Genomic DNA, 67,847 nt, shown 5'->3' on the forward strand with positions numbered 1-67,847 from the left:
CGGCACCGTAACCATGGGTGGCGGCGAAAGCACCGCGACTGCGACTGGCAAGAAGAAGAAGAACGCGGCTGGCAGAAGTGCCACGAGCGCTTGGGGAATGGGATGTATCACTATGCATATTTCGTTTGTTCTAATAGCCTTTTGGCTGCATTGAAACGAAAGTCGATCCCGGAAAAGGCGACTGTGGGGTTTATTTTGCATTGGGAGGGCGTTTACTAACTTACATATATGTTCCTTTTTTATACCCACTGTGAATATGTAGGACAATACCTATAGATAATTCTTGTATATAAAACTTAGACCTTAAATTACTAAATCTATTACATTGTATATAATTTATATATTCTTTCTGCATTCTTGATTGTGAACAGAATGTTTCGGACGATATGGATGTTCTCCTGAAGGAGATGCTTAGAGGCATTTCTTCCAAAAAGAGAAGTATTTTCCAGAAATCTACCATGAACTACTTATAACCGACTAATGGAATAGCAAGGAGTCACATAAATCACTCGGTCGGGAATTAACGACCCGGAAGGATCAAAGGTATACGAATTTACGAAGTATAATGATACGAGTCACGGGTGAGATATTGATATTGATGGGCCTAGAATATGACTTAGCTTATCCAAGCGCAAGGGTATAGAGAATCCCACACCCGTACGCATCTACTTTGATGTCGTCCCGTCAAGCATCTTTCTTCCTCTTGGCAGCATTACCCTCCCCCATCGCCGCAGCTACATCCTCAATCGTAAGCCCCCTCTTCCTCCTCTCAGTCTTCTCTTCCCCCAACACAGAATCATCCGCAACACTCTCGTATACTTTTGCTATCTCGTTAAACAGCCCCTTTCCAGCAGACTCAAACCCCCCATCTTCCTCGTGCGCGGCCGATATCTCTTCCACTGTCGTCAAGCAAGTTAAGTTAGCCAGCCGTCTTCCTTTCTTCCTTCTTTGAAGTTCTTTCCTTCCTTCGGTCAAGACAAGCAAGGGAAACCAGAACTTACTCTCCTTGACCCATCGATAAGCCTTAGGTGGCATACTAGTAACGCCATACCTAGCAGTCTTCAGTGAAGCCGGGAACTTCTCCTCCATCTCCTCGATCAAGGCCGGCAGCACGCCCAGATTAGACGCCGTAGTAAAGGCCTGAATACAGAGCGCCGTAAAGCCTTTCGTCACCGTAGCAAAGCAGCATTTCAGCCCACTCGCTATCCCCACATCTTCAGAAATATGCTTGAAGTTCAGCGTCTCGGCTAGTTGGGCAAAGGAAGCTGGGACCGAGGCGACGGAGCCGGAGATGGGGATGCTGGGCTGAGACCACGTGAGTGAGGTTTTGGGGTGCTGGCGAGCTTCGGTTGTGCTTGGTGTAGGGGTGAGTTTCTGGGTGGGTGCGCTGCCTATGATGCAGCCATCGAGGAAGGTGATGGCGGGTGCTTTGGTCGAGAAGATCTCGCCGATGGAGCGCGCGCTGCGGGGCGAAACGGCGTTTAGGTCGAGGAAGTAGAGGGGGGTTTTCTTGGGGGTGGAGAGGCTGGTGAAGGCGGTGCTGATGCGCGTTGCGATTGAGACTGCGTCTCGTGGGGGGACGATGGAGAGGATGTAGTCGGATTCTGTGATGAGGGAGAGGTCGGAGGGGAGGGCTTCAATGGATGCTCTTTCAGCTCGTGCGTGAGTGTCTTGGCTGCAACAGGTTTGGTAAGAATGTATTTCCAATAGAATGAACCGTTGGATTTGACTCGTAATTCATAAGTGAAGTGAACTAGAGATATTTGTTCCCCAATTGCAAATTGTAGCTTCATGCCCCACTTTTGGATACTTGAAAGGGGAAATGTAGCTTCACAACCGTACTACTTTTGTTTGATAAAAATGAAGTGAAACTCTATCCAGAACTTTCAGAATAGACACTATAGCACGCAAAACTTGAATTCAAATCAAAGCAAAAGATATTTCAACATGCACGCCTACCTTCGACCTTCTAAATTCGTTACCACGCGATAGTTATGAGCAACAAGAAGCTTGGCAATCCCCATTCCCATCTCCCCAATAGACAGAATCGCTACGGTTGCTAGAGGAACCATTTTCGTGTTTCAGTGTCCAAGCTTGATGAAGTGAAAATCGATGATAAAGGCAACGGATGCGGAATGGGAGGTCGAAGTGACATCCGAGATATGTTGGGTTAACCTTCTATGAAAATAAAGTTCGAACTATGTGGGGATCGATCTTTATATAGCGTGATCGTTCTAATATGTTAATAAGCTTTCACACGCTAAACTGTGAACCGCGGTTGGTAATACATATATAAACCTTGTGATATTTGTTGCGTAGCAATCCTTGCAAACACATCATCCTTTCATAGACGAAGCATGACACGTCATCTTGTCGATCATTTATTATCTGTTGGCTGACAATCTTTGCAGATATGTTCGGAGTTCAAGTCTCTGAGGAATCAAGTATTACTTTAAGTAAACATCAGTATATCACATGATCTGTGCACATTTTTTGTATGTCACATGGCTCACCCCCAATTCCCAGTTACCTCGAATTCAGCGGTGTTTATCCAAATTAGTAAAGGAATAGTGGTTTACCATCGCCTCTATGTTTGAAAAGTGGTGTTTTCACTTTAGCGTTCGTATCTACGGAGGTATATTAGAAGATGTATCGCAACTGTTTCCGTAAGCGGGGCAATATGACTGAACATGTACTAGTACTCTCCACTTCTAATCCTTCCAAGATTTGGATGCTCGGGATGCTAGTAATTTACAAGTACTCCGTAAGTTACTAGGTGCTTTAGTCTCCGGCGGGAAAAAGACCGAGGCTTTTCTGGAATCGAGATTTGAGAGATATATATAGATTTAAACAACTGGCATCGGAATAGATGCCGCTTGGTTGTATTCGGAGCAACCATTTCTCCGCAATAGTATAGTCTCCCGAGGAGTTCGGGCTTTTAAAGTAGAAAGTCGGGGTACCTAGTAATACTCTATAGTCCATGCGACGTGTCATAATATATGACCGAGTTTCCAGATTCGGGTAAAGCCCTTGAAGAATGAGGGGAGGGGAGGGGAGGAGGGAGGTAAGGAGGGAAAATTAAGCGATGCGAGGTGTGGCTTGAGCTAGAGGCTTGAGGCTTGAGACTTGAGAGATGTGATACAACCTTAATTATTGTACTGTAGAAGTGGGCGGGATGCTTAAAGTGGCATGCCATGCGATCAGGCCTGCATTATACTCATAGCTCGAGGTACTTAGGTGCTCCGGCGGACAACTCTCTTTCCTTAATCTTTACCATTTAGCTTGTACTTGTACCTGGACAAATCTCTGCGAGATCATAATATAACTGATATATTCATTTCAACAGTATCCACTCCGCTTCGTCCCCTTCTATTCACTTTGCGCCTCTGAAACTTGCCACGATTTAAGACAAAGCACTCCTCGACTTCAACAACACCACGAGCATTGCATTTGGCTTCGCAAGAACAGATGCGCATTATCGGCACTCTACATCCCGACAACGCGCGTGCTCGCATCGATTCTCTTGCACAGCTCTAGCCAGTCGGGCCAATACAGATTCCGAGTTTGCGACAATCACCAACTTGCACAACCACTCAGTGGCTTTACGGATACGGAGTACGTACTCACTACACACACAAGATCTATTACTAAGCATCCATAGAAGTCCGTCTACATAAAGTGGTCAAGCAGGACCAGTATATCGAAATTTCTGCCCCAAACCCTAAACTTCATAAACTCGCAATGTCTACTGTTCCTATCAAGGCCATCGCGGCTGTGTCGGCCGTCGCAACATACATTCTCGTTGAAAAGCAGCCTGAATTACTCCTATTTTCAAGGCCGAGCTACCTAGGAACCTTCTCACAGTTGTGCACTGTTGGTTTTATGATCTTTGCCATTTGGAGAGTCATATTATGGCCGAAATTCGTCTCCCCACTGAGGCACCTTCCCGGCCCCAGCGGAGGTAGCTGGTGGAATGGGCAATTCCCAGATATCTTGGCGAGGCCAACGGGAGTTCCGATGATTGAATGGTAAATCTAAAACATCTTCCAGGTACACAAAGTCCTCCTAACGTCTATCTACAGGATCAACTCAGTACCAAATGAAGGTCTTATTCGCTATCTAGGGCTCTTGAACGCGGAACGCCTAATTATTGCTTCTCCAAAAGCACTCGGCGAAGTCCTCGTGGCGAAAAACTATGATTTTGTAAAGCCCACTCATGTTACAGCTGGCCTTGGGCGATTGCTTGGAGTCGGGGTTCTATTGGCCGAAGGAGACGAGCATAAGTTCCAAAGAAAGAATCTGGCGCCAGCATTCTCATTCAGGCACACCAAAGACTTATATCCAGTGTTCTGGAACAAGTCCAGAGAGGTTGTACAAAAGATGACCGAGAAAGTGAAATCTGGCGGTGATGCATTACGACCAGACTCCAAAGACCCCAAAGACTTGGAGAAGAGCCCTGTGTCCGACGGAACACCCGTTCTTGAAGTAGGCGGCTGGGCAGGAAGAGTTACTCTTGACATTATTGGAGTTGCTGGGATGGGCCAAGATTTTGGTGCCATTCAAAATCCCAATAATCTTCTCAGTGTCACCTACCAGAAGATTTTTAGACCGACAAAATCAGCTGCAATTTTGGCGTTGGCCGGTCTGCTTCTCCCGACCTGGTTTGTGAAGGCATTGCCCGTGAAAAGGAACGAAGATCTGAATCAGGCCGCGGGGGTGATTAGGGATACCTGCAGGCAGCTCATTCGCTCGAAAAAAGAGAAGCTCGAAAAGGGAGAGTTGCACGACCTCGATATACTGAGTGTTGCTCTAGAAAGCGGGGGATTTACGGATGAAAACCTGGTTGATCAGCTTATGACTTTCTTAGCCGCTGGCCATGAAACCACAGCAACAGCAATGACTTGGGCGGTTTACATGCTCTGTTTGAACCCAGAAATGCAAACTCGCCTTCGAGCTGAGATCCGAGATCATCTTCCAAGCATCGAAAACGACTCGACTGTAACTAGTCAACAGATCGATCACATGCCATACCTCAACGCTGTCTGCAACGAATTACTGCGCTACTACGCTCCGGTACCTCTTACCCCCCGAATCGCCGTACGGGAAACCACTATCATCGGCCAGAAAGTTCCTAAAGGTACACAAGTTATGCTCATCCCCTGGGCCGTCAACAAAGCCGAAAATCTCTGGGGCCCCGATGCTGGGAAGTTCAACCCGGACCGCTGGCTTCCGTCCGACGAGAACCCTCAGAGTGCCAACGGCGGAGCACCGAGCGCTTACTCCCTCCTTACTTTCTTGCATGGGCCGAGAAGTTGTATCGGGCAAAGTTTTGCCAAGGCGGAGTTCGCGTGCTTACTGGCTGCTTGGATTGGACGTTTTGAATTTACACTTTGGGATGAGAATGAAAGGGACGAGGTGAATATCAAGATTAAGGGGGGCGTCACGGCTAGACCTGCCAATGGGATGTATGTTAAGACCAAGGTGGTAGATGGATGGTAAGGCGTTGGATGAATGCCGGGAATGCTGGGTATGATTGGAATGCGGAGTTAGGCCTGTAAAATAGACGAAATGCGATGATGACATTACTTAGGGGCTGCGTTCTCGAATGAGCTACAAAGGAGATTTTATTCTATACATGAAGGTAGTCGTATCTATGTTGTGCTACCTTGCCCTCTGACTCCTTATATTTGAGTCCTGTTCTAAGGCCAACAAAGTGCATACTTGAGAGATACACATTGTGAGTTACCACTAAAATAACTTCTGTCGATATGTAAGTATCCTGTTACTGCTAAACTTCAGAAAAGCTCTTGCCTAATCGAAAAACTAATGTTGGGGAAGGAGCGCCCCAAGAGAAGTCGAAGTAGTTAGGCAAGTGTCAATGAAATGATGCCTCGTGTGGATGCGATCTATTTATTGAGCATTGAATCAACTCCAGCGCATACCATTCTTCAATATCAACATATAAATTTCTATTAATAAATTCCGAAAGACTACCGGTAAAGAGATCGTTGATATCAGACATAAGGACAATCGCTACCGCTCTACTGTTCTATTACTTGGGGATAGAAAAACTTCGAATCTTCCCCTGGGGAATTCACCGCATCAGTACCTCATTTTACTGGCCGTTCTGCAGCTCCTCTTCAGAAGAGAAGATGCAGAATATTCTACTGTAAACCACTTCCGTCAACGCGCACAAAAGTGAATATACTCAAGCTGAACCTTTCTTCCTTGAAACACAACTACCCCTTCCTGGCAAGAAACCTTGTGAGGAATAGAAATCACTACGACTTGCTCTGATATCGAGGCAATAGTGTACGACGCACCTTGCTCTTCGGAAAGCCTTTAAACGCCCTTCGCGACATCCAGTCAATTCATTTGGTTTGGAATCAAGCCTCACTCGCTGTGAATCATTTTGGAAGTGATGACAGTCACAAAGCCATTTGAGCTCATTCATCATCAAGCGCTCCACTGACCCAAATCTCCACCAACTCCAACTCCTTTCTCAATACCCTTAGATAGCAAATCATATCAAATATTCAGAACTCAACCACAACAATGTCTAACGCCGAGAAGATCGTCGACAGCATCGAGATCGATGCCGGTAAACTTAAAGCCAACCCCTACAGGGCGTCAAAATCCAAAACTGGAACATCCTCCAATTCGTACAAGGCGACCCCCACCACCAAGCGTACCCCCAAGAGCTCTCCCGAAGCGAGTTCTCCTACTTCAAAACGCACTCGAGCCAACTCATCGTCGGCGTCAACAGACACCCCATCCGCGAAGCGTAGTGGTCATGTCAGGACAAAATTGGTAGCGAATCCTGAAGATGCCAGCCCGATAAACTCACCGGAACTTGTTACTCCACCACTAGAGGAAGATCAGAAGACTCCATCCATGGCTCTCTTCCAGAGCAGCCCTTTTGAGGTGCCACCATCAAGCACATTCACTCCTCGCAAGTCGGATCAGAAGAGGCCGAATTTGTCAACTTTTGACGATGTATTCGGCAAGAGTCCCATTACCCCTGGTCAATCTCCGAGAGGCATCAAGAATGAAGACGTTGCCGACTTTCTCAATCCTCGCAACTACCAGGCAGCGGATTTCGGCTATCTTGAGATTGGTGCAGAAAAGCACAAGGACTGGACTCCTCTTACCATTCATACTGCAAAGTGTGATGGTTGTAGCAAGCAGAACAAATCCGTCCTTCAGAGATGTGGACGGTGTAACAAGCAACTCTGCAAGGAATGCATCTTCAATACCACAGGGGAGGCTATGGAGGGTCATGAAGTCAACCCGACTATGCTGGACTGGAATCCTCCGAAAGTAAAGCGAACTCCAAAGGTCATGCCTAAGGCGAAACGCACAATTACGTCCCGACGAGGTAACCAATTTGAAGATGCTCCTTATGACGATAAACCTCGACGCCCACAGGCCAAGAAGCGTAAGCTGGAGTCTAAAGAGACAGGTATGTTGTTTGTTCAAACATTTCGAGGCACCCAATGTACATTCGATTGTCTCGGGTTTTTAAAAGAGGTTCCCAGACTCAACGCTGACTCTGAGATTCACAGGCCAAACTACCGAGCCAAGAAAGAAGCAACGCACCACTGAGGATACTATTTCAGTATCTGATGACAGCTATGATGATCGTGACATGGGTGATGAGGAGTTTTCCCAAAAGTACGACGACTACCGTCGTAAAAAGAACTGGGATCAAGAAGACGAGATGGATTATTCTATGAGCGTCGAGCGTCTTGGCAATCTCTGTGATAAAGACCACCAGCGATTTCGAAATGGAAATCAGGGACCTGCTAAACTCGCAGATGTCCCAGAGACTGCTGGACATGTGTGGGGTGCTGCACGTCCTTTGCCAAAGCATGTTGGTGCTGCCGCTTTCCCGAAGAACGATGCCAGACCCGGGATTATGGTAGATCACATCAAGGGTGACAGTGGTGATAGTCTGGATGAGCTTTTCACCATTGCAGCCAGGGCAAGTGATGACAAGGCCCGGGTGGCCGAAAAGAATAGGCTGGAGCAGAAGCTGCAGTATGAGATGTTCAAGGTTCGGCAGACAAACCCCGATTACAAAAGGCTGGTAGAGGAGGGCAGGAAAGATGAGGCGGACGAAATGATTGTTGGTGCAGCAAATCTTATTCGCATTCGTCACGAATTGTGAGAGTCTCTGGTCGCTTTCCTAGTACCGATATCAATATATCGCCCGACAGGGTTGCACTACTATACATGTTTTTCAGCACTCGCAATACCCGATATCAACTACGCCACAACGCTTGTACAAGTATAATACCGCATGACGCTTTCCAGATTTTCCTTTCGACTTCCCTGGCTCAGAGAAGATACCTAGGCGACGAGGAGCTTTCATGGAAGATCCGATTGAACAATATTGCTCTGCACAAAGGTGCGGAAGGATGTCAGAGTACAAATCGATTCCCTGCAACTATACTTCCAGCGCCTTGGCTGAATATATCGTGGAGGACATTTGGTACTGGTACTGGATGGGGGTTTCTTTCTGCGAGACTTTGACACGACACGAATACACTTGTGTTGAGTTTAAGCTGCTTCTGAACTTCTCCCTGCTAAACGGCACCAAAAACACAACCGGTCTTTTCATAGCACGCGCGTTCTACTCGGCCATCTTTTAGAACACTCTGAGGGTACGGTACCATATTCGCGTTGCGTTTTAATAGCTGCTTCTCAGGCATTGCATTGTCTAGAGAAAGAAGCAGAGATAATACAGCGAGATTCATTTATACTATACTTGGGACATTGACAATCAATGTATAATATGCATATCCATCGTGACGAAGTTATTGCTGTAGAAGCTCCACTTGGAGCGTCAATTCATTACAATTTCCCACGTAACGTAGCATAACTCGGCGCACCGGAGCTGAGCTTTAAAAATCTGTAACTATTCATGCGTGTACTTTACTTTACCTTTTCAACACCACCCTAGACTAGACGCATCTTGCATAGAATACAGTATTCATAAGTAAGCAAAGCGCGTCTATATAGTATTGTAACACATTTCAGATAGAAGGAATTATGCTTCTGATTCACCATATGTCGAAAGTGAATATTATATCAGTGCTAAGATCTGGCGGATATCTTCTGAGAGTCTGAAGATGAAAGTTGGAAGGGCGAAAGACTTCCTAGGCCTACTTTTCGTGTGTTGATTCGCATATAGTTAGACTATATCGTGTTTCATTATAAAGTTACGCGTGATCGAGTAGCGTAATGGAGCTTGAGATTAAGGGGAGGTTATGTTGAAAGGGGAAGGGAAGACCGTAGGCTGGGTGTTGGTGTGAAGAGGTTTGGAAGAGGAGAGAGGATGGGAAGGGGTTGTGAGGGGATGAGAGAGGTGGGAGAGAGTCTGGCTGAAGAGTAGATGGGTTTGAGTTTGAGTTGGACCTTGTGGGTTATTACAATAGTTGGAGGACCGGAAGTGAAGTGAGGTGGGGCGGGGCACAGAAATGTAGGTGCAGGACGGACCGTCCCAGCGCGGCGTGGCTCCCGCATCTCTCTATAAAAATCAGCTGTAAAAGCCATTTCAGTGATTGATTACTGCATTGAATGGATATAATGACGGGTAGAAGATATAAGACAATATATATATATATATATATTTGTATATGTGGTGTTGGGTCTGAGGAAGGAACTTACTAATGGAGATGAAGATTCATTACAGAGAGAAGGTGGTTGGATTGCGTTGAAGCATGTGATGATGATGACGGCTGCGATGCGGCGCCATCCAAAAGGGGAGAGTGTCGACCCCGAATCCGGACTAGCATGGACTATAAGCCCCCCCCCTCGGATTCCTAATTTCGTCTTTCGCCAGTCTTCTGATTTCTCAACCTTGTTGATGCCCGACAAGACTGCCTCCTATCCCTTTTATTTTTATTTTAAATTTTCTTTGTCCCACATGCCAGATCTTGGAAAGCTTCACCTAATCTCGCGGCTGAGAGAAACATGAATGAAACCTGCCCCCGGTTCCTAGGGCTATGGAACTTCTAGAAGCCGAGAGTGAGCAGTTGATTCCATATCTTATTGGTCTGTTTTCATGATATGAGTGAGTGTCGCAGTCGAGAGTATAGTCAGCACTTCGGGGTGGGATGGATGGCTGCAATAGAAGTTCTACTGCAGAACTCTCGGCAGGCGCTAATCGGTATCTCTGGGATTTCGATGCAGGAGAAGTACCTACCTACCGGTAGATACGATCCCTAATTTATTCCCTAATTTATTCCCTAATTTATTCCCTAATTTATTCCACCAGAAGAATTGGTCTTCGGCGTGGTCTCGAGTTCAAGACCCCGGAGTCCATAGGGCATCATCTACCGCATTGTTACTCCTCTTGGGTTAGAGACCGTGTCTTCTTAAGCCGCCGATTCTATCCAAAGCTTGCATCTACCTCATAGTTGGCTCTGGATCGATCAATCCAGGTCCCATCTCATTTACCGATAGAAAACTCCAAATGTCCTGCATGTTCTGCTTCATTTTAAGATTTTTAAAGTTTTAATGTATCGAATAAACATGGTTCTCTAGACAAATAGAGATCGATGCCATCTCTAAGTCGTCAGGTTTTGGCCGTTCGGAAGTACTCGTCCTCGCTTCTCATTTCCATTGGTGGTGGAGAAGTCTCTGTCTCTCAAAACCATGCTATGCAGGGTATTCGACATCTGATGAAGTGGAATGATTGGGATTGCGGTAGGTGCAATTAACTTAAAGACTATTGCTTGTCCTCTTCACACTTTCATGCGGTTCTATTCGTGTGGCGGCGTCTTTTTCAACTGTTATGAGTGTATACACGATCACGATCCTTTCAATCTGGCCAACATGGGCGAAAACCGAGGACCAGAACTTGGTGGGTGTCTCAGGTCAAATGGTTATTTCTGGGCAGGGCTGATCTCGAGTTAGCGGCTGTCTTTGGCTTGTTCTTGGGACTCACCTGGCTGTTTGTTGCACTTAGGGTTTATGTCAAGTCATTCTTGTCCAAAAGCTGGGGAGCTGACGACTATCTCCTCATTATTTCTTTGGTATGTCTAATTTTTACCCTCATGGAATATTGGTTCTAATAACCATTACTTAGATGCTGTTTACTTCATACTCTGCTTGTTCTCTCTCAGGAATAAGACACGGCACCGGCAAACATACATTCGACATTTTGCCACAAGATATCCCAAAGGCAATGTTTATCTGGTGGCTCTGCGAGCTTTTGTACACCATCAGCCTGGTCTTCGTTCGTCTCTCGATTGCCGTTTTCCTTCTGCGGATATGTGTCAAGACCGTTCACAAGATCATCATTTACGCAACTCTCGCCATGATGCTGGCCTACTCAATCTTCTACTTCTTCCTCATCATCTTCCAATGCTCTCCAGTTTCGTTCTTCTGGGGCCAGTATGAAAGCATGGATGGTGCGTGCATCAATCCTGCCATAATACCTGATGCCAGCGTTACCCATAGCGTGGTCAACTTCACAGCAGACTGGTAGGCTTATCTCAAATAGGAAGCTGATTCCTCTATGGGGATTGAGGAGCTGGGGGTTATTTTAGGAGCCCATATGTCGGCTCCCGGGACTCTTTGGCTCTCTCCAAACACTTAACTCTTACTATGCTGACTCGCCGAGCCAGGATCTTGGGTCTCCTACCCATCGCCTTAATGTGGAATCTACAGATGAACACCAGAACCAAAACATCCGTTGCCGCAATTCTATCTTTAGGTTTGCTGTTCGTTTCGTCCCCCTCCTCCCACCACCCCACCCATCCTAACAAACCCCAGAGCTGGCATAGCAGCCATGATCCGAATCCCCTACATCAAAGTCCTCGGCATAACGCAAGATTTCCTCTTCAACACCATCGACATCGCAATCTGGTCGACCGTCGAGCCGGGCCTCGGAATAATCGCCGCCTCAGCCGCAACCCTCCGGCCTCTGTTCTGCAACTTCTACTCGCTCAGCACCCGTACCTCGCAGTCGCAGAAACCCACGCACCCCGCTACAAGCCGGGGGTATCTGCAGCAGAGCACTCAGCACGAACACCAGAGATCAAAATCCGCGTCCACGTTGTCGGATCATATGGAATTGCGACCTAAGACGCATACCACAGCTACTACGACGAGCATTAGAAGTAAAGACCCGTTTGGGGATGCGTGCGAGAGGGAGGACGGGGGCATACAGGTGCAGAGGACGGTGGAGGTTACGCGGACGGAATATGAGGACCGGTTTAGTGTTTTGAGTGAGGAAGCACATGCGGGGGGGAAGGATGGGCGGGATATGGTATAATATAGCATACATTTAAAATCAATTTGCACTTTGATGGGCGTTTTAGGAGGTGCTTGGATGGCAGAAGGGGCTAGGTACTAACTATATAGTTAGCGGTAATGGGTAAAGGATGCATGTATATGGGGGATATATATACTTGGGGCACGGGCTGGGGATTATAGGTTGTAGTACCATACCATAGATATAAAGCGACTACCTACTCTACTACTCGATCACACTACTTACATACACCATCACCACCTCCTCCCCCACGCGCGCGAAATACATCTACATGTACAGTAAGTAGCAAACGAACATGCATACAGTATGACCACCACTAAGCCTCGAAACAAAACGAAACGAAAGAAAACCGCAACGTACAGTATTCCTGGATACAACAATCCGTTCATCCAAGCTAACTTGTAGTCCCAAGGTCCAGACAGACAGACCTATGAACCTTCGCCCGCTCATTCAAACAACTCTAGCTCGTTTTCATTCTATTCTGTTGCGTTGTAAGATTACTGTATACCTACTAGTAGTCTCTCTCTCACGATAACCCGTATGTATAGTACAGTACCTGGATGACCCCTGCAGTACTTACATACATAGGTTTCGAATATACTTCACGGAGAATGCTGTGTGAGTCCAGTCTAGCGCTATTGTAAGATTATATTGATTACCTACCCATGTTCAAGTTTCAAGAAAGTCAGGTCAGCTGAAGAGAGAGATGCAGAGTAAGTGGTATAATCTATATTGGGCAATACAGTACAGTACTGTAATGTAATAATAGGAGCATGTCTGCATGCATGCATGCGTTCTGGGATATCGTAAGAAGCAAAAAACCAACCGAAATCAAATCCGAATTCAACGCCAACCCATTCCCCATTCAAATCCCAAGTCTAAAAGTCCCGTCCAATAGATAACGAAAGAGAAGGAATTATTAGAGGTAGAAGAAATCATCTCCACGTAGAATGTAACTTGGCCCTCCTCGGCCTATGCTTCAACCCCACCTCCCCACCCCCCATCAGGCTCTTCCACCGCCTCCCCACAGTTCCCCTATCCTTGCCCAGACTCCTCGCACAGTCCTGCCAATCGCTCTTTGTGAGCTTGAGTTTCTCTAATACGAGTTCTACGAGTAGTCGGTCTTCTTCTGTAGACCAGAAATCGCTCTGCTGTGCATCGCTGCCTTCTATACTCGGCAGCACTTCGTTGTTGTCCTGCGGAGTGGATGCAGCGAGTAATGAGTGGAAGTCGCCGCGCTCAAGACCGAGTGGGAGAACGGGCGGCGCGAGTAGACGTGCACGCTTTGGTGTGCGCGGCCCGTTTTCATCATCCTCCTTCTCTTCCTGTGCAGCAACACTCGCATCGTCTTCGTCTTCGTCTTCCTGCTGCGCACGCCCATGGCTCATATCATCGTCCGCCACTCTCCGCCTCTTATTGATGCCTCTCGGCGGTGGTCCGCGCTTCGTGATCTTCTTCCTAGGCGTTTGCGCCTGCGCCAAGTCATCCGTCCTGCGTGCGCGCAACCGCAGTTTGAACGGCGACGCTGCGGCGGGGACTTCAGCGTGTGTAGTGGGTGGAGAGGGGAGTTGGTTGGGCGTGGTGAGCATAGATTGCAGGGCGCGGCAGGTGGAGTAGAGGTTGTTGAGCGTTGGGCCCGCGGAGGAGGAGCGCGGCGGTGAGAGCGGTGGGGAGGCGAAGAGGGAGGTTTGGAGACGCGGTTTGTGCGCGCTTTGGGAGGACGAGTCGCAGCCTATGGCTGAGGGGAGCAACATGATTGCGATGGCGGTGAGAGGGGTTGCGGATGAGTTGTGCAGGTCTGGAGTTCGGAAAGTCGATGCGACAGAAGCAGTCCGCGAGCGCGATTGATGCGCCGGCTGCCGTCGGAGGTCCTCAACACTGGATAAGAGGGGTAAAAATTAGATGGCTGTATTCTGCTGATAGAGAAGTGTCGTTGGCTGTGAATTTGATTCTTTGCGACGCTGTTGTGAGGTGTAGATGCGTTTGGAGGGGTGCTATGCAGGTCCGGGATGGGATGTGTGAAGGGAAGAAGGCGGCCTCAGCGGTTGAGGGCGGGCGGGCCGTGATATAATGCAGCGTCTTAATGCTCACTAATTGGACCACCACCACCACCACCACTCCCTGCAACCAGCATGGCCGCGTGATGGATGCGACTACGAAGTGTGGGTGGGACCTTTTCAGATCTCAGACGAGCTCTCACGGAGGTAGGGTTACTGCTCAATTATTGTCTTTCAGTCCCTCAAGTTGGATTTCGTCCATGTCTCATAAAGGTCTGTCTTTTCTCTCCCCTTCTCCCGTGCTTTCGAAAGTATTGTATCCTTCCATACTAACATGGAAGAAGAGAAGTGACGATTTAAGCAGGGGACATGATTAATGTTTTATTGTACAGTCAGTCTTCTATGCTCAAGCTCTGAATTCATATTCTAACTTTCAACGGCGTGATACTGTACACCATCGATCTATCTCACCATGCATGTCTCAACCCCTCCTTTGCTTCTATTACCCAGCATCTACCTTACCTGTCTATCTATCTATCTTATCGGCTACCATGCCCGCCATGACTCGGTCTCGGTGCCAATCCAATACTCATACATACCGAGATGCTGCAGGGCAAGTCAGTGGCTTGCCCCTCCTCCCCTCCCTCACCGAAATCACCCCCCCCTCCCCCCCCTTCACGATGGGATGTCTCTGCTGCGAGGTGTGAGTGGTTGCATGAAGACCCTGAGATTACACTGAGCGCGTTACGCGTAGAATCCTACGTGTTTTTTTCGCGATTTCTTGCACGAGATTAGCCAATCATAAGAGGCGCTTCTCTCACTAGGCAATGCTCGCTCGGCAGCCCAAGTCAGCTAGCACAATCTACCCAAGTGCCTACCTACATTTGAAAATGTTCTTGTTGATAAATAAATAATCCCATTGCTCTTTCTATAGAACTACACTTTACCGAGTACACCATGAAATTCAAGAGCGGTGGAGTGGAGCTTTGCGAGGGTCATGTGATCAACACCATCTTCATAAGGTACTCATGCTCAAGCTATCACTGTGCCTGTGCCTGTGCTGCAAGGTAAAGTGGGATAGAAACAAAGATACGATACGATACGATACTGCAGACTCCTGTAAGGGGTCCCGTCCGTAGAAGCGAGATAAACGAATAATTGCATCGAAGCGGGGGGTAACAGTGCATGCGGCATGCTTTGGTACAGTACAGTAGGTATCGATCAAAAGTGGGCCGATGTACTGTATGTGTTTGGCCTTGACTTTGACCCTTTGCCGGGAGCGAAGTGCAGCGGCACCAGCGGGAATACCTTAATAAGATGGGGGGAGCTAATGCTGATGCTAATGCTAATGCCAATGCTTTGCAGTACGTTCCTGGTGCTAGTACCTCTCCTATCTTTTTAGCCGAGGTAGCTTCTCTGTATGGCTCTATATTGCCAATCCTCGACAGAACTTTGGATAGCAACTTCGCAAAGCTAATACTGTAGCAGTAAACGCGCTCTCAAACTGCCTTCTTGAACAGCATAATCGTCGTAGCACCCCCACTGTCCACTTCTTCCTTTCCTCCCAAAGCTTCACGCAGATCTTTAACAAACACCTTCACGCAGTCTTGCTCTGTCCCAACGAGATCAGGGTGGGCTTCTCTCCAGCGCGTCACCATCGAAGCCGTACCCAAGGCTTGCTCAACTTCCGCGAGTTTCCTTACTAGATATATAGACATCACTCAGCAGTCTGCAGTAGCATTATGGTTTATGAATGAAGCTGGGCGAGGCAAGGCATCAAAGAACAGTATACATAAGGAACGGAATGTAATACTGACCTTTACTACCGGAGAAGAACGTCTTGCCATTGCTCAGAACCCCATCTCTGTCATAGTCGAGCTTGACGTAGTCTGCCTTGGAAAATCTCGGTACTGGCGGCGACACAGTCCATGGTAAGGGCAGCTTGTCATACATTTCCCTTGACAGTAAATTGCCTGGCATTTGGTACTTGCCGACTACGACGTGCTCGAAATGCAGCATGATTTCCGAAAGCTTTGCTACGTTGGGTTGATCGGGATCTAGCATCAGCTGTTAGAAAAGCAAGGGAATAGTAGTTAAGGGACAGATAAAACATACGTGGGAAGCCGGAAGCTACAGTGGATCCTCACGCATTAGCTTCTTGAGGGTATCCGGGACAAGATGGAGTTTTTACCAATGGTCCATAGAGTCATAGTACCACCTGGCTTCAGTACTCTTGCTACTTCCGAGTAGAATTTGTTCAAGTCGAACCAATGGACCTTTCACAATTAATAACAAGGGTGAGAACAAGCAAGCAGGACTCAATACTCACAGCCACTAAACAAACCACGCGTCAGCAGACCAGACGTTGATTCAAGCAGAAATGGAATATTTCGAATAACAAAAGTATAGAAAGTCCATACTAGCAACCGTCACCACATCCACAGACCCAGCCTCCAACCCCTCAACATGCGAAAACCGCTCCGCCGGAACGACCTCCCACCTAATATCCGACCCCTTCTTAGTCTTCCCGCCCTTCTCCCTCGCCGCATCGATCATCGCAGCCCCCGCATCCGTACCAAGCGCGCGATCGAACATCAACGCGAGGTCACGCGTTGCGTTTCCGGGTCCGCATCCACAGTCAACGACGGTTCCAAAGTGCCCGCCGTTAGCGGCGTGGAAGTCGCTTATCGTCTTGTAGAGCGCGGGCTCGTAGGATGTGCGGTGCGAGGCGTAGGCTTGGGCTTGCGTCGATGAGTAGGTGCGGAAGGTAGGGTCGGGAATGGGAGGGGGGGATGTCATCTTGGAGGATAAATATATATATAAACAAAACTCTCTCGGCTGTTTGTGAGGGAAATCTTTCCAGGTAGATTATCTAGGGGGGGGGGGCTTGGGGTTGAGAGTAATGTAGAAAGAGCCGCGTAATGAGTCACGGAAGTCGCTTTGAGATTCCCCGTATGTACATATGTACATGTACATGTACATTAGGAATTCGCAGTTGCGGCTGAAAATACCTGCTAGATTTTAAGCCATCCTTCTCGGGAGATAAACAAGCTTCTGTCAGGTATAAGTTAGGCCATACTGTAATAGGACCCCTCCCCTTTTCTGACGCAGGGGTTCCCCAAAGCTCGTACATATAAAACTCTAGTGCCAAGCCTCAAGTTCCTCACATGTTATTGAGAGTTGAAACGAACGTACATATTAGCTGTCGGAGTCTTGGCATGATGAAACGGGTAGGAGTAGGGCTGGGCTTTGGTTGGAGGGGTTTGTGCGTTTTCGTTTCCGTGTCTATAGTTAGGTTAGGTAGGTAAGATAGCCAACGTCAGAGAGAGCTCTAGGAACCGATCTTCAGCTATCGTCACCTTAGGTAGGCAGGTTTTGCTAAAAGAGAGCAGAGGAGAGGCGGGAAGCGATAGAGTTCAAGTTTGAATGTGTTTATCTCGCATATCTCATGGAAACTTCATTCGTAATAACTTCGCAGTAGGATCTTCTATGATTACAAATTGTATGTCTCGCCAAAAGCCCCCTTTACTCGCCCATTATTATTCACCCACCCAGGCCAAAACACCATTGCTTGACCCATTAATCAGCCATTATTGTCCCCGTTTGCCGTTATTGTCCCCAAAAGCCTACAAGAAGAACGCGAAAGCAGCAGCAGCGCCCAGCAACGAGCCCATCGGTACAACAGTCTTAGCTCCCGCTCCAGTGAACTGAGCAGCGCCTGTCCCAGTCGTCGGTGTCGGCGAACTACCCGCACCGCCGCTCGATGTAGTCGAGTTGGCTGTGCAACTCGAGTTCGAGCTAGCAGGAGGAGGAATCGATCCAGCGACAGCGAAGTTGGCACATGTGATTCTGGTCTTGTTCGCGAAGTGGATGACGAAGGATCGGTTGCCGAAGAAGGATCCGAGACCTGAGACTGTGGTTGCAAAATCTTCTGTGTAGGTCGCGACAAAGGGGTCTTGTTCGATCTTGCCATGTTTTCCTGAGAGATCGCCCACTTGACAGGTCTGAGGAAGAGATGCGTCGCAAGCAGGAGTCTAGTCATATTAGCATTTTGAAAGCGGGGGATGATTGGGGGATCTATTTACCTCGCCGCGAATGAATGGGTCAAGGTGGCCTAAGGTACTGGTGCAGTTGCCATCTGCTGGAACTGGAGCATCATGAATATGGTACAGGAATGGACCTCCGGAGGTCGGCAGGTTGGAGAACGAGACGGAGATAGAGACACCGATGCCGTTGGGGTTTGCGGTAGCAGCGACTGAGCCCTTGATATTTCCACGAGGATCATTGGGATTGTTAAATTCCGTGGTTGGGAGACTCGCGACATAGACAACTCCTGGGGGGTTGTTGGAGACGACTGTAGCGTTGCCAAGTGCTCCAGTTGTGATATTCTGTGCGCCTACGCAAGATAGTAGAGCGGCCAAGGAGACCGAGATGAGGGTGATTGCAACCATGTTGAAAGTTGTGAATTTGTTCCGGAAGTTGCGGCGATGGTGGTTGAGGTCGGCACTTCGATCTATAAATAAGGGTCAGCCGTGGAATGGAACACTCGCGTTCATGATTCACAATACACATACCAGAGTGAATAGACAAGAACCAGCAACAATCAGGTAGATCCAGAAGCAGATTCCCTAGGTTATGTATCCCCAAAACGAATGTTGGAAGTGCGGTAGAGTTGGTTTTGGGTGGTTGGGTTGCTTTTGTTTATCAAGGGGAAGTAGTACAGAAAGTTTGGGAAATGCGACCGGTCCGTACTACATCAATCATATATCAAAATGACACCCGGGCATGCACGAAGCACTGACCCCTGCTGCGCCTGCCATCAGTTGCACCCTCTAAATTCCCATCCCAGACAGCAGTCAGATGTGTTGGAGGATAATCAGCGAGAACAAACGATCCTCAAGCCACAATGTTTAATCGATCAGGGCCAGGGGTAGCTCCCCGGTGCGTTTGGCGGATGCGAGCACGGGTAGCCAATCGAACTTTTTATCTGTTTGTTCGTTTCATGTTAAACCTCCGCCTGGAGACTGGACAGCAGATTGTGAAACGGGGCTCGCGAACTTACAGAATCAGCGCTTCAGTCCCCATCAATGATTAATGAAGGTATTCACCGAAGGGCTCTATGAGGTATCTAGAGCCTGCATTCAAGAAACGCACTTCTCACGGCTTTCAAACGATTCAATATAAGCCATTTATCCAAGACAAAAATCGTCCGTGGCAGCCTTACGTCCCCCTGCCTAGCGTAAAAAGGGATCAACGTTGGGGACACTTCACATGCCTGTGTAGATTTGGCGCTTTGGCCACGAACGTGCTCCATTAGGCGCCATGGATGACCTCCGACCTCTATCCGGCCTACTTTATTTGTGTCACGCTCCTCCCCTCTACTAAGCTTGCTGGGAAATTCTATAAATAAAAATTGTGCGTCTCCAGCGTTTATGGAAGCGGAAGGATTCTCGGTTGCGCTTCTAAATGATTCGGTAGGTATTTTAGGGTTCGACTGAAATAGATGTTGTAAGACTTCGCCGTGATTGGGTATAAGATCCGGCTGGCGATGAATCTTCCCGATTTCAAACGGATGATACGAAAACCAAGTCTCTTTAGTACGGCAGAGACAGTTCCCGAAAGTAACGGTAAATTGGTAATTAGGAATTGGTTGCCCCGTATTGAGCAAGTCCCGTGTATTGGTGTGCCCAGTTCTTCGTTTCACCAAACCCCTTCCAATGGATCCTGCACATCTCGAAACAACTGACAGCGCGGTCAGATGGAGATCTGGACGTAGGCGAGGAGACAAGCTTTTCTTCCACAGCGATCAGTGCAAATCAGTTTCGGATACTGACAGAAAGCTTGTCCGGTCTGAAAGCAGTCTGGGCAAACCAGATACCGGCATGTCCTCAAGTTGTTGCTACTAAGAGTAATCATAATTCCGAAGATGGTACCAAGTCATCCAAATGCTTACCCTAAACCACCCACAGTGCATTCGGACTCCTAATCATGTCAGATGGTGCGCCCAGATGAGGCCGCATTATATAGATAATCTATATAACGTATGATTTGACGAAGCTACCAGCAGTCCAAATACTTATATAGTATGGATGTATGCTACGGGCTCGCAAAGGTCCTTGGTAATTAAGAATCAAAATCTATACACCGCGAATTACATATATCGCAAACATGTTCCCAAGGCAGAGCTTTTCCACACTGTGAAAACTCCAAGTCGATAGTAACGACCTAAGATTGAGAAATAGCTTCCAAAAATATACCAAGGGACTTTGACATTTCTGAATGTCTCGGGTACAATGAAAATTTGACGGCAAGTCGCCGCGAAACAACACAACTTCATCCTCCAGGTGAAGATGACGCATGTTCAAACGGGGTGTTCCAGTCATAGGTACCACAGAACCTCAAATCAAAATACTAAATCTGATTCATAAACATTATAAGGAAAGTGGCATAAAAAAACATCAAGTGTTAGAGCAAGCCGTGGAGAACTTATTCTAGCTCGAGGTAGAAAATTTGCTAAACAACAATGGGAGATATAGATCTTGCGTAGCACCGAGACTAGGACAGGCAATGATAGTAGTTATAATAGAAAGGACCGATTGAGGCAATAGCCCGCGACTGTCACTGGCCGGTGTCAAAATAACGAGGATCGAGTGTCCAGCGGGAACTTGCAAAGCAAGCTTGACTGTCGTGCACATAGTTAGAAATTAGACAGTTTCCCCGAACTTTCAAGAGAATTCCCATCAAAGTCGTATCTTTTTGATCAAGAAGAATGAGCTGCTTGAGATTTTGGGATTTTGAAAGCAAAAGAGTTGTATGTATAAGTGGAATGTCGACATGAGATGGTGAAGAGCTTGAGCTATGCTATGGAAAAGTCTTGGCCACGACGGTTTCGGTTAGCGTACTACAAGCTACACTCGTCACCACAACAGCTCAGCTCGTAAGATACTAGGCAACGTCAGAATCAGCCTCATCACCAGCTCATCCCCTCGCTCATCAGACAACCAGCCAGGGCAAGAGCCGCATCTCAGTTCCTCCACATACATTTTCCTCTATACCGCCATCATGAAGCCCGTCGTGGGGGTTATGCAAGCTTGGTCTTGGTCAGTCAGCAGCTTCTCTCTTCTCCTCTCCAACAGGCGACGGTCCCAACAAGCAAATCAGACTTCATTCAAGCTAATATGAACGCGATACAGCATCGTCGTCTCGGTATTCGCCATTGTGATCCTCTCAGTCATCGGCGCCCTCTTCAAAGCAAACAATCATAGCATGGTGGGCACAGTCGAGGACCCAGAGAACGGCGCCGCAGTTGCCGCGACTGTCTTTTCTGCCGTCATAGTATACGCTGTATGTCATCCCCCAAAACAACAGCAAATCTCCGCTCTCTCTCTCTACAAACACACAAACAAATTCTGACGTGGGGTTCTATTCTGTGCACAGTTGTTCATTGTCGGCTGCGGGTTCCAGGCGTACTTGCACTTCCGCGATAATCGAAGAGGGGCGATTTCCCTATCATAATGAAACAGAGCGAAACAGAGAACAGTATATAAGGGTTAGAGATAGAGCTTAGGAGGGCAACAGGGAGGCGTTTGGTGTTATGCGATTTGTCATGGATCATTCTAGGGCAGAGTGGTGCTAGCAGATGTTTATATCAGTCGTGTCCTGGGAATCGAGGAGACCGTTACCTATCTACGTTTGTTCGGATTAGAGCTTTGCGGGAGACAGGGGGACATATGGATATTGTGCAAAGCAGCTCCGTATGTTTTGTCGGCGAGACTGCTAGATACAGCTAGCTTATGGAGTACTTTTCAAACCCTCCCTCGTTCTATCTTCATTACTACGAAACCTACCTTATCTTACGATAAATGAGCTTCTGCAAGCAATCCATTTATCCAGACGCTGACAGTCACCAGACGTCCATCTCCGGTTGAAACTCTATTGCGTGAATTCCGTCCGTCAGTGATCCATTTTTTGTACAGCAAGTGCTTTAGACGTACCGTGGACTTTCATTGCGGTTTCCTGTTCCAGCGTGATACATAGCTCTGTTCGTACAGTTTAGGGTAGTGGGGGAGGATGTTCAAGTATGGTTGTTTGATTGCTTAGTAGAAAGGTGCCTCGAACTTTAATTCACAGGTGGTTTGTATGGATGCGAGTATTTAACTACTACAGTCGTTAAAGGACTGTCAAGTATAAACTCTTAGGCCCATTATTTACTCTTATCCATTTTTAATATTCCCGCTACCTAGCACACTACAAATTGTGCCGCTTTTTTCTGTTCGCCAGATGGCTACTTCCTTTTTCAAATGTGTTTCTCTAATACTTTTATCTCTGCCGAAAAATTGTGATTGACTTCCCTGCTACCCTGAAGCAGCGATCTCAATGCTCGGCTGCTCGGCAACCTCGTATTGCGATGGTCTGCTCTCTATACCAATACGCTTTATCATTGCATTTCGATTAGTAGACTCGAGAGTCAACTCAGCCAAATCCACGAAGAATTCCTTGGGAAATTGGTGCTGCTTCCTCCGAAAAACAGTATGGCAAACGTAGCAAGCACACTGATGCAGAAGGAATTTTCGGAGCGGGCTTCCTTCGCAGGTGTTTTCGTAGACATATCTTATACAGCTTGTGGAAGCATCCTCGGTCTCTTGGTGTATTTCTTCAATTGTGCGGACAATGAGGTTCTGGAGTCCGGGGAGAAGCAACTTGTGTGGCCGAAAGAGTTATTATGGTTCTGTCTGCCTTTGCTTCACGATCTCTCAATGGAAGGGCGAAATTTGACTTGCCTGCAAGGACCCAAAGGCGGCAGAGACTCAAGCCTTCTTCAGCTTTCTTTGGATGTGTTTTTTCATATCGGCATATGTCCAATTGTTGCGTATAGAGCCAGTCCACAAGCAATCGTGCGACAGGTTCAGTGGCTTCCTCCAAAACATAAGTCTGCGTCTGGCCTTCGATAAACTCGCTGTTGAAAGCTGCCTTCGGTACTGGGGAGTAATGACACGCAAATTCCTTATGGACGATAAATTTCTTCTTTTCCGGGCCGACCTCAAGCGTTACGAGCTCTGCTGGGTTTCTGTTGATCAATTAGTGCCTTCTCCCTGAATAATATGGGATGCTAGGAGCATGTCTCACGAGAAACTGGTGCCAGGTCTCCTCGGCTTCTTGTCATCTCTTCTTTCGTACTTCTGGGCTGGTGAATCTGTCATATTTTTGGAAGATCGACGGCAGTGATGTTGTCGAGGTGAGACAGTAAATCGATGGATGGCGCAGACTTGCTTAGCTACGTAGAATATCGCCTATGTCCTTGCGCTAGACGGCGTTCTTGATGTAGAGGCCGAAATGTTGCTGTTGCTGTTTGTTGTTGAAAGGTGTTCTAGGTTTGAGGAAGGAGAAGACCTACCGTATATGGCGGAGGCCTCGCTAATTGCAAAGAGCAGAAGGCATCGAAGCGACAACCAGTTGCAATTGACAGGTGTCGCATAGGAGGAAATTGAATCTCATCACAGGGAATACATACGGTGGATGTGTGAGGAGGAAGGAAGAAGATATTTGTCATGCGTTGTTCGAATTATGATGTGCTGTCTGCCAAGCTAAAGAATCTAAGCCCCAGCCATCCATAGCACCATTTCCTTCCCTTTGCCAATGTTTGAGCAAAATACATATATGTGTTGGATTAAAAAAGCATCGAGAATGATGTAATGTAAAGAAACACTCGGCAATGAAGTCTCCGAAACACTACAGTACGGTGGGAGAAACGCATCGGTGTATTACTTCTCCAGAACCTGGTACTGGCTCCAGTTTGTCACCATGCCAAACGCCTTCTCCGTCTCCCCGACCCTGAAGCTTGTTTGGTATTCTAAAGCTAGCTCAAGCAACATCTCCTTCGGTACGTCGTCTGGAAACTCCGAGTACACCATTCGGGGCATATAGCATGCACACAGATGTAGGATAAATCGCCGCAGCAAGGATCCCGTCTCAGTCTCCTTATACACGTACTTGAGAGTCCTTCTCAAGACCAATTTGTGCTCCCGGATGTGCTGGTGCATTAATTGGATTATGGCATTCTGTAATCGAGGAATTAGAAGCTTGTCAGCCAGCATATGAAGTTGGATGAGTATCAGATGTTTGTCTTGAGAGCTCTTCGGCTCCCAGTCATTGTAGTCGAGTAGTTGTTGAGAGTAGAGCCAATGGACAAAGACTCTTCCGGTGGTCTCTCTAGGATCCCTGAGGGTGTAAGTCTGCGTCTGACCTTCAATAAAGTTGCTATTGAGAGCTGCTTTGAGGACTGGGGAGTGATAGCAGGCGAATTCTTTATGAACAACGAATCTTATCTTCTCCGGGCCAAACTCGACAGTGATGAGCTCGGTGGGGTTTCTATTGCACGTTAAAATGAGCTATGTCACGAAAAACCATATTGCTCACCGGAAACTCGGGTTGGGAGCCTTTGTTTTCTTCTCGATCTTCGCTGGTATTGGAGATGGCGGTGACGATCCTGGCCAACCTGTTGGTGCTGCTGGTGGTGCTGCTGGTCTCGAATGTACATAAGTCCCACGAGAAAGGTCATGATAAGAGATCAAGCCTGATTCAGACATTGTCCGCTGCAGATGTATCAATAATGAATGCCTTGAAGTCAGAAGATTGACAAGTTACCAGTATCCCCGATCCAGGAATTATGAATGGCCGAAATATGATGCAACAAAAAGTTACTTCAGAACGAGGCACTGCGATATTTGCTGTCGAGAGTCGTTGCCGAGAGTCGCTGCGTTGAGCCTGGCTTTCTTCTCCGGCATTCGTTGGCAAGATAGAGCGGTATGCGTATCCGTCGAGGACAAATGGAGTTAAGAGGTGCGCAAAGACGTTTTACAGCGAGAGAATTCACATCGTGCGCTCGGGTGTTATGTTGTTCTCAATTTTGAGGATCGGTGTGTTGTGGATGCGGAGAGGCTTTCAAGTGTTGCGAGGAAGTCCAGGAGAATCGACCTCGCTTAATTTCGAGGGGCGAGGAGCGGGGTGCGGTGACGAGTTGTATATTCGATGGGATGCTTTCTCGAGGAATTATATAAAGTCACAAGGGACAAGGAAATAATTATTGGGTTTTTATATTTAGAGTCTGTATCTGAATTATGCACTTCGTTGTGCTAGTGCTCCGCGAAAGATATGTGATATGTAGAACTCCACTTCGCCCCATAGAATACGCTTCGGAAGTCCCTCGACACTTCTGAAATTACTGCTGCTAACACTAGTAGTATGTCTACATGTACTGAGCCATATGTAATCTTGCCAAAGTCCACACGTGAAAGCCCTATCAAGGATGTCAAGTCTTGCATATCTATCGACGACATCGAGAAGAAACTCCCTGGGAGCATCCCTTACACTGTCTTTAATAGACTCGGGTGACATGTAAATGACAGATAAGTCAACTAAAAAACGCCGAAGATAGCTGTCTTCAGCAGTGTTTTCATAGACGTATTCTAGAAGCCCGAAATTGAATGGGGGGTAATAGTTTGCTATAAGTTGACACCTATGCCATTCTTCGATGATCGTATTCTGAAGAGAAGTAATGTGAAGTCTACCCCCAGCGATCCAAAGCTCCATCAGAGCTGTGTTATCACCATATAGTTCATCAAAGTTGACGTCAACTTTCTGGGTATACATCCAATGAACCAACAGCCGACCGGTTTCCTCTGATATGTCCTTGAAGACAAATATTCGAGTCTGCCCCTGAGGAGAGTCGCTGGTGTAATCAGGCTCCAAGACTGGCGAAGCAGTACAGGCGATTTGTCTGTGGACAATGAATGGTTTTTTGCTGCGACCAAACTTGAGGGTGACGAGCTCTGTCGGAGTCCTATTCACCCCATCAGTCAGCATCGTAAAAATAAAAACGTTCCGTGAGCATCTAAAAGTCAAAGATCGACTTACGAGAAACTATCACCAATTGCCATCTCGGAAGCTACTGTTAACTTGCTCGTGGTAATGATGGTGGATGGTGGTGATAGGTGTGATGGAGGTCTCAAAGCCACGTTGTTGACTTTGGAGTTGCGAGTTGCAAGACGAGTGAGAAGTTGAGGAGGGAAAATATTGCTTCGCCCGTTGCGGAATGAAGAATTGATCAGGTGGTGACAGTGGTGGTAAAGGTGATGGAGGTCTTAAAGCCAACGTTGTGGTCTTTGAAGTTGCAAGACGAGCGAGAAGTCGAGCAAGTGAGAAATTGCTTCTCGCATTGCGGAAAAGTGAATTGACAAGGGATGGAGATGCAAGTTGAACTCTAAACCTAGTGCTTGCGAACGAAATTATTTCCCTTCTTTGCTTCATCAGAGATATCAGATACTCTGCATTCTAGTAACTCAGTGGCAATGGTAACCATGTTTTAAGAAAGATCTAATATTGAAGATGCCGGAAATTTGAGAATCGAAGGAATTGCATGCTATGATGTGTAAAAGTTGACCCGATGTAAAAGCCACGCCATGAATGAGTTGCTATCAGCAATTAGGGAATAACTCCTTGAATTTTGCCACCACTATGCTCCTACCATATCAGATTTCTCCGTTAGATTTAAGACAAGTTTAAAATGTGTCGTTTCACACAATGCAGTGGAGAATATTTCCACACCCCTACACCATAGCAATGTCCCAACCTGTCAGTGAATATGGAAATGCAAGAGGCGAATATGGAAGGAAGTGCGAGAAGGGAATATAAAGGTGGTAGAAGAAATCACAGTGTAGAGATAAAAGATTTGAAAGCCTTGCATAGGAAAGAATAATAATCTAGTAGCACACCTTTCTAATTTCACCTAAACATATCCTTGACAACATACCAAATTGACGCCAATAAGAGCAAATCACATACTGATCAATACTTCATATAGTAATTCTCCCCCAACTCCCCCTAAAGATAACTCCTAACACCATTCCCAGCCCACCAGCCCACCACACCACACCACCACAACTCCCAAAACCCAACCAAACACACGCACTGCAGAACTATCACCATCACTCCTGCTCCTCAACCTTCAACATTATCAATTCCTCCCACCTCCTAATCTTCAACTCCCCCGTCTCCTTCGGCAGCGCCCGACTCTGCACCACCGCCAGATCCAACAACATCTCCTTGGGAAAATGCTCCGGCTTTTCCTTAAACCTTGACTCCACCATGTTAAATGCACACCAGTGCAAGAATAACTTACGAAGTGGGCTTTCGGATTCGGTGTTCTCGTACACGTAGTTTAGGCAGTGGGTGCTGATGGTGTGGAAGCGTATGCGAAGGCGTTCTAGTTCCCAGATCACGAGGTTTTTTAGGGAGGGAATTATGAGTTTATCGGCGAGGATCTGAAGAGGGGGGAAAGTTAGCCATGATTCATTCCTCTTTACAGATATCTCGACAGCCGTGAGACTTTCTTCTCATAGATGCCGAACTGGGAAGATTCAAAGTGGGGTATACACACCCAAAGCTCACAGAGCTGCATATCAGTGCGTGCCTTTGTCGCTTGATGGAACTCGAGATCCAATTCCTGGTGATAAAACCACTACTCTCTCATTAGCCCACGACCTTTTTACCATATAAATCTCCCCCAAAACACAACACAACACGTAAATCATAAACAACAAATTCCACTCACGTGAATCAACAGTCTCGCCACAGCAGGACTAACATCATCTAGCTCATACGTCTGAGTCTCGCCCTCCACAAACCGACTATTAAACGCCGCTTTAAAGACAGGCGAGTAGTAGCATGCTAACTCCCGGTGCGTGATCAGATCGTGGCCGAGAGCTAAGGAGCCGGCGCGGATGGTTACGGTATCCTGGAGATTCCTGGGGGTTCTGATTAGTTGATTATTGACTGAGGTGAGGTGGGGGTGTTTGGTTAGGCGGGTCTAATTATGGAGGAGGCACCATTTCTTGAGTGGCTCCTTGCCCGCGATTTCTCTACGCGGCCGCTGGATGCCATTGTTACTGTACTGTACTTGCGAAGTGCACGTGGCTTGTATAGGAAGAAGCTTGGACCGGACTAGGCGAATCAATCGTAGGCCGCGTTAAAGAGAAAAGTGTGTGGGTTGCAGCTTGATTCTGGTTGTACGCCAGGCGTGGGAATTTTGATCACGGTCAAACGAATGAGGTTGGCTGGATTTGTCCCAGCCCCTTATCTAGCGGAGCCGAGCTAAGGCGTTACTAACTCTAACTAGAGGCATGACTTTATATCACGTGAGTTATTATTCTCTTTGATAGACCAGCAGAGGACTAATCTAGGTAGGTATCTCACAGAAGCTGATCTTACGTGAAAGTAAAGGGAATAATAGGGTGGCAATGATATATACAGTACAAGTGCCTGAAATAGCAACAAAGTGAGAATTACAGTCGTCCCTCATCAATCACATCTCTCATCGCTCTTATACAAAGGGTATCATCAACATCCGTCCTTTCATCACCACTCTCCGCCATCTCCCTGCTCAAAACATCCTCCACCCTTCAACTCATCTCACCAACCAACAACCACACAACCACCACCACAGCCCCCAAAACACCCATCCACCTCCTCTCTGCACCACCAACCCCCCCCACTACTCACCCCAGACTCAACAGTATCCGTCGCCTTCCCTTTACTCAACACCTTAACATTATCCTTAAAAAACTGATCCCCCCCAGTACCACCCACCACATTCCCCGGCGGATAATACTCACACACCACATACCACCCCGGCGTGCCATTCTTCCCCCCACAAGCCGTCCGCCCACATCCCACACTCGTGGTATTGCTCCACACAACCTGTGTGAAATGCCCCGTCGCCTCCTTGAACCCCGGGCTCTTCCAGTTATACTTCTCGCGCTCTAGGCCCCAGGCATCGACACTCGCCGTGGCATTGGCGTACCCTGATGCGAGGTTCTCGCCGGTTGGTCCGCCCTGTTTTATCTCTTTCGTCAGCCTATTCGTTCCTTAGAAATACAACTACAATGATTTGAAAAACAAAAAAAAAAAGGCTTCTGAAGAAGCATTTGAAAACCCAATGGTAGGCAAAAGGAAAAGAGCAAAGAGGATAGAACACAAAACTCACACTATGCACAAACCGACACCCATCCGCCCACTTCACCGCCACCGCCGCCGAACTCTCATTCCAAGTCAACGTACTAGCATTATGCTCCCCGCGGTAAAAATTATGCGCATCCAGCATATCCTTCTGAAACGCTGTATCAGAAGTATAATCCGAACTCTCACTCGTACTCGTAGCTGCAGCGGCAGCGGATTGCGTTAGGGTCACTGTTGAGACGGCGCGTGCGGTTGTGAGAAGAAAGAGAGGAAGGAGCGCGAGGCTCGAGGAGAATAAAAACATGGTGACTTGTGATGGGATGTTTGGATTGGTATGGCGACTGCTCACTCCGTGTAATCGAGAGAATGAATGAATGGATTGATCGATTGGTTATTGGCAAAGAGGACTTCTTCCCTACTTTAACAAAGAAAAGTCCTACCTACCTATACGAAAAGAAACACAAGAACAAGGCACGACCAAACCTGATCGCAGCCCTGTCCTGTCCTGCATCGTACCCCTACCGTACCTACATGTCACCTTTCTATTCGAGGAACATCGAGGCTGAAGTTTCTTGCTTCGGGTTGGCCCGAGCGAGCCGAGCTCGATTGGATCTGCGCCGTTGATGGTGAGGTATGATGACGTGAGAGGCTGACAGGGGATGGGGCTAATAAAGTCACGTGTTCAAAAATCAATTGATCGTTTATTGATTCACTCACGAAGCTAGTAGGAGTTTCTGTGTTGTTACTGCAAATGCAAGTATCAATCATACCTAGTTATTTTATATCTACAAAAGCCCTCGGGTACGTGTGGGTAAGTATCTCTTATTCTGTCTTGCGCATTAATCATATAATCAATCCCACGCCCACGATTGCTCGCAGTTTTCGTATTTGTATCGTATTCGCATTTAATGCCTGAACGCCGTGCCAAATATACCATGCCATGCCATCCCAAGCCAAGTCCAGCCAGAGAAACCACGCTTGCTGATAGTCTTTAAAAGAGTAGAGTGTCCATTTGTGCGCCCAAGAACGCCAAAGGGAGGGGTTAGTTGATGTTTTACGAGCTTGTGGGAACTGTGGTTTTGTAGGGCAGTTGTGCCAGTTTCTGGAGGACTGTAAGAACACCTAGATACTTGTTAGTATATGTTTCAACAGTGTGATAATAATGATGCATACCAGTGACTCCCTGAGTAAGAGTAAAACCAGCCTCAGTGTTGCGGCTTCCCACGCTCACAGTCGTAACATTCTTGATCGTCTTGTTCTCTTGAAGTTCATTGGCCCAGCGGAAGGCAACTTCATCGTCACGGCCATCACCGACGACCATCAGGAAGTCGATGGGTGGGTTGTGGGTTGGATCAGAAGTTATCTCTTTCTGGAGACCTTCAAAGATCTTCGCTGCTGCTGTGCCTTTTGACCAGTCAATTGGTGCAACGAAGACAGCGTCTGCATGATTATTAGTAATTTAGAGAAGAGCGACGTATGAATTAACGTACCCTCAACTGGTGTAGCCTTTACTCTCTGCTCCTCACAAGCATCATTGATATGACTTGCGCAATCACCAGCTTGGCGACTCGCGCTTTCCTGATCCTCGCAATTCTTATAGTTAAACGTCAAACTACAATGACGGCTCTCGACAGTGGAGCCGGGAGTGCGTTCCTGATAGTACCGCATGATACCTTCGACAGAGTCTTGCCATGCATGCATTTTTTCAGGATCAGCCATCTCAACCCATTTCGAAGAACCAAATTCTTTGAGGAAGCAGCCGTTCTCCGCAATCAGACCAAGACCAGGTACACGCTTGAATAGGCCGTCGAGCTCTTCGGGCTGGCGGCCAGACATGACATATACGATATTGCGTTCGTCGGTGAGAATATCATTTAAGACATCCAGTGTGCGCTGTAATAATTAGAACCTGCTAACGAGAAACTTAATTGGAACTTACCTGAGGGCTGGTGAGGATAATATCATGCGGTGATCCCCAAGAGGCCAGAGTACCCTCATAATCAATAATGAACAGACGCCGATCTGATTTCAGGTATTGATTCATGAGGACGTTGATGGACAGCCGAGGAATAGAAGTTGTATCGCGACTATTCTGCTGGTCGTACGCCTTATCAAGCCGAGTGAGAAAAGTAGTAAACCAGTGCTCTGCGGTATGCTTCATCACAGCTTCGTACAGCTTCGTCCAACGTGCCTCCTTCTCCTCATCGCCCATTTCCAAAGCTTTCTTGATTGCCTCGGCACATTGACGATAGTCCCAAGGATTGACTGAAAGTTCATGACCACCAAAGACTGAGGCACTACCAGTGAACTCGCTTAAGATCAGTGAACCGAATTTGTTATGTCCCTTGAATTTGCCATCTTGACAAAAGAGGTATTCGTGGCAAGTTAGGTTCATTCCCTCGCGCTGGCTGGCAATCATCAAAGCATCAGCAACCGTGAGTAAGGCAAGATACTGAGGATAACTAATGTCTTGCTTGAGGTAAACAAGAGGTTGATAAGCCAGGTTGGCCCATGACGAATTGACTCTCGTAACAATGTCAGAGACAGTGGCATCGAGCTCAGCCTGTTCGGTCGTAGAGGTTGCAACTTGAATCATGACTACATGATCACGCCACTCGGGATACTTATTCAGGAATAACTCGTACGCCAGGAGCTTTTGCCGAACACCACGGATATTGTCCAGCTTATCTCTAGCAACAATAAGCTTCTTGCCTTGGTATCGCTCTTGCATTGTGCATAACCACTTTTCAACAACCGGTTCTGCTCGGTTCATCTCAAGGGCCACTGGATCAATGCCGATAGCCAGGTCCATAACATCCACAAAGCGATCTTCCAATTGAACGCCATCGTTAGTCGCCTCGACACAGAGCAGCCTGCTGCAGGTTTGCAGAAAGTGGCGTGCATACTCATGAATTTGAAAGCCGATGAGGTTAGCCCCAAGCATCCCTTCAAGCAGTTCCTTCCGGACAGCGAGGCATCGGAATACCTCGGATGATGGAAAAGCAACATGGAGAAAGAATCCAATCTTGGCATCCGGAAGCTTCTTGCGGATCATGGATGGCACCAGAAGTAGATGATAGTCATGGACCCTGCCGCACCAATCAGCATAAATTCAAACTTGAGGAGCCGATGAGCCTAGACTTCTAGGGAGCTGTCTCGGGAGCCGGCATGAGAGCTCCTGAAACAGATCCCCTCACAGAATTCAGCAAATTAATATGGGAATAAGCCTACCAGATGATATCTCCACGCTTCCAATTCTTGACAACCTTGTCGGCAAAATCTTGATTCACTTTGACATAGTAAACCCAGGAGTGATCCTCATATGCTTTGCTCTTTGGGTTATCCGGAATCTGGTAATGGAAGACTGGCCAAAGGATTTGTTTGCAGTAATGCGTGTAATGTCCATCAAAATCGCTATCCTTGCAAAAGACAGTCAAGGAATCGTACTCGGTAGCCAGCCGGTCCTCGATATCTTGCTTCTGCTGCGTATCTTCGAGAACGTCCGTGGGCATGCCCAATGTCCCAACCCAGATTTTTTCGTTGAGATTCCCGCTGCGAACTGCAGCCTGAACAGCATTTCGTAGTCCTCCGTTGCCCTGATCGGCGTTTACAACCGTCCAATCCGCATGTTGGAATACGCGGTCACGGCTATCACTTCGTTCACCAAGTTGAGGTTGGCGAACTCCAGCTCGGCCAAGCGTAACTGCTCTGTCTACTGCCTTGTTGTGCTTCAAAATGTTGGCCGGGGGAGGAGAGCTAGCTCGGGATCTGGGCTGTGTAAAGAGCTTGCCGGTGCCCCATGCTGGCGAATGAGGATCGTTGGGAGCGATTATAGATCGTGGACCTTCTTGCTTGGGAAAGTGACCGGCATCTTGGGTAAAGAACTTGTCATTTCCATCTCCTGGGGGCGTATTAGGAGGGGTCAAATCTCGTTGAGCGAATAGACTGGGCTGAGAGGTATCGATCTTGGTTGTGGTCCGAGTGGGGAGACTCGGTCGGGTGCGGGGAGTGGAGTTTGTGGTGGGGAGCGTGAAGTTGATGGTATTGGGGAGGAATCTGTGTTTGTCTATCAGTACAGTACTTGGATTGTACGTTGACGGCACACGGTGGAGCAAGAAGGTGGATCGTCTGGAAGTAGGAGCTGGCTTATGACTGGAGCGAAGCTACTGAAAGCTCCAATAGGTTTCAGAGCTTGCAGGAAGAGCTTGAAACACACCCCGCAGAGTAATTGCAGCAATTGATCTGGAAGATGCAACTTGTGTAATTGAAGCGCTCGTGATTGCTGGCAGGAAAGAAAAGTTTACGTACAGAGAACATACGAAGACCGTCATGGTAATAGCTTATGAGGACGTTCAAGTCCAGCTTGGAGAAGGGCCAACGGAGGAGAGTTGGGTATGCTGAACTGGAATTGCGCGAGCATGAACTTCGCGAAGGAGGTCTGTTGTTGGATGAAATGAATCGAGTGGAATGGAAAGAGCAGTCGGGTACTGTAGGAGGCGATTATCTGGAGTCAGCTGTTTTGTGTCGATTCAATTTGAGCTTTCTGCCAATGTCAACGACTAAGTCGCAACAACAGTGTTCAAATTCCCGTGAAGCGTTCCGAGATCTTGGTAAGGCGATGAGGCAATTAAATTAAGTATCCCTCCTCCCTTGGTGGTAGATAGCAGGCTCGAGGATTTGCAGATATGTAGCAAAGGGTAAGGTATCTAGGTATGAGGAGCACGGCACAGGTCATCAGATGTTGGTTGGGGATTTGGTATGTGGTTGTTCGATTGTTAATATGCAGGTATATCTGGGGATAATTTTTTCCTACGTCAGGCACAGCACAGAACATCAGGGATTCTGGGACAAGGATGCGATGCAAGGTATCCGGATAGCGGGACATTTTGGGGCTCTTGATAGGAGGAGCATCGCTTGGCAAGGAAGCGTTGCACCTCCATCCCTGCACGTATCCAAATAATCCAACTTGGCTTGGGCAGCTACAGTAAGTACTTCAGTACACTTCGGGACTTTACGGGGGAGTTACGGTACAGTAATAAGGTTACAGCACCAAAGATTGCTCCAACTTACTTCATCACGGAATAGCATCACCGGGTATCTTCATTGCACTTTGGATGCATCTTCTCATTCGTGCATAAACTTCCTATCAACAGTTTCAACACAACACCACCTGCTACTGGAGCTTAGCTCCGGGATCTCCACCCACAGCATGAAACTTTTCAAGCAATGCGGGCCAGGCCAGAACTGCAAAACCGGCCACTCACCGAAAGCCTGCCCGAGGCGTGTGAAGGTTACAGGCCAGGGCTTGCCGTGTTGGCGGAAACGTCATACGAAGTGCTAGACCACGCGGCATCTTGCAACTTGCCGATATCATTGACTCACGCCCAACCCAGCCAAAGCAATACTCGAGTAACGGCGATGTCAGAAAACATCTTCACCCGGACCTATATCCGTTCATTATCTAAAGTGAAAGCCATACAGCAAACTTGCAAATGCTATCCGTCAATAGCCATGATTTGTACGACCTCCCATACGATCAAGCCCATGGCCAGCCCTCTTACACCCGTCCCAGGCAACGTAGTAGTGTCCCAAATGCCGTGGAATATTCAGCGAGCGGACACTTCATCTACATGGCTGTGTGTTCTCTTGTGGCCGCGGTGTTCAACCGTTTACCTCTTGAGATAAGACGAATCTTTTGATAAATGCTAGGGCCAGGTCAATATCGCAGTCCTCCCCTCTCAAGTAACGCAGAATTGCTAGCTCGGGCAGTTGGGTGAGTGATCTACCACTTATTCCTCCGATTAATTGCGCATCTCCAGAGTTGATAAGCCCGAGGATGGCTAGTATCTGGGCACCAATCTTCGCCCCCGGTCCGTCTCCATCTGCCCTATACTCGATATCTGCCTCGTCGTATAGTGGGAGACTCCTGTCGGACGTGATGTGGCCTCGGTCTATGAGCTTCTGGATCCTTCCACAGAGAATAGCGTATTGCGAAGCACTCGAAGGTGGATTGACAGCGATTCTAAGTCCGCACCTATCCAGGAAGGCTGTGTCAAGAGAGCTGACCATGTTCGACGTGCAAAGGAAAATAACATTGGCCAATCCCTTCGCTCGGTCCAGACCCGTAAGAAGAGAGTTTGTTGCTCGCAGTGAGTCCTGGGCTTCCCCGTTGTAGGTGCTATGCTCCCTTGAAAAGGCAATACTTTCTACTTCGTCAATCATAACGCAGATGAATCGTTTCGGGTCGTCTTGGCACATGCGAGCGATTGTTGTAAATATGTTATCTACTTGCTTCGCGCTCTCGCTATAGTACTTGGATAGTAAATTAGCTGTCTTGATTTGAATCAACTTCGTTTGTTTGTAGGTAGAATTGAGTCGAATGGAGATCTTCTGGGCAAGGCCTTGGCACAATGTGGTCTTGCCCGTTCCGGGAGGGCCGTACAACAAGATGAGCGGATTTACATCTCGTGAATCGGCCCCCGATTTTTGTGAAAACCGTAGTATATTGGTCATCATCCAAATGAGCTCTCCTTTGAGGTCGCTCTCGAAGACAAGTCTGGCAAGGGTTAGCTCAATGTGTGACGTCGTATGGGTGGATTGAATATCAACATACTCATCCCATTGGCCATCAAACCGGACATGTGGCAGCAATGATGTTTCAGCTTGCGGTATAGTGGAATCCTCTTCTCTTGCTGTATCATACAGTTGGTATGCTTGGAGTCTGACCGTCATGGTGTTGAGGGTGTAGCAAGCGCTGGCTGTCTCAATGCCCACGTATTCAACCACTTTTAGCGATTGGATAATGTCCTTATAGGTTTCAAACAGCTGGCCAAGAGTAATTGAGGCATCTGATGAAATTTAGAAGCTATATGATAGAGTTTCTCATCTTGAGTAAAGCTTTACGTGCCTCTCCCTCCCTTCCAAGAAGATTGTGGAAGAACATACCTGGATTAGCCATGATATCGTCGCCCACTTCAACTACTGAACTGTTGTCTGGGGAAGACAGCCGAGCTTGCAAAGCCTCTTGAAGCTGAGAAGACTAGTCAGGCAAGTGCAAAGAAGATGAATTGTAGTTCATTTTACCTCACAGATGTCTGACCAGTCTTTGGAGATTCTGGCCTCGATGAATATGGTGCTTATGATTGTGCTTGGGCATAGGACCATGGCAAAGCCCCCGTCTTCAGATAACTCTTTAAATTCTTCCTGTTTGGCCATCTTGCGTGCGCAATTGCAGGACAGTAGTATATAGTCGTAGATTTCGGTGGTGTATACCTTAGGGAGTCGGGGGTGAAGTTTGCGGTGGGGTGGAGGAAGGCGGTTTATGCGTTGAAGTGTGTGCCGGGGGTGCTTAGGGAGAAAGTAATAGGGGTTTGTTTACTTTCGAGGTGGAGTAGGCGCAACAAAGACTGGCGTGGCCGTAGAGATGTGCCTTCGCTTAGAAACACGTCATGGAAACCCGCCTGCATTGTTGATCTGACTCCAGTTGAAGAGCTCGGCTCGGAAAGAACATTCTTAACATTATTGATACTCTCTGGCTTCAAATCCCTTGGTCGAAGCCAATATGGCAGAGAATTGCACCGTCTCTGATCCGACGGATCCTGCCAACGGCCAAAAAGATGTCTACGTCCAGCTTGTACTCTCCCTCGCGCTCGGCGTCTCAGCGTTCGTTGCCTTCTGTGTAAGAATCACCAAACCCATCGGACGAGTGGATTTCAGCCTGCTATTGATTCTGATTTTCACAGATTCTCCGCCCGAAATGGAAAGGCCTTTATGCCGCGCGAAAGACGCAGTCGGATGCCGCCTCATTTCTACCAGACCTCCCCGACACCTTCTTTGGCTGGATGCCTGTGCTATACAAAGTGACAGAACAAGAAGTCCTTGCTTCTGCGGGACTTGATGCTTTTGTTGTAAGCGTGCTGATGCTCTTTGCCGGTGCCAGATGCTAAATAGTATAGTTCCTAGCTTTCTTCAAGATGTCGATTAAACTCTTCGGAATCATGTTCCTCCTTACCTGCGCCATTATTGTTCCAATCAACTTCCACTTCGACCACCTTCTCACCCCTGGAGATAGTAGACCTAGAAATGATACGAAACCGCCAGAGATTTTCCCAGCCTTCTCGAGTTGGGACGTGGATGCGGAAAGCAAGGATGAAACAGACAAGGCCTACACAACAAGCTATTTATGGGCGTATCTTGTTTTTACGTACTTTTTCACTGGACTTGCATTATATTTCATTACGCAAGAGACGCAACGAATAATAAAAATCCGGCAGGACTATTTGGGAAGCCAATCTACCATTACAGATCGTACAATTAAATTGTCTGGAATTCCGAAAGAATTGAGGTCAGAGGACAAAATCAAGGAATTCTTAGAAAAGCTTGAGATTGGGAAGGTGGAAAGCGTCACGATTTGTCGCGATTGGAGCAGGCTGGATGGATTGATGGAAAGGCGAGCGTATACCTTACGCAGGCTCGAAGAAGCATGGACTGAACACCTGGGACAGTCCAAGACTAAACAAAACCAGCCCCCCCAAGAATCACAATCAAACGCCCAGGACGATAATGAGGATTCAATCAATCCAGAGCATAGCAATCTTCTTGGAGAAAGTCATATCACGCCTTATGATAAGCCACGCCCGAATACTCGAATTTGGTACGGCTTCCTCGGCCTTCAGAGTAAAAAGATCGATGCCATCGACTACTATGAAGAGCAACTGCGAAAGGTGGACGAACTTGTCATTGCAGGAAGATCGAAGATTTACCGACCTACACCCCTTGCGTTTGTCACTATGGACTCAATCCCGGCCTGCCAAATGGCGGTACAAGCTCTACTGGACCCCGAGCCCATGCAGCTCATGGCGAACTTGGCCCCAGCGCCATCAGACATTGTTTGGCAAAACACATACTTACCACGATCAAGTCGAATGGTACGATCCTGGACTATTACTATCTTTATCCTACTACTCACACTCTTCTGGCTTGTTCCTGTTGCTGGATTAGCCGGACTGCTCAATATTTGCTCCATCCGCCAAGTCTGGAAAGGCCTCGCAGACACTTTGGAAAGTCATCCAATTCTATCCGCCTTGGTTAAGACTGGTCTACCAACCCTTGTTGTTTCGCTCCTCAATGTTGCGGTTCCATACCTTTACGATTACATGGCGAACATGCAGGGCATGATTTCGCAGGGTGACGTTGAGCTTTCTGTGATATCCAAAAACTTTTACTTCACTTTCTTCAATGTCTTCCTCGTCTTCACCGTTTTTGGAACTGCCAGTAAATTCTGGCCTGTTTTACAAGAGTCGTTCCGAGACACGACGGTCATCGCATTCAAGCTAGCAGAGTCGGTCAATTCCCTAGGTTTCTTCTACATAAATTTCATCCTACTTCAGAGTGTCGGACTGTTCCCATTCAGACTGCTAGAATTTGGTACCATGACGCTTTATCCCATCATGCTGATGATGTCGAAGACGCCGAGGGACTACGCGGAGCTTGTTCAGCCACCCATATTCAAATACGGATTCTACTTGCCTTCCGCTATACTCGTCTGGATACTCTGTATGGTTTACAGTGTCTTACCTGCAGGTTACATGGTGCTCTTTGTAGGCCTGATCTACTTCGTGTTCGGCTATTATACCTACAAATATCAATTGCTTTATGCCATGGATCATCCTCAGCACGCTACAGGAAAGGCATGGCCGATGATTTGCTACCGCCTCCTTGTTGGGCTTGGGGTGTTTCAACTCGTAATGGCTGGTGTAATTGCACTGAATAAGGCGTTCTATCCAGCTGCACTGGTAGTGCCATTGATACCATTCACGATCTGGTACAGCTACTACTTTGGACGCACCTATGAACCTTTGACCAAATTCATTGCGTTGAGGAGTATCCGAAGAGAACCCCACGCAGATGTTAACATAGCCGATGAATACGTCGGGATGCATACCCCACCCGGAAATGTTCGTCGCCATAGCACAACCCTTGATGAGGATCGAGAAAAGGGCTTGAAATTCATAAACCCAAGCTTGACCGCCCCGTATGCTCCCATCTCAGTATTCGATGATATGACTGCTAATAAACTATAGCCTTGAAAAGATTTGGATCAATAAAGGATCTGAGTCGAATGGGGAGGCGTCAGAACTCGATAGACAAGAGAGCGCAGCGAGCTCTGTGAGTTTAGGCGATACTCATATCTGGCGAGATAACGGAGAAGAAAATGTATGATACCCGTCCTGAAAATTTGATACCCAGCAACATTGTAGGAGTTGGCGGGAGCTTTGCACCGCGAACCTGGTTGGTCGCTCTTACCTGGAACTCTTTGAACTCCAAACTTTGCAATAACAATATACCTAATGATTGTTCCTTCCCCGAATTTTCACATCTTGGCATCTGCTCACACCCGATGTTCTTTTTCTTCACATCCCTACTTCATTCCCTCACCAATATCAATATCCTTTATTTCGCAGGTACCCTAGTCACTGCAAGACGGCTTCAGTTCTAGTCTGATTCCCAACACCCTTGTAGTTTATCCTATTCTTATGAGAGACTGTCCTGGTTATTCCCATTGTTTGTTATCACTCGACTCTCATAAGTGACATAGCCTCTTCTCAAGAGGCTGCCGGCACAACGTCTTCGCAGATCTTCTTATCAAAGGGCGTCGCAGGACACGATTACGAATGTGCAAGCCGGAATACAAACACCTCCTCATATGTAACATTAGTCTTCGAGTCAAACTCTAGGCACGTCATGACTTTGGGAAACGCCGCTGAGTGCACCGTCGTCCTTCTTAGCTCAGAAGATGATTCGCGGCCCCTAGAGGAAACGTCTGCTGAAGGTTTGCTCTTCCAATTATGCAAGAGGTGGACACTGACGATTGCAGGTCTACAAAATGTCGTTCCGGCTGATGGCTTTGAGGTCAGCGACGAAACCGCCTCGAACCAGAGTCTCGAGAGCTCAAATCCCACATCGCCATCCTCAATCGACCCCCCTACTATTTCTATGGGCATAACCGGGACGATACCAGTTGCTGAGCCTGGATCAATCTTTTCATCAACAGACTCCAGCGCGGTCAAATTCGTCGGCAAAGGCAAAGGGATAGAACCCCAGCGTGGAAGGACCTTGGAGAGGCATCCGAGACCTGTGAACCCTCTGGCTGGAGCGGAGTCTCGAATTCGAAAGCACCATGCAGCCATTGAAGTTGATACTGTTCCTATGAGCAAGCGAATCAAGCGCAGCAGTACCTTCCACGATGACCCTTTAGATCCTTGTGCGATACTAGATGATAATTTACTTGAACCGTGCCCACATGCTCGGCTTTGCACCACGGTATCAGAAGTACTTGATGCACCATTACTCGCCACTGTTTTCAGCGACCGTCAGCCGTTTTATCCAGCACCAACTTTCCTTCCGGAAATCTTCCATCCCGATATCAGCCACCTTGAATACTTGACTATCAAATCCTCTTCTCAAATATGGGCTACATCCCGGAATGGCTCTTTGAACCAGGAGCCTGAGTCAGCTTCATTGGCATCTCAGCTTCCTACTGAGATTATTAATGAGATATTTTGTCATCTCAATCTTGCAAATTTCAATTCTGCTAGGCGGATTTGCAGGTCATGGTTGATTGCCAGCTTGGATCAGTCGATGCTAAAAATGATGCTAAAGCGTGGCGGCTTTTCCCGTACAGTCCATTACAACACGACCGCGAACATCGCAGTTGATTCCGAAGCGGAAATCAACGATGAATGGGTAATGAGTAAGCGCGTTGCTCGAGAATGCGCTCTCGGGCCAGATTGGACGGGCAATGGGCTATCTCGTGAGGCAAACGTGTCAAACACGCACGATAATTCAGCGTTCGGGCATATATCTACGATAGACTTCACAGATGTTGCCGTTCACTGCCCCACCACAAATACAAGTGGGACGACGTTCACCGTCAGTTGTTGCGGGAAGTTTGTGATGGCAGCCAATGGATGTTTAGTATATATCTATGAGCTGAATAAACAGCACGCGTCCACAGAACAAAGCCATGACATTCATCCGGGGTCTCTACGTCCTGTTACAAGTATAATCTGTCCCCGTCGAGTATTAGCTTGCAGCATGGACACCTCTTCACACCGCTATGCTATAGCTATTCTTCTTGACGACCGCATGGGCCTGGTATGCGACATAACAGCTCTAAACAAACCAACTATTCCGCATAGCAATACTCAAGATGATCCCAAGAGTCGCCACCGAACATCTCCTGGGGTAAATACCACTACCTATGTTTCAAATGCTGATAGTTCCGGAGGAACTTCATACCTGAACCGCATCCAATTGAATGGTTCTGGTACAAATTCTATGACTAGTCGCCGGTCAAGCAACCTGCCGTTTGTGTCACCAGGAATCGCAGTAACTAGACGAGTCTCTCCAATGGACGAGTCTGCCTGGCAAGATGTGTTCCGCGGTGATACGCCTGAATATAAAAGTACCACGGGACCGAGTCCACGGCACTTCTCGCTGCCCCGTGGAGATGTACCCCGGCCTGCTGGAAGGGTACAGAACATCCCAAAGCCTGACCAACAACATGAACCTCTACGCGGAGGCATGCCCATTGAAACAGGCCCTCGATCTCTATATCGCAATCTCTGCTCTGATGATGACCCTCCTCGATCGGTGGCGATATGTCCACAACGCCGTTGTGTTACATTTGGTTGTTCCTCTGGAATTGAGCTGCACTGGGTTGACGCTTTGACAGGTCAAGATCTACACAGATGGTTCCCATTGACTGCTCCAAGCGACTTCTTATTCTTTTTACCAACACGGAGAAGCATTGATTCTGCGAAAAAGCTGCGGCTTATAAGCAGCACAGCAAAACCTAGTGAACGACCAGCGATTCGAGAAAGAGCCTTTGGGGGTGGAGCTCAAAGCAGTCCTTTCTGGAGCCGCGCTGGGGGGCGTTCCAATACTCTTGATTCAGGTCTTGCATACGAAAATGGTGATCTCCTAACAAGCACAAGAAGCGACAGTCCTTTCACTCGATCACGCACTGGGTGGCTCGATTTTTCAGATCATTATCGAGCGGTTCCTCTGAGTGATGGTTACCATATACTATTCACTGATCCTGCTACAGACCTCTTATGCATGGGAACCGATGCCCCTGTTGGCGGCCCGACTAAATTACTGCGTAAGATTTGGTTCGAAGGCCCCGAAGGACAAGGTAGCCCCAACGTGTATGCATGTGGGTCGGATCTTAGGTTGGGAGTTAGAGTTGTTGCGGCTTTTGGGTCTGGCGACGAGCAAAGCATTTGGTTTTTTTCAGTTCCGGGCGACATTTTCGTCGCAGATCAAGTTCGTAATCTCTCTAATGGTCCCTCGTGGTCAGTCAGTCCTGCAACGACGCCCAAACATATGGAATGGCTACAGTGGTGGCCAGATGATGGAACTCAAGAGTTCTTGAACCGAAATCAAGATCCAGTGGCGGGTATTCATCCTCGCAGCGCTTGGCCTGTTAAAATCAAAGGGCAAGAGATTGGCCGATGCCAAGGTGTTGTTGACCTGGCTATTGATTCTGGTGCTCATATGATTATTTGGGCGTTCAGCAAGCAAGGTTTTGCGAAAGTTTGGAAGATTAATACTGGCGAAGAAGGTAGCATTAGATCACTGTCTGTAGTTCGAGACGGCACTATTCGTGAAAACGACGAGGACGGCGATGTCGAGATGGTTGATGCGCCATCATCAGGTTCTCCAAAGCCATTACTGGAATCTTTCGATGGCACCACATCTTCCACCCCTCCGGATGTCACTTCCCCCGGGTCAGAGCAGGACGGAATTGACTGGAATCACCACAGCGGCTATCACGATCCTGATGGGGACGTGTTAATGGAAGATTTGTTAGTCCCAGAAGATGCTTCAGATGAGCAGTCGCAACTTTCTTCCAGTCAAATCGCAAGGGCAGGAATTTGGGGTGAGATTCAGTATACTTCCCGTACCTGGATTAGAAGACGGGAACATGGGATTGATTTTATTGAGGAGTTGACGGGTGTTGCGAGGATGGAGATTGAGATTCGATGAGGATACGAAGGAAGTAGCTGTGAGGTAGGAATGGGTAGACTGAGATAGATAGAAGTGCAGACTTGCAATTAACCTATAGAATGAATGTTTCTCTTACTTGATGTCGGTGGCGCTCTATCACAACTGTATTTTCAAGAGCCGTCGCCGTCCTACCCTGATGTTTGCCACAATCGTTGTTCCCACTATCTGATCTCCCATCATCCACCTCCTTATAGCGACGATCTACAAACCCCCCACCCCACCTGACGAGTATCCGTCAGCCTTGCGAACGAGGCTGTCGCTGTCCTAGTTCTACCCCCATGACCCCCGCTCTGAGCAGCATTGACCCCTGCAACCGCGCCATCTCTTCAACACCAAGCCTCACCCCAGTTCGCCGTCTTGCCCAACCAACCCAACCGCCCGATCCAATTGCCCAACCATGAAGCGAAGGCCATATATTGTGCATGTCAGCCACGTATCCTTTATTCCCTTTCTGTGTTATGGTATGGCATGCTTCAAGTAAGTCTACGTCCGGTAATTGATTGATGTGTTGCGAGTGAGAGGCAAAAAGGGAAAGGCAAAGGGAAAAGTTGGCAGCCGGTTAATTCACGAAAGTGGGAGGTTGGAGGATTGCCGGGAGGACAGGAAGAGTAGGAAGGATATAAAGATAGCAGCGCGCGCATTGTATCGGATCTCATCACGCCACGACCTGGAATCGTACGGAGTACAGGAACAACCGGTACCTCTCTTACTGAAAACTTTCTTTGCATGATAAAGAAGGGAGGAAGGAAAGAAAGATGTGTTTATTCAGCAGTACGTTTCATTCATCCCCTCCCTATCCTATCCTATCTTATCCTGTCCTGTCCTCCGCTTTACGATGCGATGAAATGAGATGAGTACTAATTAAGTGAACAAAAACAGGACGGCCAAACTGGGAAGATGACGTTGTATTTGCGAATCGACACCGCAAGCACCAGCCCCAGCACCAGCGAGCCTCAAGATCTAGAACGGAATTCGTAGAAACGTCAAAAGTTGTTACCAGACAATCACAACCACGCTCCTTACGTCCATCCGTCGAATACGTCCCCGCGCCCTCTCCCTCTCCCTCTCCCTCTCCTTCTCCACCACCACCTCCTCCGCCTCCTTTAATCATCAAATCCGCACCAGCACGCGCACCCAGCCCCCCCGAAACAATCGCACTGGTTCGCGTAGAAGAAGAGCGCAGGTCGAGGGGCGGTGACAGCGATGACGGTGGTGGCACGAGCGTGAGTCGGCGCAGTAGAGGGACGGGCAGCAAAAGTGGCGGTGGGGGTGGGGATGAGGAGGTTTATATTGAGCGGGAGAGGATTCGGGAGCGCATGGCTCCACCTCCAGCGCCGTATGCTCCGCAGCAGGAATACGATACCTATCGGTATGTGCCACCGCCGCCACGGGAGAGGGAGAGGGATGAGAGTATAGATCGTAGAAGGAGCAGGAGCATTACGTACGAGACGAATCCGAGGACTAGTGGGCGGGTTGTTGAGAGGGAGCGTGTCGTGGTTGAGGATGGGGGGAGGAGAAGGGAGTATTATCGTAGGCCTTGAGTGAGAGATGGGGTGGTGGTGTGAAAGGGGGATTTTTTTGGTGGGGGGAGGTACGAGGGGGGAAGATATATGATATTGTGAGTGGTGTTGGATGTTTGAAAGAATGGAAAGGGCGTTGTTGGATACTCTGCTTTTTGAGCGCGTATAATCGATCGATCGAGCTATTTCCATCTCAACTAATAATACAACTTACCCCTTCCTTTCACACGGAATCCTCTCTTTCTTTGCTCTTCCGCTTCCCCTCTTCGCAGACTGAAACTCGTCGGACCAATGTCCATCCCTCCTTCATCATTATCCCAAATTCTAACAAATACTCATTTGTTTTTTCAAGCTTCAAGTCTGCATGGCATTATCAATTTTCTGAGTTTACATCCATCCTCTAATTCTTCCTTCTTTTTCCAGCATATAAACACTCTTGACTTGAACCACATAAAACCAATTCTCAAATTCTTAAATACTCCAACTCCTCCGGCCCATAGTAGGAGCTAAACCCAAAACATCCTGCGACCCTTCCCTTCAGCAATGGAATGGATTGGATTGGATAACCCGGAATGAAATGAAAGCTCGTTCTTAGGTAGAAGCGGGTAGTATATATTATTTGTGTTTTCATTTCTCATCGAACGGGTTAGCGGAATGATCTTTGCGATACAAGCCATGTTCATGGCTGGCTGGGAATAGGTAAGCACTTAGAAGGGCTACTTGTATCTTAGCTCGGGAATGAATATCATGTTTTATTGAAACTACCTAGCAAGTGGAAAGTTCGGTGGCTTTTGCTTTTGCTGTCAAGAATGGAATGGAATCTCGGAGCTGGAGGAGAGAAAAATGATGGATTTCAATCTAGTGAGTGCTAGAATTTCCTGCAAAGTAAAGATAGACTAGACTTGAGAATTTATAAAAGTCGTTATGTTATGTTAAAGTGGAATATTAAAAGTAGATGATAGTGAATGCCGCTTTCTATGTCCAGCAAGAGCCTGGGTATATGGTATGGAATTTCTTCACTTGTTTTTCAAGTAATGGTTTAACTCACTTTCCTTAGCCTAAGTTTCCTACACATGCTTTCTTCAATATAGTTTATTGTAACGGCTTGTAGTGTCTCAGCTGGCCCTAATATTATCCTGGCATATATAGGGCTCAGTGAAGGATATTTGGCAATTCCAACTTTATTTGCTTCACTCTTGATACATAGTTACAAGATCCCTCTGCCAATTCCCATCCAAATTTCCAACCAGTCCATCATGCCACCAAAGATATCCCCATCTTAGACACGACTCAATGAAGCAACTAATGTTCCATCTCATCAACAGAACAAACAGTCAAAGCACCAAACTTCTCAGCAAGATCAGCCTCCGGCCCTTCCCTAACATCCTCCTGGAGATAATAGCCTCCTTAACGTCCCTCAACACCCCTTCCAAGAGCGAAAATCTTACAACCGCCCTCACAAACACAGAGTGATCTCGCTGTACCGAATCCAAAAGACGAGCCAAAATTGCCTTCTCTTCCTCGAAATAGGCTCTCAAGCCATGGACGTCGTGGCAGCCGAAGTCTGCTATCATTCCCTGCACACGTTGCATTGTTTGGAACGAAACCGGGTTTTGCTTGATCATGTGCTCGATGGATTGGAATTTTGACTTGATCCGGATGATGCATTGGGCGCTTTGAGAGATGGTGACTTCTCTTCTGCTGCGCAAGCGGGTGCCATTTCGAGGTCTCATTTTGGTGGCTTTCTGCTCTAAGGTTGAGGTGTTGAATTGATGAAATTTAGGAGGAGACAAGCTCTGGTTGTTTTCTCTGATTTGTGTCTTTTTCTTTGATGAGATTTGAGCAGAGTATTTCTGAATAGTCTTGAGGGAACATTGCACCTATAGGTGTGCAGATGGTCGGGCGTTATGATGATATGGACTGATTAGTTTAGATGGAACTATCATATCTGGAACCTAACGGGAACTTAATCACTAGACCGTTCTGTCATTGCTGTCTAATAGCAAATTTACGGTACTAATAGAGGCTTACACACTTACTAGTACAAGAGTAGGCGATCTTCTACTTTTTGCAGTTTACCGAAATGGTTATTCAGGTACCTCTGGCTCAGGAACCGCGGATAACTTTAATTCTTACTTCTTAGGACTTGAAAGACAGATTGATGGTGATTTTATTCTCTGTACAAGCTCAATTGACCCGTTATATACAGTTTAAACCCTATTCCCCGTTCCATTACCAAGATACAGATGAAGATCTAGCATCTAGAAGTTGGTGGCCATTTGCGGAGTCAACGGAGGATACCACTTATCTGCAACCCTCAACATGCCCATGCTCTCCAACAAATCCTTTTCCTCATCAGTATCAAAGAAACTCTGATCCGGAAACATATAGTCAAATGTAAAAGCCACAGGCCGATATCTTTCGCCGTTCACAGCCTGTACCAGGAAGCTGTCAAAATCCTTCCACAGACCCAAATGACCTTCCGATTTCTTCGGGCCAATGAGACACTTTCTGGCCTTCTTGATCAAAGCGCCGTTATCCCTCATCAACCCCCTCAAGTTCTTGTACTTCTCAAGTGCGATGCCTTTGATCAAGCAACTCCAGTCTTCATGAGCCGCAGTGTCTTCGTCATTGCACTTTAGTATCTCCCAGACCCTAGTGATCATGAATTCGTGTTGTAAGAGGATTTCACACCCCATGCCCCTAATGTCTGGACATTTGCTGGAGATTGGATAATTGGCGGACGCTGAAGAAGTGTTGGTTTCGAGGGGGGTTGGTTGGCTGCCTAGCGAAGCGGCATGAACGTTGATGGTTGCTTCATCGGTATGAGCACTTCTGCGGGAGATTTTGCTGGATCGACACTGGCTTGCGTCTTTGCTGGAGTTTTCAGGCGAATAGACTCTTTTGCGTGAAATGGTCCCTTCCATTGGATAGTGAGCCATCTTGAGGTTGGTCTCGAATGAGAACGTGCTTGAGAAGCAGAACTCGAAAGTGCGCTGCTCGAGAAGTTTGAGTGACAAAGCTGCAGAAAGTTCTGTCTGGGATGTTCTGATGATATGAAATATTCTTCGTGTGGAAGGTATTTGTTAAATACTATTGTAGACAGTCCAGGTCGTAATTCTGAAAGGCTAAGCTTGGGAGCTACCACAAGCTTCGTCCTAGATAATTCGAACAGGCACAACCAATATCTCAATTCTGACGTACTAGGGGTTTGAGCTATTACAAAAATGGTCGTTAGTCACCCCAACGAATAGAGCCCATCTTCAGAACTAGTTTTAGGGTTTCAAAATCTACTGTCGTGGGACAGTTTGCTCTTGAATTAGGCACGTGGGAGATCAAAATTTATCTATCGGAAGTAGCTCTCAAAGTGTGAGATAATCACCGAAAGAATCTAAGCCCTAACCCTCTCTGCTCCTCCATATCACGCTGCCTCTGAGCTTCATAGACCCTAAGATGTTCTCCCAAAGTAGGTGCCACATGTAGCCGACTTTCTACGTCTGCGACTACATCATCAGATGGCTCCAAAAACCTCATTTCCAAGTTAAGAAGTTCTATATCATCTCCATCAATCTCACCAGGATCAATTTCATTCAAAATAGCTCCTGTTACCGCCCTTAGCGTCCTCGCTATATGATCCAAAGCAGGACCCATCCTAAAATGCATCTGCCCATCCGCAATCTCCCGTCTAATCTCAAGGAACTCGCGCTCCACGCCTCGATAATTTGGGTAGCCGAGCGGTTGGAGCACGCGCGTGATCGTACTAACTTGTGAACGGACAAGTGGCTGGATAGCTATGAAGCAGCCATTTATGCGCTGAATCATATGCGGGATCCGAGCTCGGTCTTCTTGAGACATAGGACCTCGTTGTGGCGGCATGTGGTATCGTCGTCGGTCGTCGCGGATTGGTGGTGGTAGGCGGATAGTTATGCGTGGTAGTTCCCAGCGTCCTAGTGATTCTTGTTGGGCGTGGTTATGCAGGGCGCGGTCATGCAATGGCTGCCAGACATGGCTGCCTTGCCGTATTGCGTGGATTTGCTGGCGCATCTCTTCGAATTCAAGCGGCTGTAGCCTTTCTGGGGGACCCGTGTTCGGCATCTTGTCTTTTTTTTTCTGTCTTCGTGGAAGTGGGAAAGGAAACGAGGCAAACGAGCAGATAATTCAAGACTATATATTGATGATATTCTGAGTGCGTCATGGTGAAATATAGTACAGCTAGGTATCAAGAGTCCAGCGCAGCCGTTTTGAAAGGGGGGGCCGATCGTACGGTAGTGTCTTAAGCGAGCCAATGAAACCAAGTCAAAGTGCCAAATTCAGGTTCGAGTTGTAACCGTAGAACGCAACAGTTTATCGCTACTGTGAACCCAGAGAGATGTTAGACAATGAAGAGATTTGGGTTGAAGGTTTACAGATGCAGCGGTGGTGGATTGATAAGACTTAAAATTAAAACTAGTACCCTTCAAAGCGACTCAAACTCGCACTGTAATTCAAATCTCCCGAATCCATCTGCTAGACCCATTAATACTCATACTACCCCCATCTCCTTCCAATAATTTGCTCCTTTCCTGAATGTCAGCATTCCCAACAATTCAGAGTATGGTATCCTCCTCGATTGTCGATCTTAGACTGGTGTTGTCTGAGCTCAAAGAAAGGTCGTCCGTCAGACTTTGATCTCTGGCCTCGCGAGGTATGCCGACAGTGCACCAAGCCCCCTTTACTTTGTCAATACTGTGTGGGAAGGCATTGGTCATGCATGTATTGTAGGCATCCACTCGCGATTTTCTTGCGGAGGCAGAGCGGCCTGCGGAACAGCGCTCCTTCATCATTCCCTCTGATATACAATGCTTTATTGAGTGCGTTGAAGAAAGCTGAGATCGCTTGTTTTTCCCACACGATGCACCCTTCCTTGGAGAAGGCTTCCGGGTAGTTTTCTGGCTCAATGTACTTTTTAGTGTTAGATTGACAGACCTGCGGTTTTTGTACCCGAGTGCGTGAATCCAGAAACCGTGCCCACTGTCAGGTCCTACAACGGTAACAACGCCCCTAGCGTCCAAGCAGCACATACATGTAACAGCCTTCCTCTTTGTATTTATCATGGCAAGGGACACCTCGTCTGGATTCACGAGGGCGATTCGTGCAAAGCGTGTGCCATGTGGTATGTTATGCCGGTGCATAATGTCTGTTCGCTCTGAGCGAGTGAAATCCTCAAAGTATAGGATGCTTCGGATTTTGTAGAGACCGTCGCCAAAGTAATCCTGGATAGCCTTGCCAAGGGGATCATGAGACTTGTTGACGCAAGAATCAAGCTTGCTGCTGAGGTAAATGAGTACTTGAGGCTCGGCAACAGTTGTGGAACTTAGGACTTCAACAGCGCTCTGGGTAGGCATCAGCATTGGTATAATGCAGGTACAGAATGCTCACCTTGACAATGGTTCCGGCGTTTCCATTTTTGACCAGTTTGAGAATGATTTCGTCAAGTTTGGCCTCAATTGACGGGGATGAGGAGCTGCTGGGAATGGATTCTGTTGTGTCGACAGTATCAACTTCCATGAAATCGTTCAATTCCATTGTGAAAAATAGAGCAAGTTGTTGTTTTAAGAATATGTAAAGAGTATGCAAAGTTTGTGGCTTTTCGTACTTGAGGTGAGCACAGGTTAGAAAGAATGATTGAAACCCGTCATCTGGAGGATGTAGTGAAGATGCAGAAGAACGCTCTTGAAAGGAATATGGGGCCTCTAGATAGATAGATTCACTAGAGGGCGCAAATTTCGAACTAGACTTGGGCAATTTGAATCTCGACTGATGGATGTCGAGTCAAATGACAGCGGGAGGAACGGGCCTTCCCGCAACACTATCCAATTTTCTGCCACACTAGTAGGATATGAGGATGGACGTCTGAAGAGGAAAACTGATATCTTTAAGGGTTGGGCGCGCCCTCCTAACATAAGAACCGGCTTCGAAATTGAGTGTAGGATTATTATTTGTGTAGAAGTGCATTCGCTGTCGTGATCAAAATGGACATCTTAGAGCCACTAGGCGAACTTTAATTATGAGTGCCGGGCAAAACACATAGTACGACCACTCAACTGGAGTACGCGGTGTTAAATTTCCTGTCCCAAAGCTAAGCATAAACCCAAGTTATGAACTGGTATATTATTGCTTCAATGTCTCCAGATACGAACTGCTTTGTCCTTCCCACCACTTCCAACCTTCTGGCCATCTGGACTCCAGTCTACAGCATACACTTCATCATTATGACCAGGAAGATCTGTTAACGATGATTAGCTGATGTCTTCTTCAAAAGAGTTGACGCAATATCCGATCTACGAAACAACAAAGACTACTAGATTGTTCAGAAGACTTACCAACAGAGAGTTTGTGAGTTCGCATATCCCAAACCTTGAGAGTGGTATCCTTTGATCCGGTGACCAATAATCTAGAATCTGGACTAAATGCACACTGGTATACTGGCGCTACATGCCCTCTCAAGGTGTTGATGAACTTCCCATCCCGCGCGTTCCAAATCTTCGTGTGATTGTCAAATCCAGAGGATGCAATAAGAAGCCCATCGGGAGAAAAGGTAACATGGTTGACTTGCTTTTGGTGTCCAAGCATGCGTGCAACCGGTTTTGTGCCCTTGGATGGATCCCACAAATACATCGTAAAGTCGTCGCTCGCCGACACGAGGCGCTCAACGACCTCACCTTGAATCGTTGCCGCTTTCAAGAACCTCTCAAGTGCTTTTGCTCTTTTGGCATCTTCTGAATCTGGAATTTGTCCTGTGTGGTCGTGGTACGCTGTTCGGAGTACAAAATCTGTCGATAAAGCAAGATGATTGACCCAATGTGCGTGGGAGTTCAGGGAATGAGCTAAAGTACCATCCTTCGCATTCCATACTTTCACTGTCTTGTCGTGTGAACCAGTATATATGAATCCTGTTCCTCCCCACTTGACACAAGAAACGGAGCCTTTGTGCCCGCTTAGTACTAACTCAATCGTCTGTTGGTTGGTCGACCATACTCTGACTGTTGCATCTTTCGATGCAGAAGCTAGGCGAGGCTCTCCTTGCTTCTGAACATGATATGGCTCCCAAGCTAAACTCGTGACCCACTTCGTATGCCCCTTCATTGGTTTCCCTGCTTCCTTGCCCGTTTTTGGATCCCACATCCGTACAGTATTGTCCATACTTCCAGTCGCAATCCTCGATTCATCAGGAGACCAACTAACTGCAAGAACCCAGCTTGTATGTCCTTTTAGTGTATGTACAGGTGTTCCAGTATCACAGTCCCATATTCTAGCAGTATTGTCGCCAGATCCACTCACCATCCGACTGGAGGTTCTTGGGGAGAATTGAGTTGCAAGAATAGCTTTGCCATGTCCTGGGATTGTGGAAGCACATCTCGAAACTGCTTGAACTTTAAACACTGCTTGTGGTGCCGCAGATATATTTAGGACTTCTTCTGTACTGATCAATCCTGGAGTGATGAGAGTCTTGTATATGTTCGTGGGAAAAGCAGTTGTGGTAATTTCTTTAGTTTTCTTGTCGGGAACGGGCAGAGTGAAGCGATAGGGGATATACTCTGAAGAGTCCTTGGCGTGCGTTAGCATAATGAAGAGGGATTGTCTCGCGGCTGGCCTACATGTTCTTGCAAGGTATTCAGAAGAAGCTCTAGGTTCTTGGGGCTTGCATTTGCGACTGGCACCAGAACCGGACCTGAACCTATTGGCAGCCCCGTAATTTCATCAAAGAACTGTATTCTCAAACTTCCCGCATCACTCGGGATTTCCTCAATATCTTGCTGTTTTCTTGCTCTCTCTGCGGCATCTGTTCTCTGTCTCTTGCTTGGTGGGGGGAGGACGGTCGACATGGCGTCGCTAGTGATTGCAAAGACAAATAACCCAGTCGATTAGAGAGTCTGATATGCGTTTGAAAAAGCGTAGACTTCTCTGTACGGCAAAAAAAGCACAGATGTTCGAGAAACGGGAGTCGTGGTGCAAGGCCGGCCAACTTGGCGAAAATTCTCCAAAATTGTTCAGCCTTGTGGTGGTCCGTGCATCACGGTTGCGCCCCGCACCTAAATGTCTCCCCGCGTCGGCAACTTCTCTTTCTCTCATTATTCCAGTACATCGTACCAGGCCTGGCGACAACTTCACCTGTACCAGATACATGTTATTGTGTCATTGAGAGAAAGCTGTTATGTAACCGCTAATAATTTGATATACCGACTAATCTCTAGATATTAACCCTTCATTTCAACAGTCGACCTCATCTCACATGAATAGAACATGGCTACTCCAAGGCCATCTACATCCCAGAGCTATGCCTCACCTTCCTACCAGAATGGATATACTATTTCAACCTCTCAGGCCTATGGCACTCGTCCAAGTACCGCTCGTCCTGGAACTGCTCGACCAAGTACAGGCCGACGTTCGCGCGCAGGCTCAACAATTGGTGGCGGAGAATCTCAGCAGATCGTCTGTGCCATCAATGAGGGCAGAGGAATCACACCAACCGTCGGTCTCGCATTTGTTAATATCTCTACTGGGGAAGCAGTTCTCAGTCAGATCTGTGACAACCAATTCTACGCGAAGACTCTGAACAAGCTCCAGGTCTTCGAGCCTACTGAAATTCTCATCGTTTCCACGGCTGGCCCTCCAAACCTGAAGTCAACGATGTATAAGATTGTCGAAGAAAACATTATCGGAGCAAAAATGGTCCTAGTGGATCGTCGGTATTGGTCAGAGACCTCAGGACTTGAATTCATTTCGCAGCTGGCATTCGCAGAGGACGTGGAAGCAATCAAGGTTGCCATTGGCGGTAGCTATTTTGCTACCTGCTGCTTTGCTGCGGTAGGTAGAAGCCAGCTCTCTCTGGCAGTCGCAGAATTTGGCATGGCTGATACTCATGATAGACTCTAAAGTATATCGAACTCAAGATGTCTCTAACCTTTGCATTCCGTTCTCTTCGCATCAAATTCCAACCCTCAGAAGGCTCTATGATGATTGACCTCTCCACTATCCAATCGCTAGAATTGATCCAGAATATCCACAATCCAAAATCGAAGGAGTCCTTGTTCGGACTAATGAATCAAACTATTACGCCGATGGGTTCCCGGCAGCTTAGGAGCAACATTCTCCAACCGTTAATTCAACCAGAAGTTCTTATTCACCGTTGGGACGCTGTTGAAGAGCTTACATGTAAAGATGATATGTTTTATCAAACAAGACTAGGCTAGTAGCCTTGCGTGAGCCTATTAACTCTTGCTGACTATCTCCGCACAGGTCTGAAGGCCTTTCATGATATTGAGAAGCTCTTGACCAGCGTGAGAATTCTAAAACCACTTGCTTGGAACTTACTTGACCTTACTAGCTGATCATCATCCCTACGCAACCCGACATACGACATTCGGAACAAGCCATCAATAATGTACTCATGCTCAAGACCTTTGTCGAGTCTGCTCTAAAGTTGTATGAAACACTCGCCGGTGCGCGATCAGAGCTTATTCTTGAGATACGAGGCCATATGTGTCCCGAAAACATTAATCCCACGATCCAGCTTATCGCAGAAGTCATCAATGATGATGTGACATACCAAAAGGCTCCTCTGGACTTACGAAATCAGAGGACTTACGCTGTCAAGGTAATCGAGCTAGACAGCCATTTTCAAGCATTTTCCCACAAGCACTGACAACGCCATAGACTGGGGTAAGTGGCCTTCTCGACGTCGCGCGGGATACTTTCAGAGAAGCCACTCAAGATGTGCACCAACATGTCACGGAAATCAATGGTAAGCAGGGCGCATTTGAAGCAGGTTGAAATACTAATTTAGAGACAAGAAACCTATGGGATGCAAGTAGATACAAGATATGACAACGCACGGCGATACTACCTACGAGTTTTCGAATCAGACTTCAATGGACAAGCACTTCCAGATATCCTAATTAACCAATATCGCAAAAAGGGCTTCATCGAATGCCAGACACTGGATCTTATGAAGCTGAATCAGAAGATTGAAGACTCGCACCAAGAGGTTGTCCTGATGAGTGACAAAACTGTCCAGGAGTTACTCGACAATATTCGTGGGGAGATTCCGAACCTTTTCAAAGTCTGCGAGAGCATTGCAATGCTAGACATGATTGCTGCGTTTGCGCACCTAGCCACAACAAGTGATTACTGCAAGCCAGAGATCAGCGACTGCATAGTTATCCAAAGTGGCCGTCATCCAATTAGAGAGAAAGTTGGTCACACATCTTAGGATCGATAAATAGTTTACTGATTTTGTTCGCCGCGTAGGTCCACAAAAATAACAAATTCATTTCCAACGACGTTTATGCAACACAACAGACTCGATTCCAGATCATCACCGGCTGTAATATGAGTGGGAAAAGCACTTATATTAGATCTACTGCGCTCATGTGCGTAATGGCGCAAGTTGGAAGCTTTGTCCCCGCTCAATATGCTTGCTTCCCTATGATTCGCCAACTCTTTGCACGGGTTTCTATGGATGATAGCATTGAAGCTAATGTCTCTACATTTGCTTCCGAGATGAGAGAGACTGCATATATTCTTAGGTACTGCAATCTTTCCATTCCGCAGCGTCTGGTCTCGTTTTGACGATTGTTTGCAGAAACATTGATAAGCACAGTCTAGCTATCATTGATGAGCTTGGCCGAGGGACCAGCACTCGAGATGGCCTTGCAATTGCATTGAGCATCGCAGAAGCATTAGTTGAGAGCAAGGCTTTGGTATGGTTTGCCACACATTTTCGTGAGATTGGTGAGCGCGTAGCCCTGATTGATCATCATAGTCTAATTTTCTGCAGCACAAATCATGAAAGAGCGTCCCGGCGTCATCAATTCCCACCTAGCCGTCGATATGAGCGAAGAAAATACAATGACAATGCTGTACAAGGTCAAGAGCGACTTCGTGAAGGAGGAACACTACGGTCTTGCCTTGGCCCGAGTCGTCGATCTCCCTGCACAGGTCCTCGAAGTTGCAGAGACTGTCTCCAGAGCCCTCGAAGCACAAACCGAAGCAAAGAAACAGTCATCCAAATCGTGTGCCATTGCGAAGAGGAGGAAGGTTGTCTTGAGTCTGAGGGAGGTGCTGCAGCAGGCGGCAGATAGTCCTATGGAGGGAAAGGTCCTTTTGAATTGGTTGAGGAAGTTGCAGGAGGAGTTTGTGCGACGAATGGAGCAGATTGAGAATGATGTTGTGAGCAGCGATGCGGAGGATGCGGAGTCAGAGGAAGAACAGGCGGAAAGTATGGTTACGCCTGATAATGATATTGCTTGAGGTCGATCGATACAACATAGAGCGATGGCTGAGCCACTGAGGTCTGGCAGGTAAAGGTCTTAAATATTGCGTTGTTACATGAAAATTCGCACAAGGGTAGCTTCAAGCATTTGTAATATTAGCTAATAACCATCCATCAATGTATACTAGCTCAATATATCCAGAAATTATTTATAAATGAAACATACTAGCCTCACGCAAACCAAGGAGAAGTAACTTGCACCAGCAATTGTATACCGGTAAACTAAACGCACAGCACGGCGTGCACCGCTAGTGCTAGAAACTACTTTATGTGAAGGTTCTATAATCTACTTCTGCAATCTCTAGGCACTCGAGTTTCTTTGCTACTAGAGAAAGTCGAGATTTTATATTTAAATGTTTTCTCCATGTTTGCGCCATGGTAGACCTGCATTTTCGCAAGTCTCGAGGACACCCTGAACCTTATCTCCGCTTAGTGATACTACCTGTAGGCTAAGATGAGATTTAATCTGTAGCTCGAATTGGGAACTTGAAACTTCTAATAGATATTAATTAGGAAACGGGTCCCAAAAGCTCGTAATGCTCACCCACTACCCAAGATTTTGAATAAGTGACTAGACGACCTAACGGTCTGCATCCCGTTAACTACAATTAGATCCTAGTAACGCTTTGAAAGTCTGTTAGCTTAGCACAAACCACAGGAACCACGACTAACAGCTATATGTTATTGGAGTACCTGGGTTCACCGGACCTAATTTAGCGCTAGTGCCCCCCTTTCTGGGTTAGCCGAGACCACGGAACTGTGATTCTGATCTACTAGTCTCAGTCCCTTTCACAATGACTTATAACCGCGCTACTTTCTGATTATAGAGGTAGGTATCCTGGCACTACTTTGGTCTCTCGCACTTCTTCTTACATCACTAGATTCAGTCCAGATCATCAGAAGTCTTACTATATATATCCACACTGAGACCTTTTTCATCTCCCTATAACATCCAACCCAGAGTCCTGTAAGAACTTCGCAGATTTTAAACAACTCTGCGATCACTGCAATCACTTCAATCACTGTGGTCACCACAAGTACGCCAACATACCTCACATCCTCATCAGCCCGACACCATGGAATCACCAACCACAGCCACAACATATACTCGTATGTTATGTGGATCCAAGCGCGAATACTCCAAACTCATCGAATGCCACCACGCCATCATCCAATCAATCCGATGGAGGTTTAGAGATCTTAGCCTCGCGAATATCACCCTGCACCACCATACTCTCATCCAAGGCGAATTCGCGCGAAGAGGAATAAACTTCATCGACAACTGGGAAGATATGTTAGACAATATTTTGGCTTGTTTCAGGTACATGCACACACTGCCTGGGAAGTTCTTGATCTTGGACCATAACTTGCGAACTCTGGGAGATATGATGGATTTGTTGGATGCGGCTCTTGAGATTGGTCAGCTGTCCAAGTTCAACATAGACGAACAAGCAGAGGCGACAGACGATGACCAGGAAGGCTTGGAATTTTCACCAGGAGCTGAAGCCTTGAATGATACAGATGCTGGTGCAGATGCAGATGATGAGTGGGAGTCGGAATCTTGTGGAAGTTGCTGTTCAGATCTGATGACATTCGAATCGGATACCGAGAGTGAAGAGGAAGGGTTTCACTTTGCTTTGCACTGTCGCTCTTCAAGCCTGTCATCATCCGACTCGGATACAGATAGTGAAGAGGGAGATTATCTCCAGAGCCTGGACGATGACAGTGAGATGGTGCAATCATTGTTATTAGAAGAGGCAGGTGGTCTCCCTAGTTGGATATATTAGAGATTGAACCACACTATGCAATTGTTGTATATTCACCACAGTCCCTGGTGGGAAGCAGTTTTGGGTCGCAAAGATGTATGAGGGGAGGCGGGAGGGCGGATAGGGAAACGTTGTATTTTGAAGCGAAGAATTATCCGAGGAAAAGGGTGATGGAGGATATGGCCATGTATGATCGGGAAAGGGAGAAGAAGTTCTTTGTTACTAGCAGCAGGGAAAAGATATTACTATGCAGTGAGGACTTCATGGAAATGAAGGGAAATAGGAGGGAGAGGCTTGAAATAGCGGGAAGGAGAGAGAATGGACCTGTTTTGTTTTTGTTATTTGGTATCTCTAATTCCTAATAAGTTAGAATCGCTACATTTCTACTTGATCCCTATAATAAAGATAAATGTTAACCTATTCTATTGCTAGTTAGCACAGTACAAGTCAGCCTGCGGGTTCGAAAATCCACGACGCCCACTAATTACCACTCCGCCTCCCTCTCCTCCCCTCTCTTATTATCCGACATAACGTCACATCAAACCACAAAACACAACGAGCTTTCACAGTACAGTACTCACCATTAAAACAATTATAGACACCCCTGCATTCATTATCATCTATAGAGCCCCCTTCCATCCACATCCACATCCACTTTCCCAACCCACTTCACTTCACATCAATAATTGTTTCCAAGTTCCAACTCTCTCTCTCCCTCATCCCTCTCAAATACAACTATAAACGCCATATAACGCCATCCACCCTCTATCCACCAAATTACCATCGCATCGCATGATTTCGCACCAGCCATCCATAAGAAAACCCTCCCCATACCAGACCAGAGCATAATCAATTGCTGAATCCATCTTGCCATCCATCCATGCATTCGACCGTTCATCCATTCGTGTGTATAAAAAAAAGCCAAAGCTAAAGCCAAGTCGAAAAGAGTCTATTTGTTTCCGAATAAAAATGAACAAGTTTACCTTTCGGCATCCATCAATCCAGACCCCATTCCATCCCTCTACTTGATCTCGCAAGCAGCAAATCAAATATATAAGTAAAGGCACACAGGTAAGCCAATAATTAATCAATCACGGGGCATATGCGGAATCAGCATCACGCTGTGCAATCACTTCGCGCGCATAAAATTCTACAAGCATGGTGCCGTAGGCTTCTAGTTCTTCGACGGGGACGGAGAGGCGAAAGTCGTTGAGGAGGAGGAATTGTAGTTCGAGGTGGTTTAGTTCGGGGAGGGGGAGACCACCGACCTGTTTTTGCTTGTGTTAATTCCAATTCTAGATGATAGGTAGAATGAGGGGAGGGGAGAAGGGAAATACCTTTGCATATCTCGAATTGGTATAAAACACATCCGAAAAGAACTTGCTCGCGCACGTGACGCCTGCAATAACCAATCTATGGATATTAAAGCTATCCACGACGAAGAAGTGTGAGAGCGGGAACGAAGGCTTGACGGGGCTGGTTTCCGTATGTGTATATGATCTTTGATCTTCTCCATCTCCACTTCCGCTTGATGAGGAGTCTGCGAGGTCAGAGCCGTCTGCTGAGTAGCCTGTCGAGGGGCGCGAGTTGTCCAAATCCATGGATTCCCGCCGTAATGCTTGCATGGGAGCGGCGTTGACGCGCTCTGTCATGCGGTCAAAGTAGACCAGGAGGGATAGAAATACCTCGTAGGTTGTGGGACAGTATTTATGTATTCGAGATAGGTAGCTGAGGATGGTGATGCTGGGCACGTTTTTTCCATGGAAGGCTAGGACGCTGGATGAAAGGCCGCTTAGGTTTGAGGAAATTTCGCCTGAGGGTATAGGTCGGTTCAAGGTCTCGTGTTGTTGGTCGTTTGTGGTTGTGATTTTGGTGAGAAGCCCCGCTACCATTTCAATGATATCTGTAATTGGCATCCCGCTTATCTCGTATTTCAGTGCCGGGTTGTCTGTTGCTCTCCTCCGTCCAGATTTCCCCCCCAATAAGAAATCCTCGGTGGCAAAACTCTGTATGTGTGCAAGATCTCGCACTTTTATAGTATTCCCCGCATAACCCTTCACATCGTCTAATGAACTCGGTCCTGCAAATTCTACCTCGGGCTTTGCCAGGATAATAGGTGGTTTGTTACTCGCTGCTGCATCTTCCGGATACGGGGATTGTCTGGTCGATGTAGAAGAGTGGGGAAAGTTCTCCTGGCTGGTAAATCTATTTCGCGTGAAAGACCCTGTGTTCGAACTCGAGCTTAACGGTGGCGATGGTGGCGGTTCCGTCTTTATCGTCTCCGTCTCTGCCTCGACCACATTATCACTTGCTTCCTGCTCTACTGCTCTCGAAGGCGTACTCGGCGGAGGCGTGCCCGCTGCTATCGGGACTGGTCGGGGACTACTAGGACGACGCTCGACTCTCGATTGTGAGGTTTGGCGGTATGGGGATGCAGCAGGAGATCGCTCATGGCCAGACCCAGCTCGCATCTTCCGACTGCGATGGTAATGGGATCGCGACGAGTCGGAACCGAAATCGCTGCCGAAATCAGTTATCACGGCGGCCATTCTCAGGCTACAGTGTGCGTGGAGGAGAAGATATGCTGTAGGTTGCAATTATCAGCCTGTGTTTTGTGAAGTTTTGCTTGAAGGCTAGTTGGCAGTGGGACATGGATGCAACGAAATGACGAGGCGATCTGTCGAAATGTAGGAAGGAGGATCTGGGTTGTTGTTGTGGTTCGAGCGGGAACGAAGCTGGAGGTGGGAGGTTTATCAGGACCGCCCAGGCAGGATAGCGACTTTGATTGTCAAGGCTTCGCACAACGCGCAATAAAGCCTCGAAGGCCTTGAGTATTCACTTTGAAGATAGCCATAAAGGGAAGCACGACTGTTGAGCCAAAACGACTCATTTCCTTGCAAAACAAATCACGGCGGTAGAGGTTGAGAGATTGGGTGTGGTGTTCATCACTCGTACTTGCTTTGCACGGGCGACCCCCACGAAAACTTATCCGCACAGCGTTTACAATAAAGACGAGGGAATGGCTTACCTGCAGCATTCCTAGAATTATGGCAGACGTAGAATGTGGTTTCTGGACAGCGTCCTATGCATACGCGTACGCAAGATTCGCGTTGGTGGTCGATATCGCGGCGTTATCTGATGGTTGATGTTTTCGGAGGTTGCAGCCGGGATCAGACGAGAGTTAGGTTCGCCAAAGGGTCCAGCGAAAGACAACTAGATGATAATGGCGCAAGTGCGAGTGCAAGTGCAAGGCAAGGCAAGGCAAGGTAAGGCAAGGCAAGTACGGTGCTATACAGTCCGTACTGTAGTATGACGACCGCTGTGGACCCGCACAGCTTTAGGGGGGCGAATAGGAGGGGAGGCAATGCACAGAAGAATCAACGATCTTCAGAAGAGCAGAGGAGAGGAAGAGGGGATGGGAGGGGAAGAGGCGAATCTGTCAAACACCGACTGCAAGAAGGCGAGAGACGAATATGCAAAGTCAGCACTGTATAAAGTTGCTTTCGAGGACTAGAACAGAAATCATAAACTATTTCTACAAATACCAGTCCCAACCCAACGCCAATATAGCACCCTTGCGCGGATATTTTGCATCTGCATCTGGGCCGTCGTTGGTGGGGGTTCTGCTTAAGCTATCCGCGAGTAGGAGCGAGAGAGGCTGACACGTTGAGGCGGCAGATTCGGACGGAGCCAGAGCATCGGCCTTCCTTCCTCCCAAGCCAAGGTACAAGTAGTTCTTGTATCACCATGGACTTTCTGCAGTCATCCGTTCCAAGAAGTCATCATACAGTACGTCGCAATGGTAGTGCTAAGTCATGGCTATTTTCCTAGAGATCACGACGGAGCCCGGGCACGATATCTCGCTCTCTCCCTAGGCAGTTTTCTTTTTGTCCTCACCGCTGCTACACGCCATATATTCAAAACAGGTGGAAACTTTCTTGACCGCTATATCACAAGCTACAGCCCTGTCGTGGCTGCAATAAGGTTCGGCGCGCCCAACACCATCCCATTTAATGCTCATGCTCATATCTAATTATACATTCGCCTATTGGTGACGGACAGCGTAATCCGTATCTGGCAGATACAAGTGCCTATTTGCCCCCTTCTGAGTCAAAACCACCATACGAATCACTCCTCCCGAGCTGCCATCCCACTTGATAGCCTCTCGTAATGCGCCCTTGACGAATTTGACGGCCGCTTCTTCATCCATTCCCTCTCTCCAGTTGGAGTCGCAGTATCCGTAGATGTATGTTGAGCCTGATCCGCCGATGGCGTATGATTGCTTGTGTAATGATCCCCCCAGGGGTATCGAGTAGACCTGTCCTCCGTGTCGCTCATCCCAACCTGCAATGATCAACCCAGCACTGTCCCTCATCAGCATTGCTACCAAGATATACCCACTCTAGAATCCATACCTCAATCTATCCTTGTTCTCGTAGCACAACTCCTGAAACATCGCCGCCGCTGTCTGGGTCGTGGGTGGTCGGTTGTTGGCTGTGGCATACATTCCCAGCTGGTAATGAACAATATCTGCAACCGCCTGTGTGTCTGCCGCAGAGCCGGATCGACAGCACCAGATGGTGTCGTGGACTTGAGTGAGCTTGTCGGTGACACGGTTGGCAATGTATGCTCCGGTGGTGGTTCTAGAATCGGCGCCTAGTCACTACCATCAGCATCCCTTCCTACATTTTATGCAGCTTCGTAGAGACAAACCTAAAATAACACCGTCTTTGAAGTTGATCGCCATGCTGGGTTCATGTCAGTTCGGTCGAAGATATTGTTGTCCGGTCGAAGCTTACATTGAGGTTCCTAAGCTAGGGAAATGTCAGTAAACTCAGCATAGAAGGATTAGGAAGGTCTTACTTGACTTCGCCCTTCTTGAGGCGGTCCATATCAACATGGATACCATCTGCCAGAGCTCCTGTTAGCTACCGTATGAGGGAATGGAGCTGTTTGGAGACGATGTACCTTCATTCAACATTCCTGACGTTCCAAACTCCATCGTGACTACTTGGGTATCTCAAAGACGTAAAAGAGGAATGCGGGAAAAACCAGTTAGGATTCTGGTTGGCGTGAAGTTGCTTGGGGTTGATTGAGCTTAAGTTGAAGCTCAATACAGGCAGCTTTGACGCGCAGCAACAACCGCGAGGCTGTATGGCTGACTAACCACATCACGTGGTTATCATCATCTTCCTCTCCTGAAATGACAACGACTTAAGGTATGTGACGATGTATATGATAGCACGGCTAGTTAGTTGGACAAGAAATGATGGCCTTGTGGGTTTCATGTATATATATATACTAAAAAGGGGGGTGTATCTATGGTGCTACTTCCTCCAAATCACAAAATTGCTGATTCAAAGGACTGAGAGGCCCCTGAGGAGTCCCTCATTTCAAACTTCCTTTCAACCATGATATCTATCCATAATACAACGCAATAAAATCCTCTAGTGAGGTGGCTTTTCAAACTTATCCCCAAACCAATCCGTCAACGCCACGCTTTTAATCCTAAAGCAGCCTCCCCTACTAATATACAAGCCTTTATACAATAACCATGTCCAATAATCAACCTCCTCTAGTCAACCTGTTCTCAGTCAGTACCCATATCACAATTAAAACCCAATCTGGCAGCACCTACCCCTCTTTCTCATCCAAGACCAACGGTGTAAAAGCATCCTTCTTCTGTACCCCCTTCCCTTTCTTCCCATCCGCCTCATCCTCCGCACACCCACAATCATAAAAATCTCCAATTTTCGAACAATCAAACTCCTTCTTCTTCAACCTCTTATTAACCACATTATGTACATGGCAAGCCCACGCTGCAGCCGTACTCCTCGACGCGACCTGCGGTGGATACTTCTCTAGCACCTTTTGGAAATGCTGCGCGCAGTCGCCGCAGGGGTAGAGGCGCGCGAAGAGGTGGATGTAGGCTTTTAGGGCTGTGCTGTCGTCTGCGCTGGGCTTATCGGGGAATTTGGCCATCATGGTGTGCAGGAGTTTCCACGATGCGTTGCCGAGTTCCGCTCTATTTGCTTCACGTTAGTCGTATACCCGAATTAAATGATAGGAAAAAGACAAAGGGGCGTACTTCAAGGTGGCATTCTCGAGCTTCGGTGCTGTGGCTGCACCTTTTAATAGCCCTTCGTCCAGGTTTACATCTTGTTGGTATTGGTATGAGGGAACGTAATCCGGATGTCGGGTCCCTTGCGCTTGGTTTCTAAATGAAGATACGAAAATGAAGCCTAAAAATGCCGAGACCGCTATGATCATAAACACGGTGATGTTCTGCCTGCGTGGCATTGTGTATACTTTCGAGGTGTACTCCAGATGTGGGCTTCGTGATTACTTTTCGGTGGATTCGATAATTGTAGATCTGCGATGTTTGCTGGTGGAAGAGAGATTGTCGCCACCGCAAAAAAGTGACCACGTCTCAGCAAGGAACTTTGTTCAATTTCATTATTGTTGTCGATTCGTTGTCGTTGTTCAAAATGGCCTGTTGACTAGGTAGTCGTTCCATCCCAAGAAGTAAAAGCGGCTGAAAGTAATTTGAACCGTGAGGATTTACCGTAATATGATAATAATCGGCTGATCTGATGTGCCTAAACACTAATTCTAGCCATCTGATTGGGCAAATAGGGTATGCTATGCACTGTTCAGAACAGTTTATTTGAACCCAAACGGAATCAAACTACTTTGCGGCCGCACGGAGTATTCGGAGGCTAGCGGCAAGGTACACTAACGTGCAGAGCCGTTTATCGAATCCCCCGCGCTCCGGTCCCGCACCAAAATTAATTTCTAGTGACTCTCCCCCATACAGTATTTGGATTGTCAGCACGAAGAGTCATTCACACCGCACACCTATACCGCTTCTTCCCCAATTCATCCCAAATCTCTTCTATTTGCACATTCTCTTTACAACCGTCTCTTCAAAATGTCATTCCCTCCACCTCCCGTCAACACCATCAATTGGGACGATATCGGCTTCAAAGTCCGTGAAGGTACCTCCATCCTCTCCCCGCCATTTGGCATTGCACCTCACCAACACCACTAACACCCAATTCCAGTCAACGGCCACATAGAATCCCATTACAGCACCAAAACTGGACAATGGACGACCCCCAAATTCGTCACCGACCCCTACCTCCGCCTCCACGGCATGTCCCCCGCCCTCAACTACGGCCAGCAAGCCTACGAAGGCATGAAAGCATTCCGAACCCCCTCCAACGAAATTACCATATTCCGTCCCAACCGCAACGCATCCCGTCTCCAGCACTCCGCATCGTTCATATCCATCCCACCTGTGCCCGAGAACATATTCCTGGAAGCTGTACACGCGGCTGTGTCTCTGAACGCCGAGTTCGTACCGCCGCATGAGACGGGCGCAGCTATGTATATCCGTCCCTTGATCTTTGGATCTTGCGCGCAATTGGGCTTGAATCCGCCAGAGGAGTACATGTTCTGCGTGTACGTGCTCCCCGTGGGCGTCTACCATGGCGTGCACCCCGTCAAAGCGCTCATCCTCGAGGAATTCGACCGATCAGCCCCAGACGGAACAGGCAGTGCGAAAGTAGGAGGGAATTACGCACCAGTGTTGAGGTGGAGCGAGAAGGCTAGGAATGAGGGCTATGGTATTACGTTGCATTTGGATAGTAAGACGAGGACGGAGATTGATGAATTCTCAACGAGTGGGTTCATTGGGGTCAAGACACAAGGGGGAGAGACGACGTTGGTAGTGCCGGATAGCAAGTGTGTTATTGATAGTGTCACCAGTGACAGCTGTCAAGACATTGCAAAAAGTAAAGGATGGAAAGTTGAGAAGAGATCTGTAAGTTCCCTTTATGTCCGCGTGCTCACAACCACCTAACCGGTTTTGCAGATCAAATACGAAGAACTCCCTGAATTTAGCGAGGTCTTAGCAGCCGGCACAGCCGCAGCGCTTGTTCCCATCAAGTCTATTACGCGCACTTCCCGCAACGAGACGACCTCTTACATCAAGGCCGACTCAGAAGAGCCCGGTCCAGTATGTGTGGAGCTGCTGAGAGTGTTGAAAGGTATTCAGCAGGGCAAGATCGAGGATACATTTGGATGGACCAGCCCAGTTAGCCAGGTGGATGCTACAAAGTACTCTGCTGGCGAGCAGACAAATGGTGTAAATGGTGACAATGTTGATAAGTTGCCGTAAACGACATATGAAATGAAAGCAAAAGTTCACTATACTGCGCGCACCTCATTCGGGACCCAAGGCACATCTTTATCCTTCCTCCCATGCGACCACCCCCATTTCTCATTGAAACTTTCCCCACAACAATCAAATTAACAAAGATACGCCTCGGCTTTCGCATTCATAGTCATAGGATTAGTAAGCTTAAGCTTGTCTTCTCCCCGTAACATTACATTGCCTCCCTGTCCCATACCTATGCTCGCCTCTATAGGGAGCTTCAATCTCATTGGGCAGTCTGTATACCTCTAGAACTTTTCTACCATGTTTACTATACGTTTCCCGTTTATATCTTTATCCTTTCGGTAGTTGAATTCTGATGTCAAGCTTTATAAGCCTAAATGGGAAGTGGGGCGTTTAAGCGAAAGCCCCTTTTCACCGCTTTGACTGCGAACGGGAAGTTGGATTTTGTGGTTGTAAATTCTTAGAAAAGCCCGACTTACTGAAATTGGGATCATAGGAGACAAATTTATCTTCAAATGTGATATGATTTTCAGGAAGGTCGTATTACAAGCTCAAATCATTTACGAGGCGTGTTGATATTAGAAGCCAAGCAAGATGTTTACACTAATTGCCGTTGAATATGGTGTAATGCTCTATAAATAAGTGATTACCAAGGCTTCAAAAACTGAGATTAGGGAAATGGCTCTTATCCTGGACAACTGAGTAGTATAATCTATCAATATATCTTTACGCACCCGTTTACTGCTTACAATTCCCTTTTGAGGTCTTACAGTTACTCACTTAAGATATGTCACATTCCAATTGCTAGTCACCGACTCTCCTGGTCCTTGGCTTGGTTATCCTGCTTCAATTTCTGCTATCTATTTGATGGCTAACTTCGTTCCACCCACCATCCTTCTCAACAAGAAAGCTGTACCGATCACCATGCAATCGATCTCCCCATTCCAATTCCACTTCCTGGTTCCGAATACGCAGCAAATCTCTCCCGAAGTATGCGATCCCCACAAGTTCACCTCGCTATCGTGAATGGCGGTGGTCTCATCACTTGGAAGATACGTGATCAGGACATAGTCTCGTCGCAAAAGGGTTCTGAGCTTGATACCCACTTCATCGAAGCTGGTCCCTGCGTTTCTTGCTCGTCATACCTCATTTATTTGATGTCGATGGAAATCACAGTTTGAATCGCCGAATTCGCGGAAGTAAACACGAGGAGTCGGTACCTGTTTACCGGGGCCAAGGTTCCGCAGGAGATTGAGGTACCCTTGGAAGATATCGTCGTTCTCCCTGCAAAGCAAGCGCAGGCTATCAGAATACTTCCCAGTAGGTATTCCAGAGTTTTTGCTTTTGTCAAGGTGGTGGACATAGTCGTGAAGTGCCCATTTTCGAATAGGTGAATCTGTGAAGGTATTTCGAAAGGCGTAAGAGACCATTGAGGTTTTTGTCTCTGCCTCCCGGTTATATGCACAGATACTTCGGATTCCGTCCATTGTCCTATTGGCAAGTTCGACCAGGCATATCTTCTCCACAAAGACGTAAAGTTTGAAGAGTCGCTCTAAATGCTTCTGACTATTGATCAGAGATACTTCCCCCCTATAGAGCCAGTGAACAAAGAGTCCAAACGCATCAGAGCTTTCCTCTGGTAGATGCATCACTCCAACTCCCTCCTGAAAGGCGCCTGTGAATCCCTTGGAAAAGTA

The 67,847-nt window shown here is 47.4% G+C and overlaps 21 protein-coding genes across 21 annotated transcripts; 7 read left to right on the forward strand and 14 right to left on the reverse strand.

The window, feature by feature from the left end:
* Window positions 1-684: 684 nt before the first annotated feature.
* On the reverse strand, window positions 685-2,072 carry LHYA1_G006966 (uncharacterized protein; the record flags this gene model as incomplete). The annotated part of the gene is made up of 2 exons (XM_031151899.1): window positions 685-1,675; window positions 1,960-2,072. The coding sequence occupies 2 exons, from the start codon at window positions 2,070-2,072 to the stop codon at window positions 685-687; spliced, it is 1,104 nt and encodes a 367-aa protein (XP_031002855.1).
* A 1,669-nt stretch (window positions 2,073-3,741) lies between these two features.
* On the forward strand, window positions 3,742-5,499 carry FUM15_1 (Cytochrome P450 monooxygenase; the record flags this gene model as incomplete). Its single annotated transcript, XM_031151900.1, has 2 exons — window positions 3,742-4,028; window positions 4,083-5,499. 2 exons carry the CDS (start codon window positions 3,742-3,744, stop codon window positions 5,497-5,499), a joined length of 1,704 nt encoding a protein of 567 aa, XP_031002856.1.
* A 5,343-nt stretch (window positions 5,500-10,842) lies between these two features.
* LHYA1_G006968 (uncharacterized protein) lies at window positions 10,843-12,286 on the forward strand (the record flags this gene model as incomplete). Its single annotated transcript, XM_031151901.1, has 4 exons — window positions 10,843-10,870; window positions 10,924-11,042; window positions 11,096-11,424; window positions 11,785-12,286. The coding sequence occupies 4 exons, from the start codon at window positions 10,843-10,845 to the stop codon at window positions 12,284-12,286; spliced, it is 978 nt and encodes a 325-aa protein (XP_031002858.1).
* Window positions 12,287-13,221: 935 nt separating this feature from the next.
* Window positions 13,222-14,420, reverse strand: LHYA1_G006969 (uncharacterized protein; the record flags this gene model as incomplete). The annotated part of the gene is made up of 2 exons (XM_031151902.1): window positions 13,222-14,084; window positions 14,378-14,420. 2 exons carry the CDS (start codon window positions 14,418-14,420, stop codon window positions 13,222-13,224), a joined length of 906 nt encoding a protein of 301 aa, XP_031002857.1.
* A 1,362-nt stretch (window positions 14,421-15,782) lies between these two features.
* LHYA1_G006970 (putative methyltransferase) lies at window positions 15,783-17,082 on the reverse strand (the record flags this gene model as incomplete). Its single annotated transcript, XM_031151903.1, has 6 exons — window positions 15,783-15,985; window positions 16,101-16,340; window positions 16,399-16,413; window positions 16,475-16,559; window positions 16,613-16,617; window positions 16,704-17,082. 6 exons carry the CDS (start codon window positions 17,080-17,082, stop codon window positions 15,783-15,785), a joined length of 927 nt encoding a protein of 308 aa, XP_031002872.1.
* Window positions 17,083-17,909: 827 nt separating this feature from the next.
* Window positions 17,910-18,794, reverse strand: LHYA1_G006971 (Cell surface Cu-only superoxide dismutase; the record flags this gene model as incomplete). The annotated part of the gene is made up of 2 exons (XM_031151904.1): window positions 17,910-18,317; window positions 18,369-18,794. Coding segments are annotated over 2 exons (834 nt in total), but the record flags the coding sequence as incomplete, so codon positions are not given.
* A 2,551-nt stretch (window positions 18,795-21,345) lies between these two features.
* On the forward strand, window positions 21,346-21,798 carry YPR170W-B (Uncharacterized protein; the record flags this gene model as incomplete). The annotated part of the gene is made up of 3 exons (XM_031151905.1): window positions 21,346-21,383; window positions 21,477-21,627; window positions 21,721-21,798. 3 exons carry the CDS (start codon window positions 21,346-21,348, stop codon window positions 21,796-21,798), a joined length of 267 nt encoding a protein of 88 aa, XP_031002870.1.
* Window positions 21,799-22,637: 839 nt separating this feature from the next.
* Window positions 22,638-23,483, reverse strand: LHYA1_G006973 (uncharacterized protein; the record flags this gene model as incomplete). Its single annotated transcript, XM_031151906.1, has 3 exons — window positions 22,638-22,982; window positions 23,074-23,350; window positions 23,410-23,483. 3 exons carry the CDS (start codon window positions 23,481-23,483, stop codon window positions 22,638-22,640), a joined length of 696 nt encoding a protein of 231 aa, XP_031002871.1.
* A 561-nt stretch (window positions 23,484-24,044) lies between these two features.
* On the reverse strand, window positions 24,045-24,869 carry LHYA1_G006974 (uncharacterized protein; the record flags this gene model as incomplete). Its single annotated transcript, XM_031151907.1, has 2 exons — window positions 24,045-24,651; window positions 24,700-24,869. 2 exons carry the CDS (start codon window positions 24,867-24,869, stop codon window positions 24,045-24,047), a joined length of 777 nt encoding a protein of 258 aa, XP_031002874.1.
* A 2,397-nt stretch (window positions 24,870-27,266) lies between these two features.
* Window positions 27,267-28,221, reverse strand: LHYA1_G006975 (uncharacterized protein; the record flags this gene model as incomplete). Its single annotated transcript, XM_031151908.1, has 4 exons — window positions 27,267-27,602; window positions 27,719-27,799; window positions 27,893-28,113; window positions 28,167-28,221. 4 exons carry the CDS (start codon window positions 28,219-28,221, stop codon window positions 27,267-27,269), a joined length of 693 nt encoding a protein of 230 aa, XP_031002869.1.
* A 534-nt stretch (window positions 28,222-28,755) lies between these two features.
* PRY3 (Cell wall protein) lies at window positions 28,756-29,599 on the reverse strand (the record flags this gene model as incomplete). Its single annotated transcript, XM_031151909.1, has 2 exons — window positions 28,756-29,172; window positions 29,324-29,599. Coding segments are annotated over 2 exons (693 nt in total), but the record flags the coding sequence as incomplete, so codon positions are not given.
* A 750-nt stretch (window positions 29,600-30,349) lies between these two features.
* Window positions 30,350-33,626, reverse strand: LHYA1_G006977 (putative alpha,alpha-trehalose-phosphate synthase [UDP-forming] 100 kDa subunit; the record flags this gene model as incomplete). The annotated part of the gene is made up of 6 exons (XM_031151910.1): window positions 30,350-30,417; window positions 30,469-30,735; window positions 30,786-31,188; window positions 31,235-32,384; window positions 32,527-33,351; window positions 33,604-33,626. 6 exons carry the CDS (start codon window positions 33,624-33,626, stop codon window positions 30,350-30,352), a joined length of 2,736 nt encoding a protein of 911 aa, XP_031002868.1.
* Window positions 33,627-34,956: 1,330 nt separating this feature from the next.
* PCH2 (Pachytene checkpoint protein 2-like protein) lies at window positions 34,957-36,510 on the reverse strand (the record flags this gene model as incomplete). Its single annotated transcript, XM_031151911.1, has 3 exons — window positions 34,957-36,143; window positions 36,241-36,334; window positions 36,379-36,510. 3 exons carry the CDS (start codon window positions 36,508-36,510, stop codon window positions 34,957-34,959), a joined length of 1,413 nt encoding a protein of 470 aa, XP_031002877.1.
* Window positions 36,511-36,856: 346 nt separating this feature from the next.
* CSC1 (Calcium permeable stress-gated cation channel) lies at window positions 36,857-39,516 on the forward strand (the record flags this gene model as incomplete). The annotated part of the gene is made up of 4 exons (XM_031151912.1): window positions 36,857-36,973; window positions 37,038-37,202; window positions 37,251-39,328; window positions 39,378-39,516. The coding sequence occupies 4 exons, from the start codon at window positions 36,857-36,859 to the stop codon at window positions 39,514-39,516; spliced, it is 2,499 nt and encodes an 832-aa protein (XP_031002876.1).
* A 4,607-nt stretch (window positions 39,517-44,123) lies between these two features.
* LHYA1_G006980 (uncharacterized protein) lies at window positions 44,124-44,909 on the forward strand (the record flags this gene model as incomplete). The annotated part of the gene is made up of 2 exons (XM_031151913.1): window positions 44,124-44,139; window positions 44,248-44,909. The coding sequence occupies 2 exons, from the start codon at window positions 44,124-44,126 to the stop codon at window positions 44,907-44,909; spliced, it is 678 nt and encodes a 225-aa protein (XP_031002867.1).
* Window positions 44,910-51,046: 6,137 nt separating this feature from the next.
* Window positions 51,047-52,753, reverse strand: LHYA1_G006981 (Ribosome assembly protein; the record flags this gene model as incomplete). The annotated part of the gene is made up of 3 exons (XM_031151914.1): window positions 51,047-51,153; window positions 51,251-52,475; window positions 52,526-52,753. The coding sequence occupies 3 exons, from the start codon at window positions 52,751-52,753 to the stop codon at window positions 51,047-51,049; spliced, it is 1,560 nt and encodes a 519-aa protein (XP_031002866.1).
* Window positions 52,754-53,171: 418 nt separating this feature from the next.
* MSH4 (MutS-like protein) lies at window positions 53,172-56,180 on the forward strand (the record flags this gene model as incomplete). The annotated part of the gene is made up of 9 exons (XM_031151915.1): window positions 53,172-53,735; window positions 53,798-54,083; window positions 54,168-54,208; window positions 54,256-54,525; window positions 54,585-54,672; window positions 54,722-55,122; window positions 55,179-55,456; window positions 55,513-55,661; window positions 55,708-56,180. The coding sequence occupies 9 exons, from the start codon at window positions 53,172-53,174 to the stop codon at window positions 56,178-56,180; spliced, it is 2,550 nt and encodes an 849-aa protein (XP_031002865.1).
* A 2,879-nt stretch (window positions 56,181-59,059) lies between these two features.
* Window positions 59,060-60,517, reverse strand: PCL6 (PHO85 cyclin-6; the record flags this gene model as incomplete). The annotated part of the gene is made up of 2 exons (XM_031151916.1): window positions 59,060-59,236; window positions 59,306-60,517. The coding sequence occupies 2 exons, from the start codon at window positions 60,515-60,517 to the stop codon at window positions 59,060-59,062; spliced, it is 1,389 nt and encodes a 462-aa protein (XP_031002864.1).
* A 1,496-nt stretch (window positions 60,518-62,013) lies between these two features.
* On the reverse strand, window positions 62,014-62,970 carry PRE3 (Proteasome subunit beta type-1; the record flags this gene model as incomplete). Its single annotated transcript, XM_031151917.1, has 6 exons — window positions 62,014-62,332; window positions 62,384-62,624; window positions 62,682-62,716; window positions 62,768-62,782; window positions 62,832-62,877; window positions 62,937-62,970. 6 exons carry the CDS (start codon window positions 62,968-62,970, stop codon window positions 62,014-62,016), a joined length of 690 nt encoding a protein of 229 aa, XP_031002863.1.
* Window positions 62,971-63,602: 632 nt separating this feature from the next.
* ERV2 (FAD-linked sulfhydryl oxidase) lies at window positions 63,603-64,268 on the reverse strand (the record flags this gene model as incomplete). The annotated part of the gene is made up of 2 exons (XM_031151918.1): window positions 63,603-63,993; window positions 64,057-64,268. The coding sequence occupies 2 exons, from the start codon at window positions 64,266-64,268 to the stop codon at window positions 63,603-63,605; spliced, it is 603 nt and encodes a 200-aa protein (XP_031002862.1).
* A 631-nt stretch (window positions 64,269-64,899) lies between these two features.
* On the forward strand, window positions 64,900-66,150 carry apf4 (Aminotransferase; the record flags this gene model as incomplete). The annotated part of the gene is made up of 3 exons (XM_031151919.1): window positions 64,900-64,966; window positions 65,033-65,793; window positions 65,845-66,150. The coding sequence occupies 3 exons, from the start codon at window positions 64,900-64,902 to the stop codon at window positions 66,148-66,150; spliced, it is 1,134 nt and encodes a 377-aa protein (XP_031002861.1).
* Window positions 66,151-67,847: the final 1,697 nt, after the last annotated feature.

The sequence above is a fragment of the Lachnellula hyalina genome (assembly GCF_007821495.1).
Source record: "Lachnellula hyalina strain CBS 185.66 chromosome Unknown contig00147, whole genome shotgun sequence".
NCBI classification, from domain to species: domain Eukaryota; kingdom Fungi; phylum Ascomycota; class Leotiomycetes; order Helotiales; family Lachnaceae; genus Lachnellula; species Lachnellula hyalina.